Genomic DNA, 72,089 nt, shown 5'->3' with positions numbered 1-72,089 from the left:
ATAAAAGAAAGCGGATGTAGGTTCCGTATGAGACTGTGTGGCATGAATTACTTATAAACTGTGTTTCAAAGTGTAGTAGTGTGACAGATCGTTTCTTGTTTATGTGTAAAAGTAACACATTTCACTGCTCAGTCTCCTCCCAGATAGTCAGAAACACGACAGTAAATTTAGAAGAGGAATTTATGCCTTAAATGAGAACAGATTTAAGAAATTAACATGAAAGGAATCCAACAGAGACCTTTCAATGTTTCCACTTAAAAGGTAATAACATACTTGCATATGTGTATATGCTGTTGCAGCCATCCATCATCAAAGAGAAAAGTCAATTTCCAACACTTATTTACACTTCTCTAATGACTGTACTGAAGATATGTGCAAGTCAGATTCTACTTAAAATTAACAAATTCTGGAACTGAATGGAAGTTGTTAACCACCAATAAATCATTTTATTGTTTCCATGATCCGAGCTGTTGGCCAGAAAACGACATACATTATTTAGGAAAAATTCATTATGGAATGAATATATTGCGAAGCTCTACTTGATGTTAGTATCCTGGATTCCTTGATGGGGCTTCTGCATTTCGCTCTTGAGATCGCACAGTAAATGACGTTAAAAAACTAGAGTGGCTGATTGTTACCGCGTTCTTTTTTGTGATTTCCGATATATTTACAGATCCTTTTTATCTCCAACAGTTTGTGAAGAATCACTTGAATAAAAATTCTGGTAATTGTATATTTTGATAATTTCAAAACCTTCGTAAGTATTTACTTACCTATAATGTATGTGTAGCAGATTTTCGACTGTACTTTTCTTGAGAAATTTCTGTCCTGAGTTCCTGCCATCTCGTTTGCAGTTCATTTCTCCTGGTAGCGTTTTCCATTTCAACGATGTCCTGGTGAGAGGCTCCCCATACTCACCTCTGACAGTGCTAAGGTTCTCTTTCACAACTTTTTGCATAGCACGACCTTGTAGTTCTCAACTAACTCACCAAGTAGTTTTCTGTATTACTGAGACCTGTAGTTTCCTAGAAATGTACGACAATGATTTTCAAAGAGAACCATACAACTGATTCTTACCTATTTAATAGCGCTTCAGACTATGCATCTTTCATAAGTTATCTACTTTGATACTCAACAAGTACTCCCTCATAAAATTCAGCTTCAATGATATATGGGAAGAGAAATGCCCTCTAGTCTTGATTCATCGATTTCACTAAATTCTTAATCAAACGTAGTTTGATATGTAATGGAGGCAATGAGATTTCGTCATCATTTACAGGTAGCTGATGATCAACATTCATCTGTCCTGCACTGAATAACTTTCTCTTTGGCCAGCTGTTGTTAATATAAATATATCTTCTATCTCTGCTATCCCATACGAAGAAAGGAGGGAAATTTAGTATAGTCAATTTGTAATCCAAATAAAAAAGCTGTCGCTTTAAAATATGCATATGTCTACCACGATTAGCCATCATATCCGATTGGTGACAGCAAGACATGAGTGTTCATGTAACTCTCTACCATACCACCTGCATGAGCTATAGGAGTGGATAGAAACGTGTTTTCATTATGTAGAAGGCCACTTTCAAGCTGGTTTTCAAGGAGTCAATGAAAAAGCACCAATCTTCTGGTATATGTTCTCCGGCCAGTGACTCTTTCAATAAACCGACATTATCGTAGAAAAGTAGGAGCATCTCTTTAGAAAGTAAATGCTCAAATTCATTTTGGCTGCGACCGAGAGAACTTGCTTCGGTGCCATTCTGCAGGAGATACCTATCTTTCAATCTTGAAACAAATATCTGCTTCACTTTTAGATAACCCGAGATCACGAACTACATCATTTAGATCTCCTGTGTTACAAAGTGAGTTTCATTTATAGTAACCACTTCCACAAAATCTGAGTCACTCTGTAATTTAAATTCAGTAATCTCATCAATATTTGCAAAGTTTTCAGTCATATCGTTTACTTCTGGTCTAGTTAGTAAAGGAAGGCCTGGTTATTGAGGCACTAGTCAAACGGATGATTCGAAAGACTGATATTTAACAGTATGTTTGGATTTCGAAATAATTTCAGATGTATTTGTCAATCAGACTTAGCAGTCTGTCGCATGATCACTCGGTTCCCGCTATTTCATAGGAACTGCAGAAAGCATGAAGTGGAACACTTTTAACTAGCCAGTTACACATTCAGCACAATAGATTCCTGAAGCTTAGAACTTAATCTGATCTATTTTATTGTCAAAATAACCTTTTTTAATTTTAGGTGCCTAATTAGATGTCAATTCGCCACAAACATAACAAAAAGTATTAGTAATGTTTACAAATCTGCAAGACTTTTTCTCCATCTAAAACGCAGTGCCCGAGAAAACACGCAACTATTCGTTACTACACTTGTCAGATCACAGATGGAAAAAGCACAGGATTTGCTTCTCTCATTAAATAAAGCTTCTACACCTCTGGAAACTAATCAGTGCACTTTCTACCTATAAACTTTGGCCCCTGTCGGAAGGCAATTCTCGTGATCAAAGTTCGTGGCTGAACATTGGTGTCACACACAACAATCGCGTGAAGCCAATACATTAATAGCTTATCCAGCTAAATAATGTTCTTTTAATATCTACGTTTAGCACCCTACGCCAATCAACAAGAAAATAATTTTTTTATATTACAAGAAATTGTGAGAAATGGAAAATTACTGACTTCATTTTTGGATTTGGGAGATGCAAATATGTAAAAATCACCTGCATTGCCAGTCAGTAACTAATATTACATGTTTCATGATCTGTGAAATTTTAGCAAAGATTGATGAGTTATCCCAAGAGATGACCTTGTATGATATTATGGAATGGAAATAAATTAAGTATCCAAACATTTCCATTTTCATGTCACTTATATCTGACATCTGCATTGGAGATAAAGATTTATTTAGGTGTTTTAATAGTTATGTGTCTATCTTCCACATAGCTCAGTTTATTATTACTATTTAATTCCAAGAATTCCATTTCTTCCAAGTGTCTGTCATCATATTTTTGGCCTATAGCAGCAGGTAACCTCTTACAAGGCTGTATAGCGTTCTTTTTTTTCAAAATACCGTGACAAAGAATTGGATAGGTACCATGTATTAATGTCGAAGTATATATTGTTAACCTAACTTTCTATAACTATACTTGATATGTAATTTATTGCACTGTTTGTGTAATCTGAAAACAAAAGAAACTTGTGTGCTAATGTTATTGATGACAGGCCACTGATATAAACAAGGGAAAGTAAGCACCCTATTGGGGCTTCTAATGGGACACCACAGGTAATTAGTTATTAGTTGCATTAAGACTGATAGCTTAATACAGGACTTGTCACTATTGATACCCATCCAGACAGATATGATGTAAACCACTTTGCAGCTTTCCTCTCACACCATAATATCCTGCAGAAAATGGTATTTTGATTGACCCAGTCAAATGCCTTTTACACACCACAAAATTTATCACTAGCCTACACTTTATTGTCTAATGAATTAAGTACATTTTGATTGTTTGTCTAAAGAGTCTTCACAATGTCAGAATCATTTTGAAATCCGAACTGCCACTTTGGCTACATAGTATGTGTACTTAGGTAGTTGAGAAGCCAACAGCATGTTAAACTCTTTAAAATTTTCGAAAATGCTGCGAAAGTAAAATTTATTGGAAAATTGACAGTAGTTCATACACAACTTCTTAACGTTGTCATATTTCAGTCATTCAGGATATGATCCACTAGCAAATGACTGGTTACAAAAGTACTTTAATATGTTAATGCACTCAGAAGGACAGTACTAAATTAACGTAGTTTCTATTTTATCATGACCATTACAATTTTTTGGTTCTAAGAGTTTAGTGGAGGCATTAATTACTACTGGTTAAGTGAGGTCTGTATTTATACTATGTAAGTTATTTATTTTGACTGAATTGAGATATTTCATAGAAGCATCTATCATGTCTGCCAGCTGATCATTTGGTAACAGATATGAAACGCTTATTAAAAAGTTTGACAACACTGCACAGATTTGTTACCATAGCATTATTTATTCTTAATGCTATCTCATCCCCCTTCATCTGTGGATCTACCAGTTTCTTCCTTCATTATGTCCCTTAGTTTTCTTTATTTTGTTGTCTAATGTGTCAATCTATTTCCCGTAAAGCGTTTGTTTTGATTTCTGTATTACTGTCTTCAGTATTTTGTAGTATGTGTGGCAATAAACTATACATCATCGTCAGTGTTTTTGCTGAGAGAAACTGTATTAGTTTTTCTTGCCAGATACCTTCACTCCTTGAGTAATCCATGGTTTTTGGTAAATTTTAGTCTACTATGGGCTATTTTAGAGGAAAACAGGTTTCAGACAACGTAAGGATTCAAATGAGTTTCGCTGAAAGTGTGTTGTTCATTCATGCCACGAGTATTGTACGCCTCACATCATTTCACAGAGTTGAATTGTTTCCTAAAGTAATCAACTCTTGGCTCATTCTGTACCTCTTGATCTTAGATTTATACGATTTTATATCCTGACAGTGTCAACTTTTTAACAAAAAGAGTTGCTTATCTTGGTCTGAAAGGACATTTATCACTAGTTGTGTAACATAATTTTTTCCATTACACCTTTGTGTAAAAGAATCGTCAACTGTTGTTTTCAAGCAATAAACTCTTCTAGTGGCAAAGTTTAAAGTAGGAATTAACTTGAATGATAACGTTACTGATTACAATCGTTTCTTAGTAGAAGAGTATGTAAGAAAACTACATTAAATCACTTGCACACATTCTTTCCTAGTTTCTTACTGTAAAATAGGACAATAGAAATTCAAGGTGGTTTATGAACAGATTAAAATTATCTTTACTTGATTCATATACACTTGATATTATAAAAGATGCCAAGCAAAATTTGTTAAAGCCTGTTTTCTTAAATTTATGACATTTGGGATGACTGTGCCGACTCCTCCTTTTTTCATTAAGTGCTCTGAAAAAGTGAAATGCTAATGCAGGTCCAGTAACATCTAATACATACATATCAGAGGTCACGCGATGCTCAGAGAGGCACTGTATGCCAACTGCGTTTTATAGCTTTACTTCATCAGTGCAAATACACAATTAAGTAAATTTACTTCACAGTCCTAGACTACTTTGAGATATGAAAAAGAGTTGTAATTTCACACTGAATGAGATATAATTGTGTGGCAAGTAACTGTCTGATGATCGTTAGTGAATTTTCAATGAACAACGGTTTTATACTATACGTGAGAGTTCTGTCGTTCACTTTTTTCTCAAACTGAAAGTTTGTTTCAATGTGGACTCCCTGAAAACTGTTACTTCTGTCCTCCCTAACCTGCAAGAAGTGCATCTGTGACACTTGTAACTGTTGGTATTTTACCACTCATGACAATGCCTTCCCCAGCCCCCATTCCCACTCAAATTTCCTATTGACACGAAGGCCATACCTAATGTAATCCCACCTATTAACAGAATCAACAAGAATCATACCAATATGTTAACCTACAACAACTGCAGATGAGTTCCAATGACACTGGTCATCGAAATCAATATTTGTATGTCTAGATGTTAATGAAATATTTGCCAGGAAGCCCTATTAGTGTCTTCCCTGGTGAAGTCTGTAAAAAGTGATCCAAAATCCTCTGTCACCTGACCAAGACCAGATCAGTAACAAAACCGAAATACCGTTCAGTACCATTAAAGTAAACAAACTGCATTCATATTATTCAGTTACAACTAGCTATGTCCATTTTATTCAGAGAGACAGCTCTTACCGGCCAGATACTCGGTCCACTATCTGGTGAAAGGTGTCTGCGTACCGGGTGTATGTACCCTCACTTAAAGCAACAATCGCCTAGAAAACGAGGAAACACCGAAGTAGAATTTCACACGAGATCAGGTTAACATACTTCCTGTTGAGACAGACCTGCCGTACTAGAAAAGTTACTTGGTTGATCATTCGGGATGACCAACTGCTAACTCGAGAAACACACATTAGAACACTAGCTTAGTCCCAAAGGACACACGACACTACCTGCAACCACGAGGGCTGCCATCTAACCCCTCGATATCGCGAGCTCCAAATCGCTCCACGAAATTACTCAATATTTAGGCCTTTCAGCCAATTAGAAGCACGAGCAGAGTGTAGGAATTTTTATGGCCCATATCTACCTCCCAGTTGTAGTGTTTCAGTAAGGTGCTGCTTCCTGAAAGCAGTTTCAGAAGATTCTCTTAAATAAGTGTTGACAAATAAATACCCTCAAGAGGAAGGAATAACTCGACCTTGAGGCGCCCTTATATGCCCAGACCATCACCTACCAAGCGGCTTTAGGAAAGAGTGGTGCACTAACTATTAGCTGGAGAACAAATCTTAGCTGGGGTAAGCAATAGTCAGAAAAACGATCTCGAAATTATATTACACAATTGTCAACCCAAAACCGAAAGAGGGAAAATTAGTGACTGAGGAGTTTTCATGCATGTAGTGCCACGAGATTCACTTTTGGGTCATTCAGATTCTATGTACAGGTTATCCCTCCTCAAAGCCGTCAGACGCGCTTGCTGTGAAATTTCGGATGATACTTGCTGTTCCATTTTTACAGCGTGTACATGGAGTCAGTCCTAACAAATATTGCCCACCACATGTTCATTCGATGCCTAGTGCCAACCGAAAAGGCTATGCGACAAACAAAATGTTCCGTATGTGGAATATCAATGCTCAAGCGACACAGCAGCCCAAATTAGTCTAGCGCAATGGTTGTCAGTGTAGGGGTATTTACACGCTGTGGGATAAAATGGAATTTAGTGACGGGAAAAATCCAATACTTTCAATTGCGTTTTGCTCACGAAATTAAGTTGTACTTATTATTATCACTCTTTCATAAGACTGTAATACTGATTGAGTGACAGAATGTGTCGATGGTTACGGCTTGTGAAATGAATGTATGAACATCTTCTTCCTCACACATTCCTCCCTCTATACACATATGTACCATGCATACATGATAGTAAGTTTGAGACAAATCGACCCAGACATCTCACATAAGGCAGACAAAATGGCACATAGACACTCGTCTTTTGTGTTGAAGTGGAGGTAAAAATTCAAATTTTTGTGTACATATAAAATTAATAAATTTTGCCATGTGCTCTTTTCGTTGCCAGAAGGATACGCAGGTGATATTCCAGTGTCACCCATATATTTGTCAGTACTTTGTGAGGAATGAATGTTATGACGTCAGTAATACTGCAATGTCATTCACTGGTGTTAGATAAACCTAGTCCTTGCCATAACATCAATGAAAGAAATCCAGTGGTGTAAAATCTGGTGACCACCGATGGCAGTTAATGGGACCACCACGCCCCGAAATGATGTTTCCAGACAGGCACAAGGTTATAGCGAAGATCTACACTCACGTTTAGAAAAAACATAGCACCTTGAACGACGCCCATATTCACAGGACATGTAAATTACTATGTTCTGCAGAAATGATTAGCATTTGAACGATGCCGGCCCGAGGGTTCGAGGTCAACATTGATATCGCGGCGTAACACCACTTACCCACTTACTGGTAAAACATGCCTGCGGTTCTCGTTGACACTATGAACCGAAGGTAGTGGATCAGTGTTGAAACGTCCCCTTTGAAAATTAAGAGTGGCAGTGCTGGAAAAACTCTTATGTTATTTGATTTTCAAACAGCTGAGCAAAACTGAACGTACTCAGACATTTCTCTCTTTACTTATTCTGATCATCACTAAAATGACACACAATATCTTTAGCGCAACGGAATATGACTTGCAATAATCCCTACAAAATAATGGCCCTGACTAACAATAACCTATACCTCTGATGAATCACTTACCTCACAAAAATCTTCGTTACTCGAACTATTGCAACACAGCGAGCGTCAGTACTGCCAGCTAAATAAAAGATTACCAATTTATGACATCCATCTTTACAAATTTCCCTTTTCTGGCGACCACACGTCCAGATCGTCTGCTTATAGTAGCCTCTCAAAACTCTGGCATCCCTCTCTGCTGGCGGCTCACCTCCAACTGCCCAACGCTACGCGATGTTCACATCCAACTGCCCAACACTACACAGGCGAATATTCCAACAAGGAGTCGAAACAGCCACAGACTGCACACTGCGCAGTCAGCGATTTTCATGCAGAGCACTCTCTTTCTCTCTGCCTCTCTCTCTTTCTCTCTATGTCTGTCTGTCCGTCTCTCTCTATGAGTGTATGTGTGTATGTGTGTGTGTGTGTGTGTGTGTGTGTGTGTGTGTGAGTGCATAAGTGCGTGCGTGCGTGTGTGTGTGCGTGCAGCGCCGGTCCACACTTTTCTATATACTTCTTGTAATGTGATGAATAGTCTCCAGTCACATTCTGCTGTCATTAGCGATTGACGATATGGTACGAATATTACACTCCTGGAAAAGGACAAAAGAACACATTCACACCGGTGTGTCAGACCCACCATACTTGCTCCGGACACTGCGAGAGGGCTGTACAAGCAATGATCACACGCACGGCACAGCGGACACACCAGGAACCGCGGTGTTGGCCGTCGAATGGCGCTAGCTGCGCAGCATTTGTGCACCGCCGCCGTCAGTGTCAGCCAGTTTGCCGTGGCATACGGAGCTCCATCGCAGTCTTTAACACTGGTAGCATGCCGCGACAGCGTGGACGTGAACCGTATGTGCAGTTGACGGACTTTGAGCGAGGGCATATAGTGGGCATGCGGGAGGCCGGGTAGACGTACCGCCGAATTGCTCAACACGTGGGGCGTGAGGTCTCCACAGTACATCGATGTTGTCGCCAGTGGTCGGCGGAAGGTGCACGTGCCCGTCGACCTGGGACCGGACCTCAGCGACGCACGAATGCACGCCAAGACCGTAGGATCCTACGCAGTGCCGTAGGGGACCGCACCGCCACTTGCCAGCAAATTAGGGACACTGTTGCTCCTGGGGTATCGGCGAGGACCATTCGCAACCGTTTCCATGAAGCTGGGCTACGGTCCCGCACACCGTTAGGCCGTCTTCTGCTCACGCCCCAACATCGTGCAGCCCGCCTCCAGTGGTGTCGCGACAGGCGTGAATGGAGGGACGAATGGAGACGTGTCGCCTTCAGCGATGAGAGTCGCTTCTGCCTTGGTGCCAATGATGGTCGTATGCGTGTTTAGCGCCGTGCAGGTGAGCGCCACAATCAGGACTGCATACGACCGAGGCACACAGGGCCAGCACCCGGGATCGTGATGTGGGGAGCGATCTCCTACACTGGCCGTACACCTCTGGTGATCGTCGAGGGGACACTGAATAGTGCACGGTACATCCAAACCGTCATCGAACCCATCGTTCTACCATTCCTAGACCGGCAAGGGAACTTGCTGTTCCAACAGGACAATGCAAGTGCGCATGTGTCCCGTGCCACCCAACGTGCTCTAGAAGGTGTAAGTCAACTACCCTGGCCAGCAAGATCTCCGGATCTGTCATCCATTGAGCATGTTTGGGACTGGATGAAGCGTCGTCTCACGCGGTCTGCACGTCCAGCACGAACGCTGGTCCAACTGAGGCGCCGGTCGGAAATGGCATGGCAAGGCGTGCCACAGGACTATATCCAGCATCTCTACGATCGTCTCCATGGGAGAATAGCAGCCTGCATTGCTGCGAAAGGTGGATATACACTGTACTAGTGCCGACATTGTGCATGCTCTGTTGCCTGTGTCTATGTGCCTGTGGTTCTGTCAGTGTGATCACGTGATGTATCTGACCACAGGAATGTGTCAATAAAGTTTCCTCTTCCTGGGACAATGAATTCACGGTGTTCTTATTTCAATTTCCAGGAGTGTAGAATAGTATTGTTTTTGCCGTTATTAGAAACATTGGTTATATGAGATGGTGTAAGTCATCATACCTGTATGTCTACTTGTCTGTCTTAGTAGCAAGTAAATATCACACTAAAATGTAATGGTTCGGGTTTCCATCCTGAATCTGTCTTCATTTCTTATCCTGTCACTCATCGCTTCTTTAACATCTGACAGTGTATTGGATGTGTCAGAAATGCCACGTTAGACCGTTGTTCGATGTCTATCTTACAACACAATTCACTGTCTTAGTGCTTTGATAATTTACTTCAATTACTTGATGATTCCGAGTGCACAATCATCACCTTCGTTACCAAAGCGCTGTGGATTTCAAACGGACCTTCCTGTACATTACGTATCTGTCCTGTTTATTCATTGGTTTTTACTTATATTTCTATGCTATGATTTAATTAATTTTTTTATGATATGTTTAATATCTTGTGTAAAATGATTCGGGATAATTACCAACTTATTGTCGTCTCCAGATAGTCACCTTCGTCGTTAGAATTATTGTAAAAGTAGACACTGTCAATTAATTAGTAAGGCATACTCGGACTGGCATCTGATAATCCGTGGACTGGATTGAGAAATTTCCTGAGAAGAATAATACAACATGCAGTTCTGGAACGGTATCATTCATCAAAAGCAAATATAGCATTACCTCCAAATAAATGGTGTGACATATTGTTTTTAATTATGTCTGTGACTCTCGAAGTCTGTCCACCAATGGTATGAGAACTGACTGAAGCATTTTAAGGCATTCAGATAGATGTTTGACAGATAAGTGCTTAGTGTGACAACTTGAATCCCTGTACAGGGATTCGAACCCGGGTCTTCTGCTTATTACGTAGATGCTCTGACCACATTTTATTTTTTATTTTTTAGTGATACCAATGGGTAACGGAATAGAAGGGATGGTCTCGGGGGAGGGGGGGGGGGGGGCAAATTGGGCGGGGGTCATTTTACGAGGCCTGGCCACGATGTCTCCGCCGCCAAAGAGGAACCATGGAAGGAGTAAATGGGCACAGGAGAATATTCAGTTATTTATTTACAAAAAATGTCCGCCTTCTACATAACTTGTCTCTGAAAAATAAACACAAAGCTACATTCTGTAACACGCACATGCGGCGTCGATACTCCACGGAAGCCGCCGCCCCATCTTTCTGGCATGTCTTCTCCCAATATCGTGTATGTTCTGTTATCTGTTCATCTGCTTGTGTGAATTTATCAAATTTATCTCCTGCAATGAATAATACAGCTACAGGACGGATCGTGGAAAGTGCTCCCCTAGAAGATCGAAAAGTGTTGACTGTATTTAGGGTTCTTCACAATAGCACAATGACGATCGTTTATATAGCTCCTAAAATCCATTAATCTCTTGACACCACCTCCAAATAAATGCTGGATCGCGTGATCTCTGATATACGTGACAGCGCTGGTTTTGTCCTAGGGTCATAAACACGGTCTGGGTAGACGAGAGCTCGTTAATCGACATAAGAGCCAAAATTCTACGTACAAATTAACAGATCTCTTCCACCGGCCCACAATGTAGCAGGTGTTCGTCTGTATCCTGGACGTTGCAGCTCATACATAAAGTCGAACCTGCAAAGTTCTATCCTACAGAGGCTCTCTCGAGTAGTTTGTTTTCTGTTCACAGTCAAGTAACAGGTCGAGCGGATGTCTGAATCTAGCGTTACCGCGTTTACAGTGCGCCATACTACGTTCCAGTGCACAGTAGGAGATGTCACTTTGACAACATTAAGTGACCGACGGCGCTGTGGTGTTTAACAGATGTCACCGGCCGTTGTTTGGCGAGAAGCTGGAAGAACGTCCCGTAACTAGCTATGCTCCAGACGTACCAAAGTAGGAAAATGGCACCGGTACGTCAGTAAGTCCAAGTCACTGAGAGACGCTTAAAAAGCCGGAGCTCATTCCCGTGAAGGGAGAATCGTTGGCGATGCCAAAGGGACACTACCTCCTGAATATAGGAACATAGGAACTAGCGGGCTGAGGTACGAGGAGCACAGTCTTGGCAGCAGCGTCAGCAGCCTCGTTTCCTGGCAGACCGACTAGACCAGGAACCCACAGAAACTGCACAGTGGCGCCACCACGAGTGAGCAAGTGACAGTTTTCCTGGACCCGTTGCGCTAAGGGATGAGCGGTGTACAGCACACATAGACTTTGAAGGGCGCTGAGTGGGTCTGAACAGAGGACACAACTGAAATGTCTGTGTCGCCGGATGTACTCCGTGGCCTCATACAGGGCGAAGAGCTCGGCTGTAAATACTTAGCAGTGTAAATGATGACTAACTGACAACCTCAGCTGCCGACAGGTGTTATTATATCTCGATGTGGACAGCTGAAAATTTGTGCCCCGACCCGGACCCCTGCTTACATTAGCAGTGTGCCGGAAGCCGATATCAAAAGACACGGGCGCCAATGCCAAAGGCACAACCGACCCTGTGGTCAGTCAGAGAGCCATCAGTGTACGTAAAGGTACTATCGCGAAGTTCCGTGCGAAAGTCGTGAAAATAAAGGCGATAGAGCGAGGCTGGAGTAGTGTCCCTAGGAGGCGAATGAAGGTCAAGGTTAACATGGGACGTTTACAGTTGAAACAACAAACAGTTTACTTACTTTTTCCTTGTGTCTCTCTTTTATTTGGCAGCTCCTTATAATATTCGAGTATCATCCTTGCTATGATTATTCAAGTCCGTTTTAACATTCAGATATGAAGTAAAGTAAATACCTAGTAATGACGCCACTAGAGTGACGAAAGGTCAAGGCTGGGCAAGAGAATACAAATTAATTTACGTTTTTGCAAAACCAAACAGATCCCTATTCCGACTCACGCTACTGTCATATTACTGAAATGTCGAAGCGGAAGAATGCCACTCGAAATGTCATACCAGAGTACTTACTACACATTACGAGACTTTTCGGTCGCTTCCACTCTTCCTCCTGAAAAATGTTGAAGGGTTCCAAGAATCGAGGAAAGGGCGCGTAATAGTTGAGAAATTCTGGAGCGGTATGCCCATCGACGATGTCCATTAGGTGTTCCGAGCGCATCGGGTGGCCGCCTCTCGCGGACGTCATAAAAATGCAAATTCGGGGCACGAGGTGCCGACCCAGCTCCCCTCTCTCTCCCCTTCACCCCTCCTCCCCCCACCACTTCCACCCCTGGAGCAGAGCACGTACAACACGAGGCCCGCCACCCCTCGCTCAGTGGTGCGCGGCTGTCCCGACGAAAATGCGGCCGTTACCTGCCTCTGTATTCCGGCAAAAGGGAGGGCAATTCTCAGGTGGAGACTTTACTGCTGCGTGTAATACTCTTTTCATAAAACATTGCCGGAGAAACACCGCTAGCCCGTGCACCCAACTACAGTTAACGTCGCTTCTATGGAACTTTAGGAGATGATGTACGCTCCCCGGGAAAAGCCGGAACGAAAAACGACTAACACTGCTGGAGGTCGCCCATTTTTATAGACGAGGTAGCCCGCGCATTCTAAACGTTATTACCATTCCACTTTCTAAATATAAAACCGTATTTCGTTTTGATACTCCTGTTACTATAACAAGGCCAAAATAATACAGTAGAACGATGACTCTGGCTAAAGACTGTGGTCGATTTGATCAATTCCGCGACGTATTTAGACATTTGAAGATATGTATCTGGTGAACGCTACAGTTGAAAGAACGTTCATTTCATAATTTCACATAGGCCTGCTTGTGTTTGTACGTGATAACATAGTCAATAGTCTAAGTTCGCAGGTTTACTATTTGAGAACGAAGTCTTTTTTTGACGGCACTGATTCTCGCATTTGTCGCCTCGTCAATTCAGAATCAAACCTCAAGTTTTCGACGATTACTTCCGTCATCTTCGTCAGGAGCAAATGACTTTCAAAACTGTTCCTATGGTGGCATTGTACAGTCCACAGACACCTTCTGATTGGTCAGTAATTACCTAATGTTGTCGCAGATGGTACCAACGTCAAAGCTGATGGCGCCACTGGTCCTGTAGTGGGCATTGGGACGAATATCTCAGTATGGAGAGCTAGCTTCCATATAACGCTAAGATCATATCCGCTGTCGCACACTCTTATTTGTACAGCTCCTTTATTGACAGAATCCCAGTATGTAGGAGGCTCGGACAAAACTTTAGTAACGTCAGACAGTATTTTGCGTTTGTTTGTGAGACTGTGCGCAGCAACCGCATATTTTCCAGTTCTTGATTTTGGGAATACGGAATTGATGTCCTGCACAGCGAGCGGAAAGGTGTGTATGGACCGACGATGTAACTGCTGCCGCTCTCACAAGGGAAGTTATAAATTCGAGGGATCCTGAGGCCAAGACTGTCCTTAATAGGGCACAGCATCTCCTTTACCTTCCTAGGAGGTCCTAAAATAGCTCTTATACCTCGGCATTTCAGAACTATACCTATTTTGCTGAATGTAGACGCTATGGAAAACAATAAACACACTTGGTGACTCATCAGGTGACTGTTCAAAATTTTCAGGTTTCCTCTTCTTGGAGCACGCTGGCTTTATATCACGTGAAACATAGACATTCTTTCAGAACACGTACTTCGGATGACTGATTTCCGAACCCAAATTGTCCTATCAGAAATAGTTTTTTCTCTCTGTGCCAATGTATTTAAAATTGCTCTCTTCTGGGCTGGATGAAGAAAACTCTGGGTGCTAAGACATACAACAATGTGTGTCGCCATGCGTCCATTCGACTTTCATTGTACCAACACGACAGTGAAGTACATGTTTGCGTGTATACTGTTATATGTTCAAGTAAGTGCTCAAGGTTTTTTACGCAGTGTGACCTGACCATAAACCTGTCAAAACAATGATAAAATAAGGCTATACGAAGGGGAGCCAAATCTAATCCATGTTAATCAGAACATTCCATAAGAAACCTGGGCACTGCTGGAGACACCGGAGAACCTGTGGCAACAATAAAATTTATAACATTTCTTATGAGTGCGGCAAAAACTACATCGGTCAGTCCATCGGCACCGTTCCCGATCGCTGCGCAGGACATCGACGTCGTATTACACCGAAGCACCAAAGAAACTGGTATAGGCATGCATATTCCAATACAGAGATAAGTAAACAGACAGAATACGGCGCTGTGGTCGGAAATGCCTATATAAGACGAATGTCTAGCGCAGTAGTTAGATCGGTTAGTGCTGCTAAAATGGCAAGTTCTTAAGATTTAAGTGAGCTTGAACATTGTTATAGTCGGCGCACGAGCTATGGGACACAGCATCACCGAGGTAGTGATGAAGTGGGGATATTCCCGAACGACCATTTCACGAGTATATAGCGAATATCAGGAACCGGAAAAACATCAAATCTCCGACATCGCCGCGGCCGGAAAAAGACCCTGCAAGAAAGGGACCAACGACAACTGAAGGGGGTTGTTCAACGTGACAGAAGAGCAACTCTTCTGCCACCCTTCAATGCTGGGTCATCAGCAAGTGTCAGCGTCCGAACCATTCAACGAAACATTATCGTTATGGGCTTTCGGAACCGAAGGCCCACTCATGTACACTTGCTGAATGCACGACACAGATCTTTACGGCTCAACGGGCCCATCAACACCACATTGGACTGTTGATGACTGGAAACATGTTGCCTGGTTGGACAAGTCTCTTTTCAAATTGCATCGAGGGTATGGACGGTTGTGAAGACAACCTCATGTATCCATGGATCCTGCATCTCAGCAGGGGACTATTCAAGCAAGTGGAGGTTCTGTAATGGTGTGAGGAGTGTACACTTGGAGTGATGTGGAACCCCTGATAAGTCTAGATACGACTGTGACAGGTGATACGTACGTAAGCATCCTGTCTGATCAACTGCATGCATTTATGTCCATTGTGCATTCCGAGAGACTTGGGCAATTCCAGCAGGATAATACGACACCCTCACGTCCAGAATTGCTACAGAAACACTGTTCTGAGTTCAAACATTTACACTGACCATCAAACACCGCAGACATGAACATTATTGAGCATATCTGGGATGCCTTGTGAAGTGCTGTACCAGTTTCTTTGGATCTTCAGTGTAAAAATCGATAATTAGATAAATCTGCAGTTTCTGGGACAGCTTCACAGACAAATTCAAAATAATATTTAGTGAAACTAAAAATTCTGTCCCAGACTCCTTCATACTGGGATTCTGTAGTTGAAGAGGTTACAGAAATAAGAATGTGAGACAGAAACTTTATCTATGACAGCTGATATAATGCTATGGGTGCATGACACAAAGCTCTCGATGCAGAAAGCAGGCAGAGATATTCGTCGCAATGTTCACGCTACTATGGGGGCAGTGGCGCTACCAGCGGAGACGTTTTAATCATCTGGAACTGCATTACGTGTTTAGCAACCAATGAGGAGCTGTCCATGGACTGTACATCGTAACGCCACCACAGAGCACTTTCGACGGTGAGTTTCTCCTGACGAAGACGGCGGAGGTAACCGTCGAAAGCTTGAGGTTTCAGACTGAATTCATGAGGCAAGAAGTCCGAGAATGCGTGATGCAGGTTTGCTATTTGTTTGTATGATTTATTAATTTATAGTAACACAGAAAATTGATTATGTTTTCATTATTCGAGCAAAACAAATAACACCTTTAGTTTCAAATTCGCCCCCCCCCCCCCCCCCATGAACCACGGACCTTGCTGTTGGTGAGGAGGCTTGCGTGCCTCAGCGATACAGGTAGCCGTACCGTAGGTGCAACCACAACGGAGGGGTATCTGTTGAGAGGCCAGACAAACATGTGGTTCCTGAAGAGGGGCAGCAGGTTTTTCTGTAGTTGCAATGGCAACAGTCTGCATGATTAACTTATCTGGCCTTGTAACACTAACCAAAACGGTCTTGTGCTGGTACTGCAAACGGCTGAGAACAAGGGGAAACTACAGCCGTAATTTTTCCCGATGGAATGCAGCTTTACTATGTGGTTAAATGATGATGGCGTCCTCTTGGGTAAAATATTCCGGAGGTAAAACAGTCCCCCAGTCGGATCTACAGTTGGGGACTACACAGGAGGACGTCGTTATTAGGAGAAAGAAAACTGGCGTTCTACTGATCGGAGCGTGGAATGTCAGATCCCTTAATCGGGCAGGTAGGTTAGAAAATTTAAAAAGGGAAATGGATAGGTTAAAGTTACATGTAGTGGGAATTAGTGAAGTTTGGTGGCAGGAAGAACAAGACTTTTGGTCAGGTGAATACAGTGTTATAAATAAAAATCAGATAGGGATAATGAAGGAGTAGGTTTAATAATGAATAGGAAAACAGGAATGCGGGTAAGCTACTACAAACAGCATAGTGAACGCATTATTGTGGCCAAGATTGATACGAATCCCACGCCTACCACAGCAGTACAAGTTTATATGCCGAATAGCTCCCCAGATGAAGAAAAGATTGATGAAATGTATGATGAGATAAAAGAAATTATTCAGATGGTGAAGGGAGACGAAAATGTGTCATGGGTGACTGGAGCTCGATAGTAGGAAAAGGAAGAGAAGGAAACGTAGTAGGTGATTATGGAATGGAATTAAGGAATGAAAGAGGAACGTGGTAGAATTTTGCACAGAGCATAACTTAATCATAGCTAACACTTGGTTCCAGAATCATAAAAGAAGGTTGTACACATGGAAGAAGCCTGGAGATACTGGAAGGCCAAAGATAGATTATATAATAATAAGACAGAGATTCAGGAATCAGGTTTTAAATTGTAAGACATTTCCAGGGGCAGATGTGGACTCTGATAACAATTGTCTGGTTATGAAATGTACATTAAAATTGAAGAAACTGCAAAAAGGGAGGAATTTGAGGAGATGGGACCTGGATAAACTGAAAGAACCAGAGGTTGTAGAGAGCTTCAGGATAAGTATTAGGCAACCATTGGTAAAAATGGGGGAAAGAAATACAGTAGAAGAAGAATGGGTAGCTTTGAGGGATGAAATAGTGATGGTAACAGAGAATCAAGTAGGTAAAAAGACGAGGGCTAATAAAAATCCTTGGGTAACAGAAGAGATATTGAATTTAATTAATGAAAGAAGAAAATATAAAAATTCAGTAAATGAAGCAGGCAAAAAGGAATACAAACGTCTCAAAAATGAGATCGACAGGAGGTGCAAAATGGCTAAGCAGGGATGGCTAGTGGACAAATGTAAGGATGTAGAGGCGCATATCACTAGGGCTAAGATAGATACTACCTATAGAAAAACTAAAAAGTCCTTTGGAGAAAAGAGAATTACTTGCACGAATATCAAGAGCTCATATGGAAACGCAGTTTTAAGCAAAGAACGGAAAGCAGAAAGGTGGAAAGAGTATATAGGGGGTCTATACAAGGGCGATGTTCTTGAGGACAAAACTATAGAAATGGAAGAGAATGTAGATGAAGATGAAATAGGAGATACGATACTGCGTGAACAGTTCGACAGAGCACTGAAGGACCTAAGCCGAAACAAGGCCCCGGGAATAAACAACATTCCATTAGAAATACTGACAGCGTTGGTAGAGCCAGGCCTCTCAAAACTCTACCATCTAGTGAACAAGGAGTATGAGACAGGCGAAATACTCTCAGACTTCAAGAAGAATAAAATAATTCCAATCCCAAAGAAAGTAGGTGTTGACAGGTGTGAAAATTACCGAACTATAAGTTTAATAAGCCACGGCTGCAAAATACCAACACGAATTCTTTACAGGCTAATGGAAAAACTGGTAGAAGCCGACCTCGGGGAAGATCAGTTCGGATTCCGTAGAAATGTTGGAACACGTGAGGCAATACTGACGCTACGCCTTATCTTAGAAAAAAGATTAAGGAAAGTCAAACCTACATTTGACTTGGAGAAAGCTTTTGACAATGTTGACTGGAATACTGTCTTTCAAATTCTGAAGGTGGCAGGGGTGAAATACTGGGAACGAAAGGCTATTTACAATTTGTGCAGAAACCAGATGGCAGTTATAAGAGTCGAGGGGCATGAAGGGGAAGCAGTGGCTGGGTGGTGATTGGGAAGGGAGTGAGACAGGTTTGTACCCTATCCCAGATGTTATTCAATCTGTATATTGAGCAAGCAGTGAAGGAAACAAAAGAAAAATTTGTAGTAGGATTTAAAATTCATGGAGAAGAAATAAATACTTGGAAATTCGCTATGACATTGTAATTCTGTCAGAGGCAACAAAGGACCTAGAAGAGCAGTTGAACGGAATAGACAGCGTCTTGAAAGGAGGATATAAGACGAACATCAACAAAAGCAAAACGAGGATAATGGAATGTAGTCTAATTAAATAGGGTGATGCTGCGGGAATTACAATAGGAAATGAGACTCTTAAAGCAGTAAAGGAGTTTTGCTATTTGGGGACCAAAATAACTGATGATGGTCGAAGTGGAGAGGATATAAAATGTAGACTGGCAATGGCAAGGAAAGCGTTTGTGAAGAAGAGAAATTTGTTAACATCGCGTATAGATTTAAGTGTCAGGACGTCGTTTCTGAGCCGGCCGCGGTGGTCTCGCGGTTCTAGGCGCGCAGTCCGGAACCGTGCGACTGCTACGGTCGCAGGTTCGACTCCTGCCTCGGGCATGGATGTGTGTGATGTCCTTAGGTTAGTTAGGTTTAAGTAGTTCTAAGTTCTAGGGGACTGATGACCACAGCAGTTGAGTCCCATAGTGCTCAGAACCATTCGAACCATTCATTCGTCGTTTCTGAAAGTACTTGTGTCGAGTGTAGCCTTGTATGGAAGTGAAACGTGGACGATAGATAGTTTAGACAAGAAGCGAATAGAAGCTTTCGAAATGTGGTGTTACAAAAGAATTCTAAAGATTATATGGGTAGATCACATAACTAATGATGAGGTATTGAATAGAATTGGAGAGAAGAGGAGTTTGTGACACAACTTGACTAGAAGAAGGGATCGGTTGGTAGGGCATATTCTGAGACATCAAGGGATCACCAGTTTAGTATTGGAGGGAAGGGTGGAGAGTAAAAATCGTAGAGGGAGACCGAGAGATGAATACACTAAACAGATTGAGAAGGATGTAGGCTGCAGTAAGTACTGGGAGATGAAGAAGCTTGCACAGGATAGAGTAGCATGGAGAGCTGGACTGAAGACCCCAACAACAACAACAACGGTTTCAAATTAACGTGGCTAAAATGACCCCAACCGTAATTTTTGTAAAGAAAAACAAAAGTTAAATAGAAAAAGAACTAGAAAGCATGATTAACAGACACAGATTTCATTGTGCGAACTCTCAGAGCAAATACCGCTTTGTTTGAAGCGGCCCTACTGTGGCGTAATCGTTTATGAGTATAAAGGCTTTGTGAAGAATATTATACATCAAGCCGAAACGTTATGACCTCTGCCTAATGTTATGCGGGTCCATTGTGTGTAGGTATGTGGCAACAGGCGTCCGCGTACAGCAGATAATTACCGTATATTGAGGGTCGTGGTTTTTGAGCTCGAGTGTGGCGCTCACTAGAACCCCAGATGAGTCGATTTGGGTTCAGATCAGGTGAATGTGGTAGCCTCACCATCTGTGGGAGTTCAGACAATCGTAGCACAACTGTGGCACTGAGATATGTACAGCTGTGCTGCTGGAAGATGCCCTCACATCAAGCATGAACGTGTGAGAGTGGACGGCAATAAGGTTCGCTTATTCCATGCGCACACTAACCACAGCCACACGCCGGGTCTATGAGTTTATCTCCAAGGAGCCAGTATGATGAAACACCTCTTGCGTCCTACGAATGCAAAAGAATAGGTTTGTTTATAAATACATAAATCTTCTGGTAACTGGTGACTGGTAGCAGAAGGGTTATGTATTTATAAACAAATCTAACAGTCGTGACTGGTAGCAGAGGATTTATTTATTTATAAACAAATCTATTCTTTCTACAGTCGCAGGGTTACAAAAACCATTTATAATGGATCAAATCGGAACGCAACATAGTTAACTTTTAAAAGCCGGTTTCTCAGCTCTAACAGCACCTTGAAAGGAATTTTGTTTTTGTCAGTTACACTTTTCCTAGGAAAACAGTGTGTGCCAGGTTGACCAGGAGATACTGATCCCTGCTTTCTCGTGGGAAGTTAGGTGGCTATTTATTTTAAAGACATTTTTTCTGTCCTTGTGGGGGAGCAAGTGAAACAGTCTAATGCCACTCCATCTGAAGGAAGGACTTTTCTCTCCTGCAAGGCGGGAATAAAGCCCACCGGAGTTTTTTTTTTTTTTTTAAAAAACCCTTTAAGTGAGATTTTGGGAAGGCGTTTTCTAGAAATTTCGGACTTGAGGAAACAGCCCATTGGGTCACTTAAAAAGATACCTAAGAAGGGGGATCTTGAAGCTCAGCCCCTGGATAACTTATTACACATTTGGTAGGTGGGGCACTGTATCGTTGTTAACGAAAAAAGAAATCTCATTCTTCAGTGTTTAGTAGAGCCTCACGACTGGCAGAGTATTCTTTTCTGTGACTTTTTAGAGAATAGAAAGAAAAGAATGTTTTTGACACATTGGATGAAGACTGGGAAGATGCTCTGTGCCTGGAGGCACTGAGAAGTAGATGTTCGGACCTTGGAGGAGTTATAACACTTCTTTCTGCTACCGCTGCACCATAACCTTAAAGCTGGAAAACAGGTTGTGAAATAAAACTATTTTATTAAAGCAATTATGGTACAAAGCAACAGAGCAGTGTTAGCCTCTGGGAGGAATTTTGATATGATGACCGTGTTGTACCTAAGGGAGGTGGCTTATCGGAAGTGAAAGTCAGAATTACGGAAATATTTGAACAGTAACAAACAAAATTTGGCCTATCTGCACTGTTTAACAGGTAAAGAAAACGGTCGCCAGCCTAACTAGGCAAGAGAATGATTAACATTCTCATTCAAGAAAATAGTTATTAGTAACTTTAATGGATAAACATAACCTATACTTTGTCACACGCGAGAGCAGAGAACTCTTGACACATGCATATGTTTACGGTAAGATTGAAACTAACAGTTAGGGCAGCACAAACTATTTGCAGATACAGAAACACACTATTACTTTCAGGGCTTACACAAATTGAATGGTTTTTTTATATCGTTATTATTACTATTCACTGCAGAATCATTAATTGGATTTACTATTTAAAATGAAAGTTAATTGGAATCCACTAACAGGTTCCTTCTCACTATCATTTGAATAAAGAAATAATGTTTTTCATAATTAGTGGTTTTGCCATTACTTGTTACCTAACATTAACACAATAGACAAACTGTGGATCCTGTTATATTATTAATATGCACTTCTAACACACAAGAGAGACAAACACTTAGCAAACATGAGTATATAACGTTTCACACTGCAGTTTTCCACCTTTACAACACTGAGAGACAAAATTAACATACACTCCTGGAAATGGAAAAAAGAACACATTGACACCGGTGTGTCAGACCCACCATACTTGCTCCGGACACTGCGAGAGGGCTGTACAAGCAATGATCACACGCACGGCACAGCGGACACACCAGGAACCGCGGTGTTGGCCGTCGAATGGCGCTAGCTGCACAGCATTTGTGCACCGCCGCCGTCAGTGTCAGCCAGTTTGCCGTGGCATACGGAGCTCCATCGCAGTCTTTAACACTGGTAGCATGCCGCGACAGCGTGGACGTGAACCGTATGTGCAGTTGACGGACTTTGAGCGAGGGCGTATAGTGGGCATGCAGGAGGAGGGGTCGACTTACCGCCGAATTGCTCAACACGTGGGCCGTGAGGTCTCCACAGCACATCGATGTTGTCGCCAGTGGTCGGCGGAAGGTGCACGTGCCCGTCGACCTGGGACCGGACCGCAGCGACACACGGATGCACGCCAAGACCGTAGGATCCTACGCAGTGCCGTAGGGGACCGCACCGCCACTTCCCAGCAAATTAGGGACACTGTTGCTCCTGGGGTATCGGCGAGGACCATTCGCAACCGTCTCCATGAAGATGGGCTACGGTCCCGCACACCGTTAGGCCGTCTTCCGCTCACGCCCCAACATCGTGTAGCCCGCCTCCAGTGGTGTCGCGACAGGCGTGAATGGAGGGACGAATGGAGACGTGTCGTCTTCAGCGATGAGAGTCGCTTCTGCCTTGGTGCCAATGATGGTCGTATGCGTGTTTGGCGCCGTGCAGGTGAGCGCCACAATCAGGACTGCATACGACCGAGGCACACAGGGCCAACACCCGACATCATGGTGTGGGGAGCGATCTCCTACACTGGCCGTACACCTCTGGTGATCGTCGAGGGGACACTGAATAGTGCACGGTACATCCAAACCGTCATCGAACCCATCGTTCTACCATTCCTAGACCGGCAAGGGAACTTACTGTTCCAGCAGGACAATGCACGTCCGCATGTATCCCGTGCCACCCAACGTGCTCTAGAAGGTGTAAGTCAACTACCCTGGCCAGCAAGATCTCCGGATCTGTCCCCCATTGAGCATGTTTGGGACTGGATGAAGCGTCGTCTCACGCGGTCTGCACGTCCAGCACGAACGCTGGTCCAACTGAGGCGCCAGGTGGAAATGGCATGGCAAGCCGTTCCACAGGACTACATCCAGCATCTCTACGATCGTCTCCATGGGAGAATAGCAGCCTGCATTGCTGCGAAAGGTGGATATACACTGTACTAGTGCCGACATTGTGCATGGTCTGTTGCCTGTGTCTATGTGCCTGTGGTTCTGTCAGGTTGATCATGTGATGTATCTGACCCCAGGAATGTGTCAATAAAGTTTCCCCTTCCTGGGACAATGAATTCACGGTGTTCTTATTTCAATTTCCAGGAGTATACACTGACTCACCTTCTGCGATTTACAACAGGCAGTAATGTGATCATTTACTAAACAAAACTTTATAAGCCTCAGTCTTACGAACTCTTAATTTGAAGTTGGCAACAACACATTAATAAGCAGTTTTACTAGGAAAATTATTTTTAGCAAGCATCATTAACTCACTCTCTTGCCACCTTAACTTTCTTTTTACTATGTTCAAGAGGCATTAATTAGCAAAAACACTGGGCTTTAATGTTCTTTCAGTAAGGACACTCGGAAATCACTTTAGTTCATACGGAGAGGAACCTGAGAGGTGTTATGATAAGGAGAAAAATCAAGGTAGGTACATAAACTCAGTTATAAATTACCTTATATTTGAGCAGACTAACACATCCATTAAGCTGATCCTTCACTGTACATTGCTATAGTGCTCCATTACAGTAATTGCGCAATGTGGTTGCGATTGCATGTCGGTAGATAGAATTACAGGTAGAATTGCTGGACTCTGTCATTTCTTGGTGGCGATGATAGATACAAATTCCAGAATACTTCCAGCTATTTATCCATCCATCCGAGGCATTGGAAAGTGGCAGAAAAAAAACCTCTCTCGGAACCAGCACAATATGCAACTATTACATGGCAGTGCACAGTTTGGTAGCTCGTCCCCGACTGGTAGCTGGTCCCCGACTGACTCTTGTTCCACCTTTTCTACCTAGGCCAACCACAATTTGCGCGTGCTACACAGTTCCGTTCCCGAGGGGAACCACAACAACTTTTACATACAGAATAACTAAGAACCCTAAGTGAGGATCAGCAGTTTACATAACAGCAACCAAATTCATTAAACAACACAGAACATTTGCACATATTGACATTTCTACAAAAAATTATTCACACAGAAATTACAATTTATATATAGTAAGTTTTGTTCCCTCCAAATGGGAACAAAGAATTTAAATGACAGACACACTACTTTGCACAGAACCAAACCATGACATCAATGTTTTAACAAAGAAAGGAGTATACAATTCTATGTTATCGATTCAAACAAACACATTTACAGAAGCTCAATGATGTAACATTAAATGAAACAAAAGCAAAATAAATCAGTAGAGCACCAGAGGTATGGTGTTACAGAGTGGCAGGCGCTACACTTCGGTTTCCAAGGATCAGCCAGTGGCTGATGATTAGTGGGTGGCTGGACGATTTGGTGTTTAGAGCCAAATCATGAACTATGGTGAGATTACTTTGCGGTGTATGACAACTGGGAAGAAAAGCAGCAGGTTTCGTAACTTAACATCTGGCCAGGAATTCGAGTGATTATCATTGACCGAGCAGGCTTTGTATTTCCGGCATGACTGGGTGACGGTTTCTAAAATGGTCTACTGAGACAATGGTCACTCCCGTCCAAATTGTCCCTGATGGACTGTGCCAAACCAGTCAACCTCTGTTGGGATTGAAGTGCGTTTTCATGGCTGGTAGAACCCAATGAATGTAACAAACTGGGGCTAAATTCGGCCAAGACTTTTAATACAGTAATTAGACGGAAACCTCCTTTTAAAATATTATACCTTTAATGCTTTTTGTAAGAACCAACACCCAGGACTCATTTACGAAGGCCATTGTATTCATATCACTTATTCCACTGCGTGAGAATATGATTTACGTATATTAGTTTGCTGGGAGAAAACTCTCTCTCCGTCAGTCCAGACATTGCAGATAATTATAACAGTCAAAAGACTTATTAACTCTGTTGGCTTCATATTTGTTCCCTGCCAGTAAGGATCCTTTTATGACCACCTGTATTTGCTCATGTTACACTGCTGCGACTGGTGCACCATTCTTAGCAGACATGTCAAACTGTCCATGTTGATATAGCTATATGTCACTCATTTTCCTTCATGGTTCGATCATAGGAGCATAAAGACATGATTGCTCCATACTACTCCTATATCACATCTCCATTCCCTCAGTTCTGCCATTACTTAAAGATCTTGCATTGTGGTGATAAAATATATATTGTCTTTCAATCCAGGCTGCTGAACATGTGGTTTTTATACAGCTGGTTTGAAAGGTTTGATTAGTATATGCCAGCTATGTTTGTGTTTTTTACAGACGACACATCATGTGTGGCAGAGATGAAAGCAAAGACCCAAAACAGCTCATAGATTAGTACAAGTCAGCTTTTTAACTCTCGCAGTGTCTCAAGGATTTTCAGACTCCATCTGTACAAAATACTGTTTTGGTGCAAATCACGGAGTGTAAACGAAAAGCTCTTCAAAAAACTTTGTAGTGTAGGTAAGAAGTGAATATAATCTTGTTAGTACAGAAAAAACCTACGCATTATGTGGGTAGATCCCATTCCACCTCTATCACTCCCTCCTCACTACATGTTTGTGACTTAAGAAGGGCTGTGTAAGATGTTCAAATGGATCTGAGCACTAAGGGACTTAACATCTACAGGTATGGTCATTAGTCCCCTAGAACTTAGAACTTCTTAAACCTAACTAACCTAAGGACATCACATACATCCATGCCCGAGGCAGGATTCGAACCTGCGACCGTAGCAGTCGCGCGGTTCCGGACTGAGCGCCTAGAACCGCTAGACCATCGGCGCCGGCGTGTAAGATGTGCTCGTAAGGTTAGTGAGCAGTCTCAACCTGCTGACCAAACGTTTTGCTTCTTGGAACAAGTCTAGAGTTGCTGGTATAGCATATGCCTCATAGTGCTGACTAATCACATTTTCTTATTGGAATAAGCCACAGCTTGCAAGAATAATTCAATTATTTATGGTCCCATTAGTTACAATTGCGTGTACCAAGGATGATGTATGGGCAGTTAGTTACAAATGTAACAATGGTGATATGAAGGGCTATTTTTCATAAGTTCTGTGTAACAATGGTGATGTATAGGGAACTTCGTTACAATTTTGACGTGGAGTTCCAGTAGCTGACACCCACTATTAGTAGATTATTTTTCTTAACTTTTGAATAAAATGATGTATTCAGGGTAGTTGTAGTCACCATAATTCAGGGATAGGACTGGCACCATATCAACTGACGTCACTGCAATACCAGTACCGTTGGGGCCAATGGCAGTCGCCCTTCCCAGCGAACAATTTCTGCTCCACAACACTGTAAAGGATAATGGCCGTCATATAGTCAACTTACTATCATTGTCCAACAATAGTACCTAGGGTACGACAATCAGTGCATAAGCTGAACATCATTGCCCCACAATAGAAATGAGGTAACGGAGTCTTTCGCGACGGCGTACATGAATAAAACGTTCTCGGTTTTCCAGCCGCGTCAATTCAAATAAAATGCTCCAGCTTTCGATGACCATCTCCGCCATCGTCGTCAGGAGTTCACTGACTGCCGGGCCTCTTACGGTCTCTCGCTTATATAGGCATGATGACATCATCAGCAGCCAGTCACATCGATCCAATGTGGAGCGCGCGCGTTAAGTCAACCCGGGCAGGTCGGGGCAGCACCGGTGACGTCAGGTGGCCCCAGGGGGAGGCGCCACATTTGAAACTGCCGCTCCCGCGTCGCGCATCTGTCTCTGCTTTCTTTCGATGTAAGCATTGTCAGATGACCATCATTATCCCAATTGCATCTGGGACACGATAGCTGTCATACGTCAACAGGTCATTATTGCCTCCTGCATAAGATGAACATCACTGCCCCACAATAGAATTCAGGTAATGATAGTAAGCGTTGTTAGATGACCATCATTATCCCAATATCATATGGGACGATAGCTGTCATATATCAGCAGGTCATTATTGCCCCCCACCACTACCTAGTACTAAGTGGGCTAATGGTAGTGACCATAACTGAGAACACAAGTGCCTTATCTGTGGTTGCACAGATTCCACACATACGAGAAAGGCTCCAGTTGTTGCATTCATTGCATGTTGTTCAATATAGGTGAGTGTTGTACAGATGTATGGAAGCACACTATATCTGGAGTGGTACAAATTCCACTCATTGCCCACGCTATGCCGTGATCATCGTACTTTGCCCAGTATTGTTGGTTTTCACTGAAGTAAGACGAGTTTTTGATAGATAATGTAACGATCACAGTCCCTATAGTTTTCTCCATGTATTTAAGTCATATGGGGAAATTTGATGCCATTTCATGTAACAATGGTGATGTGTGGGATAATTCGTTGCAATTTTACTATAACATGGCTATTTGTGTGTCAATTTGTCACAGTTTTCTGTAATATATGGATGTATAGCGAACTTTCTTACAATATTACTTTAACAGAAGCATTTCGTTACAATTTTGTGTAACATAATTGGTGAATCGAGTGATCTGTTACAATTTTACTGTAATATAGCGATGTATCTGGCAATTTATTAAAATTTTTGCTGTTACATACTGAAGTATAAGTCAAATAAAGGTTTTGCTGTTGTGAGGCCTTAACCTCCTCTTATTTTAGTTCAAGATTTATATAAAGTAGATTCATATTACATGAGTTTCCTTTAATTTACATCTATGGTCACAAACTTTTTGTTAATAGATCTGATTATGGTCATTATAGACCGAGACCGATAATCTGTTGACAAAAAGTTTGTGACCATAGACGTAAATTAGAGGAAACTAATTGTATATACGGATCACTGTTTTATTCGCGACCATGTCGCAGCTTGTGAAACACGTTACATGATTTAATTTTTAAATGCAGACAGCAGGGCTTGAACTCCCAGGTCATGAAATCAGAGAAGCACGTTAAGTTACAAGTTTGGTAGTTGACTGAATTCTTATTCCCATAAAAATGGAAGAGAGGAATCCAACACTGGTGTGTGGAACTGCAGCGATGACTTTGGCCGTACATTCCTACGGTGATTGTAAGTCCCTCTGTCTCCTCTGTGCTGGACACGCTGATAGGAGGGGTTAAAATTTATTGTAAAATATTTTGCTTTGGAACTGCGTCTTGCATCTGCAAGGAGAGCATTCTAGGGGCTGGAAAAAGCACACTGCTCCACAATAAGGTGGCGAGCTTTACGATACTGAAACCAAGTTATTCTGATGTCAGATTATAATCTTGGCAGGTTTCGTTCTGCTTGGAAACTTAGGGTTTATTCTTTGGAGGGAAAAGAACAGGTGTACAAACTGGCTTCCAAAGTGTAACTGCCCATTTTGTTGCAGTTAGAAGTTTTCAATAAGCTGTAGGTTGCCATTTTGGACTAAATGACTTCTAGTAGCACTTATGGAGTGCTGAGGAGAACAACAGTAGGATTCTGTTTGCATCTGCTTCTGGCAAACTTGGTGAGGGCGAGACCTGCAGCTGCATCATGTTATCTGCTGTCATAACCAATGATGAAGTCATTTTAAGGATCCTGCACAATGTGATGAACTAAGTTCACATCAGAAGGAAGAGAGACAGGATTCAGTTCACAGTGAGATGGAAAGAGTGGAAAAAGGGGCATGGGCAATTAGTGATGATCTTTTAGCCGTCCTTTCCTGTCCTATTAGAACCAAGTGGTCACTCATTTCATGTCCAATTTGTAGTAAAATGTGTCGCAGTGTCAGAAGTAAAGTATCTGTGCTAGTTTCCTTCCTTAATTCATCCACGGTCTTCCTCCATTAATTATTGTGAATAAATGTCAAATTATAATTCTTTCTTTTGATTATTAAATTTGTATTTCTTCTTGTACCAAAATATTCGATGTTTTCTTTCAAGTATATGTGACACTTGAAACGGCCCTAATAGTGTATCACTTTATAAGTAAAGCAACGTTTCTGTATCACTGTTTTTTATTTAATAAGTTGTGAGATAACATAGTATTTGTTGAGATGATTAACTACTAATTAATTGTTAATTAGTAACATGATAGTGCTCTCTTTATGCATAGCAGCTTCATGATCACTAAGTTCACGGAAGCACCAACAGCATGGGATCCAGAGCATCAAGGACTGGAACAAATGTATGTCAAGCCCACGCGATTTAGCATCTAGCATACTGGCAATCCTGCAAGGTTTTTGTGATTTATCCCTTGTCAGGCGATACCTTGCAAAATCGTGATATGCTGGGTGAAGTATCAAGTAGTTTTCACTGTGTGGTAACATAAGCTACGAATTTCATAATTTTGTACTGCAAGAATAAATCACAGCATGGAAATCTTTAAAATGTTAGGCTGACTTTGAGATTGGTTCTAGGTGAATTAAGACAAGTTTCGACCAAATGGTAGCAGTGGAACGTGACTTCAGTTTAGTTTAACCTCTTCATCACTGTCTGTCAAAGTTTGTATATTTGTATGACACTTGTAAATGCCCAGATTGTCAAATACGACTGGGGCTGTAAAGTACGGCTTTTAGCAGGCTTAGTTCATATGGATCATGTCAGGTGGTATGTTCTGTTTGTGTCAGGTTTCTACAACGTCAGACAAGTACAAGCATGACAGAGACGCTGACAAAAGATCCTGCAGCTATTGTTGCCTGTATCTGCCACAGTTAACTTTAGACTATGACATGCAGACGTTACGGACTGGTTTTGAAAGCTGGGATGCTTTTCAAAGTGTCACAAAATTACTATAATTCGGCTAATTCTGAACACAACGCTAATTTGCGCAAAATTTATATCGTTCGGATATTTTTGAACATGGCACAGAATTCATATTGTTCAGGTACATTTGAACACAACCTCAATTTACGGATAATTCCAGTATTTCGTGTGTTTATGAACATGGCGACAATTTATGCAAAATTCAGATCATTCGGATACTTCTGAACATGGTACGAAATTCATATCATTTGGATACTTTTGAAATTCGCGCTAATTTGTTTTTCTTTTTGTTTTGTTTTTCAAAGGATAAAACTGAGGTGATTTTATCATTCTTGTATATTTGCGTACGCATAAAATCAATATTGTTTCAAACATTGCAATATTTATGGTAATTAATTATTGATGTCAATATCAACCTTGTAATTATGTGAGAAGAAAACGTCCACACAGTTTTCCATTTTGGGGATTCGGCTCCCAAGTGCATTATCTAGTGGTATATGTCAGGCATCCTGAGAGGGCAGTGAGCCATGCTTTGAGGATCGGTAACTCGTGTCTCGCTCCTGAGTTCCACAGATTTCACTGTCTAGGGCGACCACTGCTTCCGCACCAAGATCTCGTAATGTGAGAGGTGCGAGAACACGACGTTCTCGCTTGAAGAGGGCAGATCATGTTTAGCAGCCGAGGCAGGAGATATCCCATTTGGGAAAATGGACAAGCAGCCTGAGTCAGTGTTGGAGTACAGCTGATGATGCTGCTACCCGCAGTACATCAGACCAGTAGCACCTCATCAACCTAGGACTGCACAGGAGATTGAGTGGGCAGCAGCTTATGGAGGAGGGAACCAGCAGAGCTGGGAGTAGAGCCACAACACCTACGCGAGTCCACTACCGCTCACAAGCCCCATGTCAATTACTATACTCGGTGAGCGCTGTTTGAACAGATTTAAAACTGTGACTGCTCGGCTAAATTGAGTGAACTAGAATTATTTAGTTCCGGTGGGCATGGTGTATGACTAACACCTAGTAACATTCCGAAGCCGCACGGAGTGGTGGCATGGTTTGAGGCTTCATGTCACGAATTGCGAGGCCCCTCCCAACGGAGATTCGAGTCCTCCCTTCGGCATGGGTGTGTGTGTTGTTCTTATCATAAGTTATTTTAAATCATTTTAAGTAGTGTTTAAGTCTAGGGACCGATGACCTGAGCAGTATGGAGCCTTAGGAATTCACACACATTTGAACATTCCGTGTGTGACCCACGCTTAAGCTGCCATTCTAACTGCTATTTGGATTAACAAGTGTTAGCAGTACAGCTCAGTCTTCAATCTCTCACGGTGCACATTAACTCATGAGTCTTACTCTTGCTCTCCGTATTACGTAATGTGCATTTGGAGATTATTTAAATTGTGTTGTTATTGTGTGTCAAATGTTATCTGAACTTCCTCATGTAGTTTTAGTTCTTCATCGAGACTAATTTGTGCGGCATTAATAACTTGTTCTGCTAGTTACGTTTTGCTTATCACTGAGCCAATCATGTCTGCTTTAGGAAATAATAGTATATTTGCAACTTCCTCAACTATTACCAAGCTGTTATTTTTCAAAAATGGTTCAAATGGCTCTGAGCACTATGGGAATTAATATCTGAGGTCATCGGTCCCCTAGAACTTAGAACTACTTAAACCTAACTAACCTAAGGACATCACACACATCCATGCCCGAGGCAGGACTCGATCCTGCGACCGTAGCAGTCGCGCGGTTGCGGACTGCGCGCCTAGAACCGCTAGACCACCGCGGTCGGCTGTTATTTTTCGTTCATTGAACTATGGATGTGGGACACTATTGTGCAAACTGGGCACCTGCCCCCATTTGGATTCTATTACATAGTGTTATATCAAGGAAAGGGTCCCCATTTTATTCATTCACCAGTTTAAAACAATCTGAGTTCAGCTGTGCATTTGCATTTATTACATGTGTTTTAAGATACTTTGTATATGTTCCAGAAGTGCCTCGTTCTTGAGTTCTCTGACCAGTGTGTGGTGAGGTCGATCCAGTCTAGTGGGCAACAACTGTGGTATGAATCCCGGCTCCTAATGTGTCTCTGGGGAGCGGGATGATTACGTTCAGCCGAAGCATCTGGTCCTTGTTATTGTATCAGCAAACTGTTTTCTTGTTTGTCAGTTGAACACAGGACTGAGAGATATAATAAAGTGTGCTGCTGCTCTGGATGATATTCAGCTTACCACCGCCCGGTTTTTCCACTCCCCCAGCATCCACTGACGGCTACCCATGTACACTCCTGGAAATAGAAAAAAGAACACATTGACACCGGTGTGTCAGACCCACCATACTTGCTCCGGACACTGCGAGAGGGCTGTACAAGCAATGATCACACGCACGGCACAGCGGACACACCAGGAACCGCGGTGTTGGCCGTCGAATGGCGCTACCTGCGCAGCATTTGTGCACCGCCGCCGTCAGTGTCAGCCAGTTTGCCGTGGCATACGGAGCTCCATCGCAGTCTTTAACATCGGTAGCATGCCGCGACAGCGTGGACGTGAACCGTATGTGAAGTTGACGGACTTTGAGCGAGGGCGTATAGTGGGCATGCGGGAGGCCGGGTGGACGTACCGCCGAGAGCTCAACACGTGGGGCGTGAGGTCTCCACAGTACATCGATGTTGCCGCCAGTGGTCGGCGGAAGGTGCACGTGCCCGTCGACCTGGGACCGGACCGCAGCGACTCATGGATGCACGCCAAGACCGTAGGATCCTACGCAGTGCCGTAGGGGACCGCACCGCCACTTCCCAGCAAATTAGGGACACTGTTGCTCCTGGGGTATCGGCGAGGACCATTCGCAACCGTCTCCATGAAGCTGGGCTACGGTCCCGCACACCGTTAGGCCGTCTTCCGCTCACGCCCCAACATCGTGCAGCCCGCCTCCAGTAGTGTCGCGACAGGCGTGAATGGAGGGACGAATGGAGACGTGTCGTCTTCAGCGATGAGAGTCGCTTCTGCCTTGGTGCCAATGATGGTCGTATGCGTGTTTGGCGCCGTGCAGGTGAGCGCCACAATCAGGACTGCATACGACCGAGGCACACAGGGCCAACACCCGGCATCATGGTGTGGGGAGCGATCTCCTACACTGGCCGTACAACTCTGGTGATCATCGAGGGGACACTGAATAGTGCACGGTACATCCAAACCGTCATCGAACCCATCGTTCTACCATTCCTAGACCGGCAAGGGAACTTGCTGTTCCAACAGGACAATGCACGTCCGCATGTATCCCGTGCCACCCAACATGCTCTAGAAGGTGTAAGTCAACTACCCTGGCCAGCAAGATCTCCGGATCTGTCCCCCATTGAGCATGTTTGGGACTGGATGAAGCGTCGTCTCACGCGGTCTGCACGCTCAGCACGAACGCTGGTCCAACTGAGGCGCCAGGTGGAAATGGCACGGCAAGCCGTTCCACAGGACTACATCCAGCATCTCTACGATCGTTTCCATGGGAGAATAGCAGCCTGCATTGCTGCGAAAGGTGGATATACACTGTACTAGTTCCGACATTTTGCATGCTCTGTTGCCTGTGTCTATGTGCCTGTGGTTCTGTCAGTGTGATCATGTGATGTATCTGACCCCAGGAATGTGTCAATAAAGTTTCCCCTTCCTGGGACAATGAATTCACGGTGTTCTTATTTCAATTTCCAGGAGTGTATTATATGGTAACAGGCAGTGGTTGCTTTGAAAGAGGGTCTAATTGAGCATCATTTGTAATAAGAAAAAAAATCTGGGTAATTTGGATTAAGCTTTTCTTTCACAATTATTGTTGCTTGTCATGTTTGCCGCTGTGTTTAGTGGTACCAATGTCGCCTACAGCGGCAATCTGTCTGCGCAACTGGCATCATAACTGTGGGCTAATCCCACAACGGGACTTGAATATGAGTTCAACAAATGTTAGATAAAAATCATTAAAATGCATACATCTCCTCTGTAATAGTAAGCTCCAGGCTTGCTCGAAGGCAATTGTTGGGTTGGGTGGTTTTGGGGAAAGAGACCAGACAGCGAGGTCATCGGTCTCATCGGATTAGGGAAGAACGGGGAAGGAAGTGGGCCGTGCCCTTTGACAGGAACCATCCTAGCATTTGCCTGGAGCGATTTAGGGAAATCACGGAAAACTTAAATCAGTATGGCCGGACGCGGGATCGAACCGTCGTCCTCCCGAATGCGAGTCCAGTGTTTAACCACTGCGCCACCTCGCTCGGTCGACGGCAAGGAATTAGAGACATATACACATAATGTTGGTATCCAAAGTCCATTAGCCACCTCACCACTAGGAGGTACACAATCATGTTAAATTTTCCTTTTACTAATAACACTTGGAAGCGTAACGCAAAAACGACACTTCGGTGCTGTAAAGCAATGTTCTGCTCCCATATAGGCAAGATACGGCCAAGCTGGCCAGACTCTACTCACGTGTCAATACAGAAGCAAACAGTAATACTTCACTGATTAGCCACAAGGCTGTTACACATAAATCACGTTAAGTACTCAAATAAACCACGGGGCTCCTGAAACACTATTGAAATAATAGTGGTTATTAAACCCCTTTTTTTTCACGAAAACCAGAAACTCAGTGTTCAGTTGGCCCAATGGCGTCAATCACACGCCCACAAGGACACACACAATAAGTGAATCACTGAAAAAATTACTTTACCAAAAGCACTAAAGCCAAGTCTTAATCCGGCAACACCCCTAACGCTGCACGATACCAAATAATGACAATAAACTATTCAACTTGACGCTGGAACGAGATATCCGCAGAAGCGCGTGTGACCTACCAACACCTAGGCCTCGTATGATGACAATAAAGCCACCGAAGCAGAAGGAAATCGCGTCCCTGTCTCGAACCAGCAGAACAGCAACGTGTCAACCGCAGCCAATACGAGGCTGTCAACATTACCAAACAAAAAACAGCAAACAAATTTGATAGCAACCAGCCTACACAGTAATACTGAAACAGGCAATTAATAATTTTTTCAAGGAAAGTAAATATTAAAACTTCAGTATAGGAGCTTCCAGACCATAAACATTCCACGTTAAGCTTCCTAGCAATAACAAGGAAGAATGTGCAAGACTATTTAAAAGAATACTCACTTAAGAATCAAACAAGATTGAATAAGTCAAGGTATTCCTTTACTGGGGCCTCTAAGGGACTAATAGACACTGTAATCTGTATACGCACCAAATGGCAGATGGCCAGTTAAAATGTACAACTGTAATCTGAAAGGCTCCTCAACACAACAGTGTGCAAATACAAACACGCACGCACACGTGAAAAACGCGCGAGTACTCTCAGACTGAGCGCATACATCTTCAGTTACAGGCCTAATCCAGAAACTTGCCGCAGGAAGGGGCATGAGGTCTACAATAGACATTATAATCAGTAGTACCAAACAATGATAACAAACAACGATCCCAAGTAACAAATAAACATAGCAAAATACTTGCTTGGCGCTTACAGAAACCTCCAGGTTGATAATCACCACCCCAAAAGGCGTCACAGATGGGCAGAGACGAACGGGATTCCTAACGGGCTCAAACCAACAGTCCTTAAGTGCAGTACTTACTGAAAGGTCTTCATAAATAATTGCAAATAGTTATCAAGGAAGCCAATCGCTTCAGGACTCCAGGTAGGCACAAGATAATTCTGTACTGCTGCTCGTAGCTTTTAAAAAGTTGCTCAATACGTCTTCGGTGTATTTAGTACACCACAATTTACCTATGCCCTTCGTAACCAGGTTGCACACGACGAGAGCCGCTCCTTGCCTGCTGCACTCGCCGGTAGCAACGGTCAACGCTGCAGAAAACCTCGATCTCACATAGCCCAAAGGTTATCGGTGTTAAATCGGACGCCGAGTACTCGGGCACACTCGTTCAGCTCAGTGTCCCACACACCACTCACTATTACACAGCCTCAAAGAGACCACATAACCGTGCAAATATGATCCGACGAGGGCCAGAATTGATGGAACGTGCGCACAAGTGGCGCCGCGCCGCTAGGATCGCGCTCGCCCCCTCATAGAAACCGCCACGGCTCAATTAGGCGAAGTATAAAATCGTGCAAAAGGAATTGGAAGCGTGAGGAAGTGTTAGGAAATCCAAGCTTTCGCCTTTGTGTTTTCCGTTTGTGAAACACCTTTTCTACAAGAGAAAAGGTACACAAGGGGGATACGACGAATAGTGTTGAAATAGGAGCTATGGGCGACTTCGTCGCGTTCCATGTAGGGGACACTGTTCACATGGAAAAAAGTTTACCGTAGACAGACCGAGCTGTGCGTAGTACGATTCAGCAGCAACACTAAGAGGATGTGTTTCAGTGCACTCTCAAGACGGGCAGATACATGTTTATCAACTCATGCATTAACGCCTCTGATTATTATTTGCTATGGTTTGCAAGACTTACCACGCTAAATTATGTGTTACAAACAGTCGTAATAAGAAAGCCATAGCGACGCTGTTATCGTACCGTTTTAACCAGAGATTTCGCAGAAGTGTATTTGCCAGCATATCTTCTATTGCACTGCTCGTAACATGGCAAGCTACAGAGTATTCTTTTGGTATTGTGGTAAAAGGTGAGTTACACTTAATTCAACACGTACTGTCATCAATTGTCTCTTTGGTCGCTATAGTGACAATTATACGAAAATACTGTGACTGTTTAGTTTAAAATATCCGTTTCATTCAAAATTTATCATTGCTGAGTCTAACAGCAGTAACAGTAATTTACAATGTTCTGGTCACTTCACTAGATAATTTTACACATCTTTGAGGGGCCGCTTTGTTGCAGTACTTTCAAGGTTCGTTCCTTCGAAATGTGATGACAGTAAATAGCAAATAGTACCGAAGAATTTCAGGTGGAATTTCTCAATGTGAGTTTTTCACGGTCCACGTTCCAGAGTTGAGTGCAGTCAGTATTGGTACGTTTAGTGGAACAGAGAATTGCGCCGAATATTTTATTGTTAAATACAACGACGAGATCATTTTTCTACTTTCGCCCTTGCTGTTCAGTCTATACATCGAAGAAGAAATGATGAAAATACAAAATAGGCTCAAGTATGGGAATAAAATTCAGGATGAAAAGATATCAATTATAAAATTACCTAATGTCATTGATAGCCTTAGTAAAAGTGAAGAGGAATAGCAGGCCTCGTGAATGGAATGAAAAGTCTAATGAATAAGGAGTACGGACTGAGAGTGAACCGGAGAAATATTTACGTAATGAGAAGTAGCAGAGATGCGAGTAGAAAGGAACTTAGCATCGGAATTGGTGCTCACGTTAAAGATATCTGCTACCTTGAATGCAAAATAAACCATGATGGGTGAAGCAAGGAAGGCACAAAAAACAGAGTAGCACGGATAAAAAGGGCTTTCCTGAACAAGAGAAGTCTACTGGTGTCGAACGAACGCCTTGTTTAGAGGAAGAAGATTCTAAAACTGTACATTTGGAGCACTGCATCTGCAAGGTGTTGTTTGCTTTAATCATAAGTACGTGTCTGAGTTAAGCTAAACGTTATTATTTTCATATAAATAAAAGTCTTATCTTCCCAATACCCTTCTAATCATTAGCAATCCTTAATTTTTATATATGAATTATTGAATTTATTCATAGCACTTTTGTTGCCTATGCCTGTGATCATTTTCAGAGCTCAAATTAATAAACTTAATAAGATTGAACCTTAAATTTGTGGTGTACCTATGTACTACCACAACAAAATAAAAATAGTGAATAGCTGAGGGAGTATGAATGAGAACAGTGACGGATATAACTTTGTAAGTAAGCTGTTTAGGATTTTTTATTGGTAACGCCGCCTCCACGTAGCGCTCTGTATGAAAATCACTGGCTGTGCCGTGTGCAGTCTGTGGCTGGTTTGCATTGTTGTCTGCCATTATAGCTTTGGGCAGTTGGCTGTTAGCGGCGCGTAGCGTTGCACAGTTGGAGGTGAGCCGCCAGCAGTGGTGGATGTGGGGAGAGTGATGGCGGAGTTTTGAAATTTGTAATAATTGGTGTCACGAACTGATATATATATATATATATATATATATATATATATATATATATATATATATATATATATTATGACTATTAAGGTAAATACATTGTTTGTTCTGTATTAAAATCTTTCATTTGCTAACTATGCCTATCAGTAGTTAGTGCCTTTAGTAGTTTGAATCGTTTATTTAGCTGGCAGCAGTGGCGCTTGCAGTATTGCAGTAGCTTGAGTAATGAAGATTTTTGTGAGGTAAGTGATTTGTGAAACGTAAAGGTTAATGTTAGTCAGTGCCATTCTTTCGTATGGAGTTTTGGAAATCAGATTGCGTTGCGCTAAAAATATTGTGTGTCAGTTTAAGCACAGTCGTGTACAATTTTTCGAAGGGGACGTTTCATATGGCGACCCTGCCAGGATACGAACCTGGAAATATTAGATCATGATTTTTAAAGTACGTTTTAGGTAGATGACACTTTTGACATGAGCAGAGAATTTTTTATGTTTTGAAGTTACTGGAGGAAGCTACGACGATTTTGAGAATTTGACTGAGGTGTTATGATGTTATTATTACGACGATGATGTGAATTATGCTGCTGAGGTATGTTTAAGCTGATGCTATATGCGTCATTTGGTTATGCTACATATCTGTTATGATGAAATATTGAAGAAGTATCGACGAATAAGGTAAGGAATAATGAGTAGTGGTTAGGGACTCTGGTTTGTGAAAAAGGATGTTGGAAACCAAGAATCGTACTTTAAGAGTTATGAAATGTGTGTACATGCGTGAATGTATTACAATGCCCACGATAATGTTTTGGACACTTTTATATTAATAGAATTTTGTTTCTACAGATGTGTAACGCAAATTCTTGACCTGTGAAATTTTTTATATGAGACTGCCACTGTAGCGGAAACTGGTGTCGTAAATATTTCGGTAAGACAGTTAAGTGACCACTTGCACGTAATGCGTCGTGGGCACCCAGCTGGGGACAGCCACCTGGAAACAAGCCATTAGTGTGTACCTTTCAGAAGCACAGGTGGAGAAAAAAAAAGACCATTATCCTCGCTATTGACAGTCCTTTGTAGAAAGCATCGCAAATATGACACCCTCAAACTTGAAAACATGTGATTACACTGTGGAGCTCTTAATTTATGATATTTACTAACATGCCTAATGACATGATGAGAAACATTTTACATCTATTGTCTTTCTAGTTGAGAGAATTTTTTTGCCATTGCAGACGCCATTTGCCTAGTGAATGACGTTTCATATGTTGCTTTATATTTGCTCATTTTGTTTAATATCTAGTTTCTTGCTGCACTGCAGCATTGGTTAAAGTAAAATTTAATACATGTACTAATATAAATATTTTCTGTCTACTAACCCAGTAAAGAATCATTTTATGATGTACTTTCGTAGAAAAGGAGGAACACAAATAGACATTTCCCCTCACAGAAAATGTATAGTTAATTTTTAACGATATGGTAACTTATCTGCTAGCGTATGTTCTCGTGATGCATCACTTTAGTGTTAAGATGTGACATAGGTATTAAACATTTTTTCTGCTTCAGCTTTGTTATGTTTAGGTATAAGTTATTACATTTATTGCTGCTTGCTATGCTTACTTGCATTTTTTAGTCATTGCTGTTTGTGTTAATTGTTTTGTGCTGCTGCATTGCCTCGTCCCTTAGTTTATCATCTGAGCTCAGTAGATTTAAGTTAGCTTAAGAGGGGGTAGACTATATAAGAATCTAACTATGATGAATTGGAAGAAAAGCATTGAGAAGCTATAAGAAAATGGTTTGGCCAAAAAAGTAGTGTACAGTGGAGAAAAACTATTTTTGAAAGAGGATGTGAACAGAATACAGAAAGCATGCTTGGATAGGATTTTTTTGGAGGAAACAAATGTTGAGATACGACGAAAGATCTACAGAATGAAGTTTTGGGTTAAACTGCAGTACCAAATGTTTCCCTGAAAACATACCCTGTCCTTTCCTTTTGTGTATCCCACTATATGTTTGTGTACCCTTGTGTATTTGTTTTCTTCCTGTCTCTGTGTACTGTTTCATAGAATTTTTTCTCTTCTAATACTAAGCTACATTCACTATGAAGAGGAATACTGTTATCCTCAAATATAATTTGCATTAGTAACATGTTATTTATTTCATAAAGATGTTTACACATTATTTATTCTGTTTTGTTCTAATGCTCATGTGTGAAGTTGATGTTTCAAAAGTTATTCTGATCCTTTATGTATGTACTTATAATTTTTGTAACACTGATGTATTTGCTATTTCGATTCTTTTGTAAAGCCTGTACTACTACAAATGTTATCTGAATTGTTATGTTCTTTAAAGATGTATTTTGTACCTTTGTTATTCTATTCTTATGTTATAAAATTGTAATTGACACCAGTTCATCAAATTAAGTAACTTGTAAATTACATTTCACTGCACACGTTTCTGTTGGTCATAGTATATGGACAATATGTGAGAAGTAGGGACTGATAATGTTTGCACATGTGTTAATAATTCAGTAAGGGACTGGATAACAGCATTGCTGGTTGTAAGGACATTTCAAAAACAATTTTTGTGAGTGCACAAGTGGTGGTTATGGACTTGCTATATTATCTGCAAGACTCTTCAATGGTGATTGTGCGCCTGCACAGTCGCAACAGATGGCTGCTGGCTAGCTCTACAAGAACTACAGTGGGTCTACACTTTTGATGACCCACCAATACCATTATTTATACAAGGACTGCAGTGGGTCTGCACCTCTGGTGTCCCACCAATACCGTAATCTCTACCAGGACTACAATGGGCCTACTCTGTGACGACCTACCTACCAATATTCTTCAAAACTTCGACTGACTCTGCTGTGGGTTTCCTCTGTTGTGGCCCATTACCTGTCTGCATGTCAAGAGTCAGCACTGTCTTTCCGTTGGAAGGACAACACTACTTCTTCAAGACTGCTTAGAGATCCACTACTTCCAAGTGCAATTTTTTTTTATTGCTCAGACTTTGAGAAAAACACTGCAATTTTACTGTGATGAATGATCAGGACTGTCTTTATGGACTCTGAGAATATTTTAGCTTTTGACCAACATTGTATCAATAAGTGTGTGTATTTGATATCTTTGTTATTGTAATTATGAAAAATTTTATCAAATCATTATTGGCCAGTGCCCAAAATAATTTGTAAAATTGTTTGTGGGGAGCATGGGGGCTATGTAAGTAGGCTGTTTAGGATTTTTTTATTGGTAACGCCGCCGCCACGTAGCGCTCTGTATGAAAATCACTGGCTGTGCCGTGTGCAGTCTGTGGCTGGTTTGCATTGTTGTCTGCCATTGTAGCTTTGGGCAGTTCGCTGTTAGCGGCGCGTAGCGTTGCGCAGTTGGAGGTGAGCCGCCAGCAGTGGTGGATGTGGGGAAAGTGATGGCGGAGTTTTGAAATTTGTAAGAATTGGTGTCACGAACTGATATATATATTATGACTATTAAGGTAAATACATTGTTTGTTCTGTATTAAAATCTTTCATTGGCTAACTATACCTATCAGTAGTTAGTGTCTTTAGTAGTTTGAATCTTATATTTAGCTGGCAGTAGTGGCGCTCGCTGTATTGCAGTAGCTTGAGTAACGAAGATTTTTGTGAGGTAAGTGATTTGTGAAACATAAAGGTTAATGTTAGTCAGTGCCATTCTTTCGTAGGGAGTTTTGGAAATCAGATTGCGTTGCGCTAAAAATATTGTGTGTCAGTTTAAGCACAGTCGTGTACAATTTTTCGAAGGGGACGTTTCAAGTTTACAAAATAAGTCACTTTTTATTAATTCTTTTGTAACTGCAACTGGCTGATAAATCTTACACAAAAAATGACAGACACAAATCGTAAAAGAAATGGAGTTTGATTGGTAAAACATACATTGGGAGCTATTCAAATTCTCCCCATAATTAACCCCTTTCAGAATACAGTCTTACTTACATTAGTCCACTGTGAGTCCCAAACCCATTCAAATGGAATCAACTACGACCAAGTATACCACAACTACAGTTTACCTGAGAACAGGGAGCCGGTCAGCAGCATTTTCCCCTTTCACCCTGATCCTGGCGGCACAAGAAACGGGGCCGCTGTGAGCGAGGAGTGGGGCGTTGTGGCAGTTGTAATGTGCAAACTACGTGGTTTAGCGTTCTGATTATCAGAACACAGGAAACTTCTGTATCTGAGTCCTGAAACCTCAGCTTACTTCAGTGTCAGGTGTACCCGGTTGCTGGCCTGGCCTATCCAATTTTACTCAAAGGCATATCGGGGCCTGCTGGTTATCAGACAGCCGACTCAAGACGAGTAGGTGCACCCTTGTGACACACGATATGTCCGAGGTGATATTCAGTTCCACTATCAGTAGAGTTGGAAACATGAAGATGATGATGACGTTTGGTTTGTGGGGCGCTCAACTCCGCGGTTGTCAGCGCACATACGAATTCCCAATTTTTATACAGTACAATTTTTTTCACAATCCAGTTTAGTCACAGCTAGGAATTATGATGAAGATAATGATGAAATGATGAGGACAACACAAACACCCAGTCCCCAGGCAGAGAAAATGCCCAACCCGGCCGGGAATCGCACCCGGGACCTCGTGATCCAGAGGCAGCATCGCTAGCCACTAGACCACGAGCTGTGGACAGTTGGACACAGGCACTGGCTCTTAGTCCACTCCAAGATACAGATCACAAGTCTCACCCACTAGGGAAAGGCCTGAAGTTCTCCACCAGGGTAGGACCAGAAAATAAAAAAGCCAAGAATCGCCACCACATTCCGCCGAACGTCGGTAGGGAAGCCGAATCAGCAAAACGTGGAGACGCCGAATTGGCAAAAAGGAAATCGCCTCCATTGCACAAACTAATCGAACTATCTTCTACTCATTTATCTTCCCTATTGACTGTTCTGTTGGCCTGGTAGCCAATCAAAACATATCGCCAGGGTTCCCACGCTCAAGGATCAAACCTCCACTTCGCATATCCTCAGAGGAGCCAATCAGCAAAACTCTCTTGTCTGAAACAACAAGGCCGGATGCGGTGGCCGATCGGTTCTAGACACTTCAGTCTGGAACCGCGCGATTGCTACAGTCGCAGGTTCGAATCCTCCGTCCGGCATGTATGTGTGTGATGTCCTTAGGCTAGTTAGGTCTAAGTAGTTCTAAGTTCTAGGGGACTGATGACCTCAGATATTAAGTCCCATAGCGCTCAGAGCCATTTGAACCGTTTTGAAACAACAAGATTTTGAAGCCGGGAGACTTAGTTTTGATGGTAGGCACGGCCATGTTTTGGCAAAAAATTGTCTGCCTCTACTGGACATGAATCCCTCACTTAAGGAGATATCTAATCTTTCCAGGCCGACCATTTCCAATTTCTGAAAGAAGGCTGTTAAGCTTCCGAGATAGTCATGCCCATGACATATATGTATTTGCCGCTCGCTAAAATCCTGCCTCCACTAAACACGTACACCAGCTACTCTGTCTGTATCATCCCGGTTTCTAACATGAGAATGTCCAGAGCTTTATGACATTCCCACCATTTCCACAAAAGCTCCGTTAATAGCAGTCTCTCCTAAATGGGTACTTCCCCACACTCTCCGTCAGCTGGCCACCATTGTGACGGACTGCCGCCTGGACCAGGTTCTGCAAACTCTTCTCTCCGGCCTTAAGCAAACGAAGAAAGGGCTTCGGCCGGAATTCCCTCTGCAGATACGATCCACAGGACGCTGCTCCCCAGAATCACTCACACAACCAGATAGTTGCACTCAGCATTTATGGCCCGAAATTCATCTCTCTCCCTGTTCTCCATCGTCCCCATTACGGCCCGTCAGGTACAACTCCTCTACAGGTCACACATGCAGTTATAGGAACATGCTGTCCACAATTTCCCCATGTAAAAAAGTCTTAAATCACAGATACCAAATTTAATGCTACGGAACATCGAGATAATGACTTAAAATATGAATGTAATCTGGCTGACATTGTTGTTAAAGTGAGGGTTAAGTGAGGCTTAAGTGATGTGTCAAATCTCACATTCTATGATAGTCAGATGTGGAGCAGAAGAGAATCGAAGCGACTGAGATATGGTGCGTCAGAAGTATGTTGAAAAATAGGTGGACCCATAAGATAAGGTATGAAGTTCTCCCCAGAATCAGAAAATGGTTCAAATGGCTATGAGCACTATCGCACTCAACTGCTGTGGTCATTAGTCCCCTAGAACTTAGAACTACTTAAACCTAACTAACCTAAGGACATCACACACATCCATGCCCGAGGCAGGAGTCGAACCTGCGACCGTAGCAGTCGCACGGTTCCGGACTGCGTGCCTAGAACCGCGAGACCACCGCGACCGGCTCCCCAGAATCGGCGAAAAAGGAAAACATGGAAAAAACTGACGAGAAGGGACAGGATGGTAGGATGAGTGTTAGGACATTAGTGAATAACTTTCAATACACTAGAGGGAGTGACAGAGGATAATAACTGTGGGGGAAGACAGAAGCTGGAATAAGTACGAAATAACTGAGGCTGAAGGTTGAGAGAGGTGATGAATTCGTGGCGGACTGCATAGAATCAGACGGTAGATTGATGACTCAAATAAAAAGATAGTTCTTAAATCGGACTTTAATTTCATTAGGTCTGATTGATACAATATTACCTACCAACCACTTGGGCTCACTTAACTTCCCCTAACCCCCATCGCCACTCCATTGTACATTGGGTCGTTATCTACATTGCTTCAGTGCGAGATTATTTACTGAGTTGCTACTTTAAATTATTAAAAAAAAACTAGTAATTTCTAACTACGAGAGAAGTGTTAAAGCGAACAACATACTACACTTCTACTGTACGACATCAAAAAATGTAAAACTTTTTCAAACAACTTACCGGAATTCAGCCAGGTAATATTTACAGTGACCGTCGATATTTCACCAGGAGCACGACCCGCCATTTTCAAGGCACAAACTGCAGCGAACAGGCGATGTACAGGTAAACATACAACCTCGGTTCTTTGAGTAGTTCAGGAAAAATGACACACATACCGAACACTAGTGCCACCAAAGATGACCAAAGTCAGAAGTATCGATAGTGAAAGACTAAGAACTAGCAAGTGAGGTAACATTGACTCTGTCCATCTGTTTTTTGACATGGGAAAGAACAGGATTATAAGCAGAGTTTAAATAAAAACCTCCACCCCTGTTTACAAGGTTGCTCGCTAATTTAATCTCAACAGCATCCTTAATAACATTGTTCCAATAACTGGACGAGCATGCCAATATCTCGGTATTGTTATATAAATTAAAGTGACCAGTATCCAAACAATGTTCGGCAATAGCAGATCTTCTTGGTTGCTATAATCGTGTGTGTCCTTTATGCTCAGTACATCGGTCCTCTACGGTCCTGATGGTCTGACCAATATATGCCAAACCACAGATACAAGCGTTGCGATATACACCCGCCTTATACAAATCAAGGTCATCCTTAACACAACCCTAAATCTCTCTAGTTTTAGATGCAGGTCTTAAAACACGTTTCAGATCATATTTCCGTAAAATCGACCGATCCTGCGACAAACCACTTTTCTTCAGGCGGCTATTGGTCTTTATCTGAAGACTTTTCTTGGTGTCAGCATCGATCCTGCGATACGCTGAATCAGATAATAAACCTTGTATCTTTTGTACATAATCCTGTTTGTTTAAAACCACGGTGGCATTGCCCTTGTCCGCAGGTAAAGTTGCAATGTCAGGATCAACTTTGAGAGAGTCAACTTCGAGAGAGCGCAAAGGAACCTTCTCTGCTGCTGTTACATTACTCATGGGTGGACGAGCCCTACTCAACACACGATACGCTTCCCTCCTAAACTCCTTGGTAGTTTGCCAACTGCCTCTTGAAATGAACTAATAAAATCAACTACCAGCAAACTCTTCGGTTTGGGTGCAAAATTTGAACCCTTCCATAGCACGGATAAGGTTGTGTGGTCAAAAGACTTCTCTGTGAGATTTATTACAGAACGTCGAGATATAAAATCAGACTCCCAGCCATGGAAACGTTCTAATATTGCCAAATACCGAGCAGTAATAGATCTGTATTTCAAATCAAACTGAGTCCATGAAGCACCGTCCAACCAATCCCAAGTGAAATCAGACAATTTCGAAGCAAACCTTAAACAGAAACAGTCTGATAGTTGTCACCATCCGTCTCAAAATGAAGGGTACTTCATACCTTGGTACACAGGGCACATGTCATTTCTTCAGAATGGTTATAGCGAAAGATAGATTGAACGTGCGTTGTGCTGTCGGTCAACTGTGAATCGGGTGACTGATGATAATACTGAATCGACACCCAAGTCTACCGTCTTTTGCCTTACGCAGAAAGCACTTCCTTCAAGATCGGTCGTATTTTACGGAAATACGATGTGAAATGTTTTCCGATCGCCGTCTAAAATTAGATTGCTTTTGGGTTGTGCTAAGGATGATCTTTATTTGCTTAAAGCGGGTGTATATTGGATTCCTGGTACCTGTGTCATGACATACATTGGTCAGACCATCAGGACTGTGGAGGACCGATGCACAGAGCATAAACGGCACGCACGATTACAGCAGCGAAGGAGATCTGCTGTTGCCGAACATTGTTTGGATACTGGTAACCTTGAGTTATATAAAAATAGCGAGAATTTAGCATGCATGTGCAGCTATTGGAAGAGCGTTATTAAGGATGCTGTTGAGATTAAATTAGCGAGCAACCTTCTAAAAAGGGGTGGAGGTTTTCGTTTAAACTCTGCTTCGAATCTGTTCTTTCCCTTCCCAAAAAACAGATGGACAGAGTCAATATTACCTCACTTGCTAGTTCGCAGTCTTTCACTGTCTATACCTCTGACATTGGTTCAGTGTGTGTGTATTATCTTTCATGAATTACTCCAAGAACCGAGGTTTTAAATTTGCTTTTACATCGCCTGTCCGTTGCAGTTTGTGCCTTGAAAATGGTGGGGTGTACTCCCGCCGAAATATCGATAGTCGCTGTAAATATTACCTGGCTGAATTCCCATAAGTTGTTTGAAAATTCTATACACCAGGAGAACTTCAGCTCTTACAAATGTAAATCTGTTGTTATTTGTCCCTCTGCCTTCTCCGCAGGATGTCAGAACGACACACATTGAGGTATTTCTGATAGGTAAAGGTAGTACGTCTAGTTTTACGAAACAACTGGAAGACGTGGTGGTGGTGGAGAAGATGACCTGCGACGCAGCCGGACATTCCAGGTAAGTTGTTTACGAGTTCACTTGACTGTCCGTTGTTTTGCCAGTGCTCTGAGATCTAGGACTTAACGACGTCTCTAAAGCAGGGACTGTTATTAGAAATTCCCATAATGACTGCGAGACGGAGTGTTTTCGGCGTTTCGTGCGCCATTACTGCAGCGCGATAAATCGTTTTACGAGCTGGAATATGGCGCTCCACAATCAGCGGTTCACGAAGGCACGCACACGCACAGCGTCGGATGAGCTGTCAGAAAGACTCGGTTTCACCTAATTCTTGTTTCTCCGTGTACTGCACTCCTAAGTACATTGACAAAGGGTCTGAAAACTCCTGTATTGTCACAGGAGACTATACTGATCGAAACTATTGTACATTCGAAGTCCATACAGTCAGATACCAGGTAACAGAAACTAGCAGAGATGTGGCCTATTTTACATGTATCTATAACGGTCATATTCAGTAGTATATTCAGTAGCATAGCCAATTTTCCTTTTGTCGTCATTTACTCATTTTTCAATAGCTGTGTTCGAATCTGTACTAAGCAGTCTGTCTTTGAAACTGTTATCAATCGTAGCACTCCCAACTGTGTCCTTCATCGATCATTTCGTATATACCACACTTAACATTGAACATTCCTTTCTATTAACGGATGATGCGGAATTCAAAGTTTGTGACAGGCAACTGCAACAACAGACAGGAGTGATCAGATGCATATCCTGGAGCTTTGATGTCTACCAGAGGACCTCTCGGCATTTTCAAATAATATGTTACATTCCTTAGGAATTTTGATGTGAAATGAGAACGACTAATAACGCTTCTCAATTAACATATTTTAACAGCAATCTGCATATGTTTGGATGAAAAACGTGTTAGTACCGATAACTTATACACAGAAGCGCGAAAGAAACTGGTACTCGCATGTGAATTGAAATACGGAGGTTTGTAAGCAGAAAGTATGTCGCGCTGCGATCGGCAACACCTGTATGAGTCTACCAACCAGTGTCTGACGCAATTGTTAGATCGGTTGCTGTTGCTACAATGGGAGGTTATCAACATATAAGTATGTTTGAAGGTGGCATTATAGGCTGCATTCGAGCGATGGGACACACCATATCCGAGGTAGCGATGAAGCGGGGATTTTCACATGTGAACTTTTCAAGAGTGTACCGTGAATATCAGGAATTCGGTAAACCATCAAATCTCCGATATCGCTGCGGCAGGAAAAAGCTCCTCCAAGAAAGGGTCCAACGACGACTGAGGAGAATCGTTCAATGTGACAGAAGTGTAGCCCTTCCCCAAATTGCTGCAGATTTCTATGTCGGGCCATGACCAAGTGTCACCATTAGAACCATTCAACGAAATTACATCGACACGTGCTTTCGGAGCAGAAGGACCACTCGTGTACTCTTGATGACAGCCCGACACGAAACTTAGAGCTCTCCTGGGCAAGTCAACAGCGACACTGGACTGTTGATGACTGGAAACATGTTGTCTGGTGGTACGAGTCTCGTTTCAAGTTCTATTCAGCGGATGGACGTGTACGGGTATGGAGACAACCTCATGACTCTATGGATCCCGCTACTCAGCAGGAGACTGTTCAAGCTGGTGGAGGCTCTGTAATCGTGTTGGGCGTGTGTAGTTGGAGTGATATGGGGCCCCTGATACGTCTAGATGCGACTCTGACGGTTGACACGTACGTAAGCATTCCATCTGATTACCTGCATCAGTTCATGTCCATTGTGCATTCCGACGGACTTGTGCAATTCCAGCAGGACAATGCGACACCTCACACGTCCAGATTTGCTACAGAACTCTTCTGAGTTTAAACACCGCTGGCCAACAAATTCCCCGGACATGAACATTATTGGCATATCTGGGATGCCTTGCAATGTGCTATTCAGATGAGATCTCCACCCCTCGTATTCTTACGGATTTATGGAAAGCCCTGCAGGATTCATGGCGTCAGTTTCCTGCACCACTAATTCCGACATTAGTCGAGTCCATACCACGTCGTGTTGCGGAACTTCTGCGTGCCCGCTGGGGCCCTACACGATGTTAGGCAGGTGTACCAGTTTCTTTGGCTCCTCAGTGTATAACAGCGTCAGAAGAAAATAAAACTTTCACGATAATCATCGTAGACATCTTCTCGCTGAAATATTTTCAGAGACTAGGTCTTGCTGCTACACTATGGCTTTTCTCTATTTTTTAATGAAGCAACTTATAGTCATGACTGAGAAGTCAGTTTCCTCCTATTGTATAAGTGATCTCAGGGCTTGTTCTATACTCTTCAATATGTACGTCATTTCTGCTCTAGGCACTACAGTCTGGAACCGAGCGACCGCTACGGTCGCAGGTTCGAATCCTGCCTCGGGCATAGATGTGTGTGATGTCCTTAGGTTAGTTAGGTTTAATTAGTTCTAAGTTTTAGGAGACTGATGACCTCAGAAGTTATGTCGCATAGTGCTCAGAACCATTTAGTAATCTATTTTGGGAACGGATAGTCATACAGCGAGTTGATGCTGCAGGAAGTATCGCAGCTGCCATGCTCATAACGTATTTAATTATAATCTAGAGCGTTTACTGCTCCACTAAATCTCTAGATGATAGGAGTGAGCGATTAATTATATTAAATGTCATCAACATGCTGAGTCGTCATTACTTGCCGATGAGGCTTTCAGTTATATTATGATTGCTACTTTACTAGTGATAACACTTTAATTGCTGTAATGACGAAAGAAGTAATGATCTTGCAAGTAATCTTGAAACGAAGATAAGGGAATTGTGGTTACAAGGATGCTCCGTCCTCGCTGACGGACCATCGATTCCTCTGTACTTTGCAGCTGTGTCAAAGGAAGCAGCAGGGAGACATCGAGTCCGGAATTTTTAAATTTAGTACGCCTACAAAAAAAGCGGAAACGGACTTGTTTGTGATTACACTCCCATTTACAAAACAGCGAAAAGCCATTATGTTGCTCAAAAGGAGAGAATCTACAGTGCGAGAATCATGTTGTTTAGAAATTAATGCGAAGTCTGTGTAGTTTCCAACAGTCCCATAGACTATCTACCACTATCAGCTATGCGATATAGGTATACAGTTATAGGAGCCTTCAATTGTCTAATCTCATAAATACGTGCAAATTTCTAGTTTTAAATGATTATTTAATCGGAACAGCAATCCGTCCTAATATGTTGACAGTCAGCATATCGTCCAAAGTGCTCAAAGTTAAGCATCTGTTGTTCAATAACAATGCTTATGTCCATGTTCGCTTACGAAAGTTTTAACTACCCCTTTCGATGACAATGAATTTCGTTGAAAGCCCCCTGATATTCCTTGTGGCCAGACAGCCTCACATCCAGCACATACACCTCTCCCTTCGATTCTCGCTCGCTCCATAACCTGACCACCTGGATGACCCCGAACACTAGCACATATGAATACGGCGACACGATCCACCCACAAGGGACTTCCCTTTTCTAACCGCCAGCTACGATTTACATCTACATGTATGACGAGGCTCAGAGGCTGCAATGTCATTACGGGTGGCTTATTTTTACACATTTTCCTTATTGTATAGAGTAGAAATTCTCTATATCCATACGTGCACCTGCCTTGTGTTGATCTGAAGTAACTGTTATCATTACATTATTATCAGTTATAGTTCAGTCTCAATTAGGTAAATTCCTCTCTTCACACTAATTAGTTGAGAAGTGATTTCCCCTCGCAAAATGGGTCTTTTTCTCCGTTGTTGAATGTGCCGTCCGCCTCCATGCTGTTACCTCCCTTTTGCGTTTTCGTGTTTTGCGTCAATGGGAAGAGGAGTGGCTGGCAGTCGGTGAAAATAAGCTGCGTCTGGTCAAGGCCACCACGCGGCCATGGCGTACGTCCTACCAGTCATACAGGCGGGATGAGGTTCTCCCTTAACGCATGGTTTTTTACTCCGGCGGGAGGAGCCCCCAATCTGCAGTGCTTGTAGCGTCCAGATTACTATCCGCCACATTTTACTTGACTGTCTTTTATCCTATGACCAGAGGGCGGTGGTTTCCTTGCCACCCGATTTGCCCTCTATTTTGCAAGACGACGCAACGACTGTGTTTAAGGTCTTACGGTTTTGTGTCCTGTCCAATTTGTGGCCTCGGATTTAAGGGAGAGGATTTTAATGTTCTTCTGGGTGACTGGCTCATCCAGGGTTCAGGTAAGATGTCCGCCAGTCACGATCACCTACTTGTTTCACGTCGACTTCTGTTCCTTTTTCCTTGTGATTTCTTTCCTTTTTTAGTGCGTTTCGTCTCCTCTTTTTTTTTGCCTCTGTATGTGAGGATTTGGAACTGCGTCAGGTCTGTGTCTTTTAGTCGTTCTCCTTGTTCGTTGTCCGTCTTCGTCCATTCACCGCATGTGTAGCTGTTTCTATGCGTTTGGGCGCTGATGACTATCCTTTATTCTTGCTAATACGTGGAAAGTTTGAGAGTTAACTAACGATAAAGTTAGCCAATCAGTGTCAGTTGTTCTTGTGTCCTGGAATTGCTGTACCGTTTGCTCAGGTTCCATCCTTACTACAGTCCAATATCAAATTTTTGTATCACTGTCTTGTTTGGTCTAAGGAAACGTGGAACACGTTTGGGGCACCACATTGGTGCGGTTACTTGAATTCCCATGAGCGGAAACTGATTACTGATCTTCAGTGCTTATTAACTCGGAAACCTCTCAAGGCATCGAATTTTTTTCTTAACAATTGTTGTTCAGCACAGTCTACACTGCAACATCGTTGTAAGCTTTTCAGACTGTAGCCGACCATCCTGTACGGGCAAGGTTTTAGGGGTACAAATGCAGATTTGGTGATCCCAGTTACCTTAAGATGTTTCAGTTTGTTAGTTGCTTTTTCTCTTCTTGTAACCGTCTTCTCGCAAGCATGTCACGTAATTTACTACCCGATGTTTTCTGCACTGTCATCTGCACCACTAAGTGCACTGTGCCTCTCAGCATACACTAAGTGTTTTGTGTCCACACATCCACGCTTCAACAGATGACCTCCTCCCCAGGGGAGTTAAACATTGAGGGATTGCTCTTGCCACATGTACTTGCAGGTAAAAACCTAACTGCAAGCACACTACTCCTAATAGGTGTAATAATTATTATCAAGTAATTTTTGACTTAATGCTTTTTACTACACTGTCATCAATCACCAGCAAAGTTATCGGCTCTTATTCCCCTAACACCCTGTATATATATAAATCACCCGTCCACCTAACGTACCAGCTCAGTAAAGAAAGATCTGGGTGTGCATGAAGTCATCCTATGGAAAATAAACCATCCCATGTAATATAGCAATATGGAGAAGTTGGCCGGCGCTTCCACCTACTCGGATAGTGTTATTAAGGAAAGTTTTCACTTAAATTCTACGTGGAGTTTAGCTGTCTTCTTGATCATACAACAGAGGAAGGGTTGATGCTACCTTACCTGTTGGTTATTAATATTCAGTATCGATAACTTCTGATGTTGATCCTGCTGCGCCGCTGTTACTTACAGTATGCATCTATGTGTTATCTTTCTGGATATGCTCTGCACACTGCGGTTTTCAATGTCCTTCCACGTCAATGACACCATCCCTTTCCCAGGGGCATTGGTTCCCACACATTTAACGATCGATGAACAGCGCGAATACATTCTTCACAACCTTTGACACTGCTTACATCCTTGGTCGTTTCAACCCTTCCCCAAGTACATTGGGGGTCTCAATCCCAATTGAACGTGATGGCATCCCTTTGGAGTGCAGCGCGACGGCAGTTTTTCCCCTTGTGTACAGGCTGGAGCTATGAGGAACCGTTCAAAACCATTCGACGACATTTGAAAGTGATCCGAAGCAGTGAAAGGTACTTATCCTTTTTGAGCTATCCTGTTTGGCTCCCTACTGTGGCGTGATATAGGAGAGTGCAACATTGACATGTGTTTGAATAAAAAGGCAAAGGGTCCTTCTAAGACCCTCCAGTTTGGCATCACCTTCGGTGGCACCCACGCAGCTTTGTTGAGTATGTTACAAATGTACCTGTCAGAAATTTCGACAGCAATTCAGCCTCGTGACTGCTCCTGCGCCTGAGGGTTTACCTACCCAGTTAGGTCTCACAATACGGAGCAACTGCGGGTTTCGAAAAAGTAATCCTTTAATTCTGCTGAGCTTTGAAGTTACGTAAAGTAAGGTAAAGTTGGCGTTCTGGCCCTATATGGAATACCTGGGCCCCATCAAACCCCTGTGCCAATGGCGTCTCTTGATGCACTATTGAAGGGCATGCAGTCAGTACACCACTCTCCTGGTCGTTGTCGTGTTTCATAACCTTGGAATCACTGGTAATCAGTCGAGTAGCTCCTCAGTTGTCCTCAAAAGGTTGAATGCAACCCATAAATTCCATCTGGCAAGGAAAGATCCTGCGCAGTACTGGAAACCGAACCCAGTTCCCCAACATGGCAGTCAACCATGCTGACCACTGAGTCATGGATGTGGAGACATAAATGTTACGCAACACCGTACGGGACAAAATCTCACATGAAACGTTCACCCATGGAGCTGGATTTGCATCTCTGAGAAGCTTCTACAAGTAATGAACGAAACTATGACGAAATGCACTCTTCTTCCTTGCATTAATTCATCTGTCAGTCCATTCCAGTATGGTTGCAGACTGTGAAATAATATTCAAGTAGCAGTGGAACGAGGGTTTTCATGCATAGTCGGTATTCCTGATATTTCTGCATGTGCGATCTGCTTTTCTTGCTGTTCGTAGCGCACAGAAGTTCTTCTTAAGCATACATGTACTCAGAAATATGTAATGGATGTGGCTGCCTCCAATGATTATATGTTAATGAGCTTTCCCACCTATTTATACACAATAAGTAAAATTTCTTTACTCTGTAGACATCTTCCAAAGCTTGTCAGTAGCGCCGCTCCTCTGTAAATCTTCTTGCATTTAGCTACAGTTTTAGCAGTGTTGCTGCATCCCTGTACACAACAGTAGTACGGCAAGGTTGGTACGAGGGCATTTTGTTAGTGCAGGTTGCCTAAATCAGAGGCAGGAATGCACTCAGGGTCAAACCTATTGTTCTCCTTTGATTGACAGGTACTTAACCTACTGTTTTCCTTTGATTAACAAGTAGTTAATCTATTGTTCTGCTAAAAGAATCCTACCTTATGATTGCCTATTGTTCCTCCAGCCACTCCCACTCCCCTCCCCCTCAGAAAACCCATCCCCCAAATCTTCCTGCTACAGGTACACTTTCAGGTCTGAGTTACTGGAAAAGCCACTATCACTCTTATCAGTTTGATAGACAATTCAATTAAATTGATCAATTAACTAACCTCCACCCCTCTGACAAACACCACCAATCCCACCCCAATACTGGAAACTGGTGGGAAAAAGACTCATCCTGTGTTGGACATATGTCTTTATTTAAAAAGTTAGAGGCAGTACCTCAATCCAGTGTGTCCACCATGAGGTCTACAGTCCAACTAACTTAGTGCACAGTACTGCCACCAGAGGGCACTGTCATCCCTCCTGTGATGTATTCCAAGATAGCAGTCTGGAGGAGAGAAAATGGTGGGAAAAGGACTCAGTCTGTTCTGGGCTGCTGGAAAGAGGAAGGAGTGTGCATTATTTATTTTGGGACAATTTATTTAAGAATGAATTTTACATAGTTTACATACTGCACTGATATAAAACACTCGCCCTGACTTGCTTAGGGTCACAGAAATAGTCTGCAGACCAGCAAACTACTCATAAATAATGCACAACACAGCACACAGACATGCAAACTACTCGTAAATTATCAAAATAATGCAATACACAGATGTGCAGACACGAACTCAACTCATAAATTATCAACATAATACTGTACACAGCATACAGACCTGCAAATTTTTCATAAACAATGCAGTACACTTCTGTACAGACACAGAAACAACTCATAAATTGTAAAAATAATGCATGTAAAAGGCTCTGCAAACATGCTTGCTAATCATCCCATTAGGATTTCGAGGAAAGGAAAGCATTCAAGCAGATTTCTATAGCGCGATCTGTGACATAAGTATCTACAGGTATTGCGTTAGCAGCTTTAAAAACATGCATGTGCAGCCCAGAGGATGAGTTGGGGCTTAATTAGATAGAGAAGTGATGTCAGTATAACATTGTGAACCTCTTAGCTGCAGTGCTGGACCTGCACCACACCTATGTGTCATCGCGACGTATAGGTGTCCAGGCGAACACCTACTTCGACAGGAATTTCTCAGGTGTCAAGCATGAAAGGGATACCACAGCCTCATGCTTGCGGGACCTGAATGGACTCCTGTGCATGGCTCAGCACCGGCAGTTGCTGGTGGTGGCGTCGATGCTTACACGCGTTGGAGCCTCTGTGATATGTCATGATTGAGTATAGTTCGAAATCGTTTTTTACGTGCTGTACATGATTTCAACACTTTGACAGTTAGTGGTTTACAGCGTGCTCCACCTCGCTAAGGTTTTGGGTTTGTAGATAAATAATTTCCAGTCTGAATTATGTTGTGTGAGTGATCGGTAGGATGTTGCTGTGTTCTTGATATCAAGAAGTACCGCAAAAATGGTGTATTATTATGGCAAACTACGCAAAAACACTTGTGTTCTTCTATTCTCAAAGTCTGGAGATGGGTGTAGGAAAGCAAGCAAACATGCAGGTCTTGACCAGAAATATTAAGGCGTTTGTGGTGAAGGGTAACGAGCTAGAGCATGTAGAACATTTCTGAGAGTGACTTTGGTCTGCTGAGGTCAGTTTGGTCACACTTTGGGAGTGGATGACTTGTGATTGTCAGCTGTGGGAAAATGTCTAGTGCAGTGAGGAATATAATTCAAGCTCCTGTGCTCAGTAGCACAGCAGTGTAATTGAGTAACAGTCTTTCCGTATTTGACGATCAATAGGGGACTTTTGCTATATGCTTCATTCATTCACAAGACATCCCTTGTGCCAGGATGAGGAGTGTCTACAAACTGATTTGAACAAGATGGAGGCAAGGTACCTACCCAAAGTTCTGAGAAAGCAAGTGTTCCAAGACAAGTTGAAGCAGACCATCCCTCTCTGGTGGGGATGCTGTCACTCATCCAACACTGTGGCATTAGGATATCTCCATAGCGGCATCTATAGGATACCGAAAATTCCCGCCATTTTTCTTTTCTGTAGGAAAGTGCTTCGAATTCTGTTTGTGTAATAGTTCTAATTTCTTCCCTTCTTTGCTTAGACAGTGCTGTCTTTCCAAACAAAAAGAATGTTTTTGTGATTAACGGTGTTTTCATGAGTGTGCACAGACACGATAGAGGCTTTAAGCAGTGAGAACGTTTAACGTTTCTGAGACATATGCTGACAGCTGGACGAAGATTTCATGGTGATGCCTCAGCCTCACTGGGGAGATAAGTACGCATGCATGGCTAGACACTTCTTGCATATCTTGTTAGGATCATGAGGATGGGAAAATGGTCGACCAGATTTCTATAGCGTGATCTGTGACGTCAGTGTACACAGGTATCACGTCAGAAACAGTAAACACATGCGTGCGCGGCCCAGAGGATGGGTTGGCGCTTATTTAGATAGAAATGTGATGTCAGTATAACACTGCGAACCTTTTAGTAGCTATGCAAACATCTCTCTTGGTGCTGGACCTGCACCGCTGCTATGCGTCATCTCATCAGTGGCAGTGCCTAGGTGAACATGTATTAAGACAGGAATTTCTCAGGTTTCCAATGTGGAAGAGGTGCTGCAGCCTCATGCTTATGGGACTGGAACAGATATCTATGCATGGCTCAGCAGTGGTGATCGCTCGCGGCAGCGTCGACACATGCTTGCTTTGGAGCCTCTGATTCGTCACGATTGACTATATTTCTAGAACGTCGTTTAAGTGCACTGTTCGTGGGTGCAGTGCTTGCTTTCGACAGTTGACAGTTAGCAAGCATGTTTGTGGAGCCCTTTACATGCATTATTTTGACAATTTAAGATTTGTTTGCGTGTATGTACATCAGTGCACTGCATTATTTATGAGAAGTTTGCTGGTCTGTATATTGTATTATTTCGCTAATTTTTGAGTTTATTTCATGTCTGTACATCAGTGTACTGCATTACTTTGATAATATACGAGTAGTTTGCGTGTCTTTGTTCTGTGCAGTGCATTATTTACGTGCAGTTTGCTGGTCTGGAGACTATTTATGTGACTGTAAGCTAGTCAGGGTGGGTGTTTTGTATCACTGTAAGAAATAAACTACATGAAATTTGTCCTTAAATAAATTGTTCCAAAAATAATTAAAGTACACTCCTTCTTCTTGCTAGGAGCTCAGAACAGACTGAGCCCTTTTCCCACCATTTTCTCCCCTCCAGACCGCCATCTCCGATACGTCACGGGACGGATGACAGTGCCCTCTGATGTCAGTACTGTGTACTAGAACAGTTGGTCACCAGACCTCGTGGTGGACACACTGCATAGAGGCACTACCTCTAAATGTTTACATAAAGCCATATGTCCAGCAGTTTTGGGGAGGGGTTTGTGGGATAGGAGGGGTTTGCCATAGAGGGAGAGGTTAAGTAAATACTCAATCCCATTGATAAGCGTGAGAGGGGCTATTCCTATAACTCAGACATGAAAGTGTACCTGTAGCAGCGAGGGGGAACAGTTTTCCTGAGGGGGAGGGAAGAGGAGTGGAGTGGGGGAACAAAAAGTAAGTGCCTGTTAATCATAAGGGAGGATCCATTTAGCAGAACAGTCAGTTAACTACCTCTCAATCAAATGTGAACAATAGGTTTTAGTACCTGTCAATCAAAGGAGAACAATAGGTTTGCTCCTGAGTGCATACCTGCCCCTGATGTAGGTAACCCACACTAACAAATTGCGCTCGTATGTACTTTGCCCTACTAATCAAACCGGCTGTGTTGTTCTCAATTATGAGTATTATAACCGCCTCATAAAAACAGTGAAGTATCTAGAAGGCATTGTGGAACGTCAGTGTAGCTTTGTACTCATACACAATACTGCAAGATGTATAAATTATTTTAGCTGCAGTTTTCTGCAACACGTAGAATGGCCAATGGAGTCGATTAATGTTATTGGTCTTAAATGTTCCTGTGTGGTTCGAACTTGAAGGAGAGCGGACAGTGTTGGATGTTAGATACCTTTGAAGGCCACCTTGTTGCCGCATACTTCATCATATGACAATTTAAAAGTTTCGCTATTGTGGCATTTGGGTGTGTCAGTGGCACCCTGCCGGATGGCCTGGGAACGTGAGGACAGATATACTGATGATGTTTCATCGCAACAAGGAGGGGTCGTTTTAATGTGCATCATACACATCGTAAGATTGTCATCTGTACCTGCTATCCAAAGAATAATGGGTGCATTTCAACAATTTACATCATCCTGTACGATTGATTGGAGCCTAGCAGCAGATGTATGAAGGAATTATCATCCCATGCACTGACTGCCATTATCACCACAACACAGAAGGCTGTATTTGGTTAGGTGCTGTGATTGGGAAGCATGTCCTGCTGATGAATGGCGTCACGTTGTGTCCTGCCATGTAGCTCCTGCACAGGCTGTCCACCATCGACGAGTATGGCGATCACCTGCAGAGAGGTCCCTTCCTTCCAGTGTTTCGGAGGGGCCCATCTGCGTTACTCTTTTATTCAGGGTATAGAAACCCATCAGGTAGGTCTCAATTGAAGACATGCAATCTGAAAATGAGTCATTAATCATATTGTTGCACTTTATTGTGTAATCCCGACTTGATCACAAAAAATTTTACATTTCACTATTACCGGTTCCGGCTAATGCCATCTTAATACCATAAAATATTCTGATATAGGTATCAACGTTAAATTATACATGTAGGTACGTCACAGATGTACATCTACATCTACATTCATACTCCGCAGGCCACCCAACGGTGTGTGACGGATCACGGCTGCTAGTGACTGAGGAATCTCTCATGGTGAAGCATCCGATCCGACAGTATCATTACGCCCATTTGCAAAAGGACAATAATCGTCCTAACATGAACGTCTCTCTATGAACTGTATGTGTGACTTTGATGCTCTCCATTGGCCAGCGAGATGCCCAGATCTGCCCCAGTTGATTAGTTCGGATGTCACCTCTTTCCAAGGGTCATTATTGAGGATACCAAGGATTAGGTACAACAGTGGCCTTTGAAGGGATCCAAAGGCTTTATGACACCTGTTCCAACCGAACCAGTGAATGTATCCAGATCATACTGAGAAATGAACTCATACTGCCGACTTGTTTGTGAATTTGACTCGTTTTTACAATCACTGAAATGACCTCACCAACCGTCTCAAGGTATGAAGCTTCCTTTTGACTTACTATTTTTTTTGTCAGGCAGTTGATTTACAAGTAAGTTTTTATTCTCCTTTCTGTTATTCTTCATCGCCTTCGTCTTTGATTTCTTTACCTTTCAGTCACATTCCGTGTTATGCAAGTTGTCCAACCATTTGATTGTTCCTCTGTTGTCCTTAAATTTTACTAGACACGTTAGATCGTTGACGAACCCCGGAATCGTTGTGAGTTCCCCAGAACTTTTATTTCATTTCTGAAAAATTCTTTGATTTTATTTGCTGTTCCTTTGATATATATGTCGGAAAATAGTTAAACTGCCACATACACTTACAAACAGCAAAACTGTCCTCTTGAACTCCCACTGTCACATCGGAGATATGGAAAATGTTTGTCATACGCCAGTAATTTGTTCCCTTTGTGAGCCCTATGCAAAAGTATGCTAATTAATTGATAGAAGACGATGAAACTTTAAATGTGAACATTAAGTGCTATGTGTATAATATGGATAGTAGCTTACTGAATATTGATAACTGATGTGTCCTGCTTCTGTTCTATTGAGCCTCTGGGAACACTGTGGCAATGACTCAACCACTTTACAGAAAATTTTTCGTAGTTCGTCGTCAAAAAAATCTAAATTTTACTACATTTACTAATCTGCATTTTTGTAACAGTTCATTTTAGCAAGACGCCTTTCACAATACTCCGAAAAATCTCGATGCGATTTAAGTCTGTTAAATTAGCACGCCACTGAAGCACATTAATGTTGTTTTCTTGTAAGAATATCTTGACTGCTTTAGATGTGTGACACGGGGCTACAACATGTTGAAATATTGATTGGCGACTCCATGGAGTGCTGTGTGCACAACGACCATATACGTGAAATTGAAGGGAAGCGATAACTGTCAGTTACTGTGATCGCTTCTCAGTTTTGGTTATTGATAACTTGATACCAGTGTCTGAGTTTAATTTGTACAGCACCGAAGATGATCACTAAGTGACCGAAAATCGATTCTGCTATCAATAAAACATCAATATTACCGCCAACGCTGACCTTCCCTTTAATGTTGAAATATGTTCCTCCACCATCTGTGTAGGTCAGTAGAAATTGCACAATTCTGCGCCTAGGGATTTCCATATATTTTTTGAATTCATCATTCCATCAACTTCCGCAGGATCACATGCAGTGAAGAAACCCCAAAAAGAAATGTTTGGGAGGGTATTTTACAGTCTGTTCAACATGGTCAGCTCTTACTGCCTCGTGGCTGCTTCGCCTGACAACCCTTACTAAGTCTGTTTGAACAACACAATTATGTTTTGGAATTTATGGGATTCTGTGTGTTTGTGTGGGGTTTTTGCTGGCCTGTGCCCGTACCATTTCACGTTTCCTCCCCCGGGCGTCGCACGTAAAGTTTAAGGTTAGTGATTTCTGGTAGTTCCTGTGCAGTGGTTCGATGGGCCCCGTGACGAATTGTTTTTTTGCAACCTGCCTGTCCTATCTCCCTGGCTTAAGGTTGGCTCCTCTGTGCCCGTGCGCGAGTGTGTATGGGGACGACGGTGATCGTTTCCTGAGTTGTTTACCGTTTCTTCAAAAAATGGCTCTGAGCACTATGGGACTTAACTGCTATGGTCATCAGTTCCCTACAACTTAGAACTACTTAAACCTAACCAACCTAAGGGCATCACACACATCCATGCCCGAGGAAGGAATCGAACCTGCGACCGTAGCGATCGCGCGGTTCCAGGCTGTAGCGCCTAAAACCGTACCGTTTATTGCCGACTTTCTGCATAGACTGCCGAATCTGTAATTTGGTCTCTGTCATGTTATAGTTGCTTCAAGTTGGTTCGCACACTCTCCTTGGTAATGACATCTGCGCCCCTATGAGATTGAATAATGTTTTGAACTATTGCGCCCGGGGTGGCCGAGCGGCTCTAGGCGCTACAGTCTAGAACCGCGCCACCGCTATGGTCGCAGGTTCGAATCCTACCTCGGTCATGGATGTGTGTGATGTCCTTAGGTTAGTTAGGTTTAAGTAGTTCTAAGTTCTAGGGGACTGATGACCTCAGGTGTTAAGTCCCATAGTGCTCAGAGCCATTTGAACTATTTTTGAACTATTGTAAACTGGCAGTTGTCACCGTGTGTGTTAAAATTTAACTTCTATTTGAGTTTTGGTGTAATTGTATTTTGTTAACTAATAATTCTGTCTTGCCTGCTGCTGCGGTGACAGACATGTTAAAATATAGCCTTGGGTTTCTGAATTGTTAACTGATGCAGCATTTTAGTGTAATGATTTATCTTTTACGTTTTGGGGAAATTTTATCTTGGCAAATCCTTGGGGTTAAATTGTGCAACTTGTGGTTATGATCTATCGAGATGTTCGGGTTGATTGCACTTCCTCGTTAGGCCTATCACTTATTGTTTTACTAAAGGCATTAAGGGATATTTGTTGAAAGCATTTTTTTAAATACTTTAACAATCATAAATTTAATCTTACCTGTGAAGTCATATTTGTGGAGAGTTTTAATTAAATTTCACTGTCTTAACAACTTGCCCTTTGTTACTGTATTAAAAGTGTTGTTTTGATTAATCGGAGCTGCTTGCCTTGAAGAACTAAAGCTGATTTTGGAAGATTGGGAATTATTGTAACTGTTCGCTCCAATAAAGCCACCCGGTTGAAAGCAACATTTTGGTGCTACTATTTGTTTCTCCCTTGTTCCCCTTCCACGGCTCACTTGACACGCACCAACTGTGATTTGTGGTCGTACCCAATAGTACCCAAACCATAAAGGATTGAACTGGCGCTGTATGTCTTCTGAGAATGCAGTTACTGCGATACCTCTCCTCCTGTCTATGGTGCAGCAAAATGCGACCATCATTTTCAAACAAACAGTACCTGGCTTTTTCTGCAAAGACTATCCCAGTGACGTCGTCCCCTACACCATTGTATTCTAGCATATTTCTGCACATTCATAAAACATAAGCGAAGAAGTGGATGATGCACACGTAACCCATGTGGCAATAAACGGAGGCTGACTGTCACTCCTAATAGTGTAAAGGTGTGTTACACTGTCCATTGTAGCGCCAGAGCCGAGGAGGACGCAGATCTGTCCTGCGATGCCATTCGGATTAAGTGTCCACCATGTAGGAGTGGGCGGGTGGGGGAGTATGGGGGGAGGGGGGGGGGGGGGAAATGTCTGGATGGTGCGACCTGACCCACCTCGTAGTGTTCTATGGCCTTCTGGAACCATTCAGCACACACCCTTCGCACTTCCGAAACACTTCGTTCCACTGGAGCAACAATTTCCCGGATGGATGCATCACATTCTGTCACTCCAATTTTCTTCAGTCTCACTGATTTCACGGTACGCTTCGTGCATACATCTGCGAGGCATCCTGCACGTCTGCTCAAGCCACACTGAGCCATTATCTTCAATTTGCAGCGACAATGAGAGCCTCAGGCACATTTTACCGATAGGTGGTGCTGCGCTGCGATATCGATGTTGACCTTGAACCAGTTGACCGAGATGATTTGAATGCTAGTCATTACTGCAGAACATACTAATGAGCATGTCCTGTGAATATGAACGTTCTATCTCTAGTCGTTCAAAGTGTTCTGTTTTATTTTTTTTTCTGAACATGATCGAACATACTTTGTCACTACACATAAAAGCACTTAACTAAACTGATGGGGACCTGCAATTGTTGTTCACACTCAAGGCAACAGTAATTCGCCAAGAGTCTAACAATTGGGCTTATAAAATTAGTTACATATAACCAAATACAATTCCTTTGCATTATAAATGAAACATACAACACGGGTGTAATGTTCTACAATATTCATTTTTTATTTGGCAATCGTGTTTTCAGATGTTACGGCACCATCAGGTAGAAAGATAAGTATGTGGCGCAGTGAAATTTTGTTCGATCAAGGATTTAAAATTAGTGCATCTATAATCTCTGACCAGTAAAATTTCTCTGCACTACATTCTTATCTTTGCACATGATGATGGCGTGACAACCGAAACCCGGTTTGTGAAGTACACTACTGGCCATTAAAATTGCTACACCAGGAAGATGACGTGCTATAGACGTGAAGTTTAACCGACAGGAAGAAGATGCTGTGATATGCAAATGATTAGCTTTTCAGACCATTCAAACAAGGTTGGCGACACCTAATTGGCGACACCTACAACATGCTAACATGAGGAAAGTTTCCAACCGATTTCTCATACACAAACAGCAGTTGACCGGCGTTGTCTGGTGAAACGGTGTTGTGATGCCACGTGTAAGGGGGAGAAATGCGTACCATCGCGTTTCCCACTATGATAAAGGTCGGATTGTAGCCTATTTATCGGATCGCGACATTGCTGCTCGCGTTGGTCGATATCCAATGACTGTTAGCAGAATATGGAATCAGAGGGTTCAGGAAGGTAATACGGAACGCCGTACTGGATCCCACAGGCCTCGTATCACTAGCAGTCGAGATGATAGGCATCTTGTCCGCATGGCTGTAACGGATCGTGCAGCGACGTCTCGATCCCTGAGTCAACAGATGGGGACGTTTGCCGGACGACAACCATCTGCACGAACAGTTCGACGACGTTTGCAGCAGCGTGGACTGTCAACTCGGAGTCCATGGCTGGGTTACGCTTGAAGCTGCATCACAGTCCGGAGCGCTTGCGATGGTGTACTCAACGACGAACCTGAGTGCACGAATGGCAAAACGTCATTTTTTCGGATGAATCCAGGTTCTGTTTATAGTATCATGGCGGTCGCATCCGTGTGTGGCGACATCGCGGTGAATGCACATTGGAAGCGTGTATTCGTATCACCCGGCGTGATGGTATGAGGTGCCATTGGTTACACCTCTCGGTCACCTCTTGTTTGCATTGACGGCACTTTGAACAGTGGACGTTACATTTCAGATGCGTTACGACCCGTGGCTCTACCCTTCATTCGATCCCTGCGAAACCCTACATTTCAGCAGGATAATGCACGACCGCATGTTGCAGGTCCTGTACGGGCCTTTCTGGATACAGAAAATGTAGGACTGCTGCCCTGGCCACCGCATTCTCCGGATCTCTCACCAACTGAAAATGTCTGGTCAATGGTGGCCTAGCCACTGGCTCGTCACAATACGGCAGTCACTACTCTAGATGAACTGTGGTATCGTCTTGAAGCTGCATGGGCAGCTGTACCTGTATACGAAATCCAAACTCTGTTTTGACTCAATGCCCACGGGTATCAAAGGCGTTATAGCGGCCTGAGGTGGTTGTTCTGCGTACTGATTTCTCAGGATCTATGCACCCAAATTACCTGAAAATGTAATCACATGTCAGTCTTAGTATAATATATTTGTCGAATGAACACCCGTTCATCATCTGCATTTTCATCTTGGTGTATGAATTTTAATGGCCAGTAGTGTAAATAAAAAGTTATAGAATGATTCACCAGTACTCTTTGTGTTTCATTCATAGTGTATAAAATATCCTACCAAGAACCAACGAAACACTTAGTCAATGAAAGTATCTCAATTAATTTGCACACTACTGAGAGATGAGCGGAAGATATGCGGTCTGCTATTGTCGTTTATCTGACTTCTTGCCGTATATTAGACTATTGCATCTGTTATGGCTGAATTACTGGTCGACGAAATGACGAGAGCTGGGAGGAAGCCGCCCTCCTTCGTACGCGCTGTCGCTGGCAGTAGCAGCAGCAGCAGGTAGTGGAGGAGGTGGCGCGGCCTGGGAGTCCCCGCCACCCACGCCGCCAGACAGCCGGATGCGGCGGACTCATTCGCATGCTGGCGTGCAGCCCGGCCGCATATTAATTGCGGATTACCTGCCGGATGCGGCCCCCACGTGTGTGTGGGTGGGGCACACGTGGGTGCCGCTACTGCCGGCGGGTCACGAAGCGTGGACGGCAAAAAGCGAGCCGCCACCTGCCCGCGAGGCCGGCCCTAACGACGAAGCGGCTGCCGCCAACTGGAACAAACTGTGCGCGGGTTGGGTACCTGCACGCCTCCTACTTAGGCTTCGAGGCACGTATTACTGCCAGAGACCCATAAAGCCAATACTATCTGAGGCAACTCAGATAATTATACCGAATAAATTAACAAACCATTATACTGATCTCACATGGTACACAAAATAGGTCAGATCACTGTTGCGGAAGGAACGAGAAGAGCATGTCAAATTTAAAGCAATACAAGATCGTAAATGTTTTACTGAACCTAGAAATTTGAACAGACTTCAATGCGAGATGTTGTTAACGGCTTCCACAGCCAAATTCTGTCTCGTAATCTGACAGGAAATCCAAACACAAGGTCGCGCACGAAATGTGTTACCAATTGTTTTTCACAATTTACGACGCACATTAGTATCCCACTGGGATCTCTACAGCAATACCAGCAGAGCTTGGAAAAAACAAATGAGTTACGAAATGACATGTAATTCACGAGACTGCCGCTAGGAGACTAGTAAGCAGCAATGTCTGACAATGGAAGACTGATGACACAGCAACGATCGGCAATGGTGATAATTTTTCATGAAACGAAAAGCCTTGATGTGACTTAGAGGCGTTTTCGACAACAGTTTAACACACGATGGGTCCCTTGCAAGAAGACCATCCACAGGTTGTACGATAAGTTTGTACAGGAAGGAACAGTATTGGAAACGAAGCGAGCTCGGCCTTAGCCTGTTTGTTCGCCGGAGAATATTGAAGCGGTACGAGCTGCTGTACAGAGAAGTCCCGGGCAATTGTGTAGAAAGGCAGCAGCGCAACTGAGAATATCCAGACGCCCCGTTCAACGCATTCTTAAAAGTGATCTCCGTATGTACCCATACAAGATGACCTATGCAAAGAAGCTCACTGAAGAACACTAGCAGCAGAGACTACTGTTTGTTCAGTAGGCGGAGGATAGGGAAGAAACTTTCAGCAACATTTGGTTTTCAGACGAGGCGCATTTTCATTCAGACGGTGTGGTTAACAAACAAAATGTGCACTTTTGGGCCACTGAAAACGCGCAAGTGTTTCATGAACGATAACGTTATGCTCCGAGGATTACAGCGTGGGCAGCAATTTCCAGTCACGGGCTTATTGGACAATTTTTCTTTGAAGAAACTGTGGACAGCGACCGTTATTTGAGCATGCTTCGCAATAGCTTCATTCCACAGCTTATTGCTACTGCCTTGCCCTTCAAAACGCAGTGGTTCATGCAAGATGGAGCAAGGCCACATACTGCAAACACATGTATTCCGCAATTTCACTGAAAGCTTGAAGAATAAGTCTTCTGAGCTCCATTAAATCACATGGACGTTTCGGGATATTTTTTTTCCTTTCGGTACCCCCAAAGAAAAAAGTCACATGGATTGAGGTCTGGACTACTGGGGGACAAATTTTGTCCGTCATTGAAGCGAAACGTTCCGTATGTCGAAATGCTCGTCTAAAATCTTCAACACAGAGTTATTGCAATTTTTTGTCCTTCAGTGTATGTTGAAACTTGTCGTCAATGATCAAGGAACTTGATAGGTTTGTTTTTATTTCTCTTGTTCTGCAGTCTTCTTTCATTGTGTTCTTCCTAGAGAAATAGTTTGAATTCTTTTGAGTCCCCGAATTGTGGAATTTCTGTCTATCAAGTTTTATTTTCAAATTATTTATATAATAAAGAAACAGAAAATAAAGACAAGCCAGTACCATGTGAGGTGACAGGAGCAAGCCTCGGGATCTGACCACAGCACACCTTGACTCCACCCAGCCTGAAGCTGACTGTGTCCGTTCTTCACTGTAATCTAACATAAAAGAGCGGTAAAGCGCATACGTTCAAATTTCGAGGTTGCGTGATAGAACCTTGCTCGGATCATGGATTCTTCGTTCTTCGTTTTAACCTAGAAGTCACCCCTCAACAGTATGAGGCGTTGCCAGAAATAACGCTTGGTTCGGATTCCACTTTAAGCTAGTCACCTTTCCCCAGCTGGATAACTGGGATGGGTTAGAGACACACAGATCGCCGAAGTGAGATCAAATAGAAGGACTTGACACACGTAATTGAAGTACAAGATATTACTATTATTATAAATATACACAAATTTTTACGGAACTCTCACAGTGCGAGTCTTGTTACCTTTAAGTTGTAATTGTGACCTAAAATCACGCGGGAAGAATGAAGCCACACTGGTTCAATTGCTGCTCTCGTTTTTTACTTCACCCGCATCAGTCAATATTTACTTTTTAAACGCCAAGCACTATCGGACAAATCTATTAACTTTAACTAGGCATATCTGGGAATCACGCCTCTGAAAACACTATTCTTATTGAATGCGATCTTAAGTTGGTTAACCACAATTCTTATTTTCACTAAATACACTCCTGGAAATGGAAAAAGAACACATTGACACCGGTGTGTCAGACCCACCATACTTGCTCCGGACACTGCGAGAGGGCTGTACAAGCAATGATCACACGCACGGCACAACGGACACACCAGGAACCGCGGTGTTGGCCGTCGAATGGCGCTAGCTGCGCACCATTTGTGCACCGCCGCCGTCAGTGTCAGCCAGTTTGCCGTGGCATACGGAGCTCCATCGCAGTCTTAACACTGGTAGCATGCCGCGACAGCGTGGACGTGAACCGTATGTGCAGTTGACGGTCTTTGAGCGAGGGCGTATAGTGGGCATGTGGGAGGCCTGGTGGACGTACCGCCGAATTGCTCAACACGTGGGGCGTGAGGTCTCCACAGTACACCGATGTTGTCGCCAGTGGTCGGCGGAAGGTGCACGTGCCCGTCGACCTGGGATCGGACCGCAGAGACTCACGGATGCACGCCAAGACCGTAGGATCCTACGCAGTGCCGTAGGGGACCGCACCGCCACTTCCCAGCCAATTAGGGACACTGTTGCTCCTGGGGTATCGGCGAGGACCATTCGCAACCGTCTCCATGAAGCTGGGCTACGGTCCCGCACACCGTTAGGCCGTCTTCCGCTCACGCCCCAACATCGTGCAGCCCGCCTCCAGTGGTGTCGCGACAGGCGTGAATGGAGGGACGAATGGAGACGTGTCGTCTTCAGCGATGAGAGTCGCTTCTGCCTTGGTGCCAATGATGGTCGTATGCGTGTTTGGCGCCGTGCAGGCGAGCGCCACAATCAGGACTGCATACGACCGAGGCACACAGGGCCAACACCCGGCATCATGGTGTGGGGAGCGATCTCCTACACTGGCCGTACACCTCTGGTGATCGTCGAGGGGACACTGAATAGTGCACGCTACATCCAAACCGTCATCGAACCCATCGTTCTACCATTCCTAGACCGGGAAGGGAACTTGCTGTTCCAACAGGACAATGCACGTCCGCATGTATCCTGTGCCACCCAACATGCTCTAGAAGGTGTAAGTCAACTACCCTGGCCAGCAAGATCTCCGGATCTGTCCCCCATTGAGCATGTTTGGGACTGGATGAAGCGTCGTCTCACGCGGTCTGCACGCTCAGCACGAACGCTGGTCCAACTGAGGCGCCAGGTGGAAATGGCACGGCAAGCCGTTCCACAGGACTGCATCCAGCATCTCTACGATCGTTTCCATGGGAGAATAGCAGCCTGCATTGCTGCGAAAGGTGGATATACACTGTACTAGTGTCGACATTTTGCATGCTCTGTTGCCTGTGTCTATGTGCCTGTGGTTCTGTCAGTGTGATCATGTGATGTATCTGACCCCAGGAATGTGTCAATAAAGTTTCCCCTTCCTGGGACAATGAATTCACGGTGTTCTTATTTCAATTTCCAGGAGTGTACAAATTATTTACTTCTTTGATTCTGGAAACGAAAATACAAACTATAGAAAATATACAAAGGTGTGCAGAGCAACATGACTAGAGTGCAAGCACTTGGACCACAAAGATCCGCCGTAGGCAGGGACTACAGGCACTTCGCCTGTAAACATCCTTTTACAGTTAGAGTAGTCAACTTATCGAATCTCGAGTTGATTCCTGATGAACAGCACTTTTTAACTAAAGGTTTAAACTTTAATCTCCCAGCAGCAGGTAACAACCACATTGTTAAAGGGGCTACTGCTCAAGTTACAAACGTTTATGATCAATATAAAATTCCTAGATCTCTTCAGGCAGACATTGCAATGAAAACTCGTAAGGTACTTGACATATCTTTTAAGGTTCCACTTGCCCCCAAAGCACTTCTGTCATCAGTCATGAATCTGAACACAAAACTACATGCAAGTAGTGTTATCGTAACAAGATCCGACAACGGCAGCTCGATCTTATCCTTTTGAGATGCTGGTTATGTTAGTAAGACTTTATAGTTTTTTTGAAAACAACAACATTAAGGAAGTAAAGAAAAATCATGTGCCAAGGTTTTTTGATGATGCAAAGAAATTCAAATTTTTGCTCCCCTTCAGACATTGCTAAAAAAAGATGTGTCGTGATGAACCCAAAATTACTGAAACTGTTACTGTGATACTAGGAAGTTCCAACCCTCCAAGTTCTCGTTGCTTTGCTATCGATTCATACCGGAGACGAAAAATTTGTCTCTACCATGGGAAACGACCGTACCATCATTTGCGCACCTTTACCGCAGGGAGAGGGAATATTTCTGCAGCATAATACACTTTATTGCAAACGTAGGCGTCTAAAGACCCGTGACTTGTGAAGAAGGCGAAGGGAACAGCATTCAGTTGACGAACTGGCCCTTGAATTCGATCCGTTACCTCCTGGCAATCGAGTGCCGACATTTTCATCGGTCATCGGTCTGTGATTCACGGTTATCCCCAAAGATTTGTGACGAGCAACCATCGTTGCCCATGGAATGACAACTTGACGGAAACCACGCAATGGTTACAGGGTGCATTTTCGTTCATTGATGTGAGCCCGACAGAGGGAAAAATAAGAATTCAATACGGCCTTGAGCATCCATATGACGTAGCAAAACCATAATATTATCCGCGTACGGTCACAGCGAGAAGGCTTCTCCTAATATCTACCATCCCTATAACAGATCAGCAATACTGCGAAGCAGATGTTCTAGGGACAAAACAAAAAGCGACATAGGATTCCCTAGGGGAATCTCCGTCGGACTGCGATCTGTGGAGTAAGTTATATACGTGCCGTCTGTTCTTTTGTAAATGCCCGAAAGAAGAGACAACACTCTGATCCTGCTGCCAGTACAATTCAAGATACAAGGTCATTAAGGGCATTAGCTGCTCGCAGGCTTCGATTTATATCAAAGGTAAAACTCGGGTCTCCTGTTTACCAGGCAGATGCCCTGACAACTACGCCATCCAGACAGTCATCATAAATGCACGTACCACCGTAGCATGCCCCTCATCACAGCCAGAGTCTCAACATATACCATACACTAATAATGTATTGCTGCTTTATTACAAGTATCATCTCGTGGTTCCAGTAAGAGTTAGAGCTTGGTGCGCATCTGCACTGAAGGAATCATTGACGGTCATAGCCATAATTATGAATGTGCTGCTGTTCTTTCGGACGAAATGCAGGATGGTCAAAAGAGAAAAACATTTTTGAAAAAAAAATTACTATCGTCTAATACAAACTTAAATGTTACGAGGTCTTTTCTGTAGGTATTTGCTTTTGTGTACCCATGTAGGGAAATGAAACGAAGAGAAACGTTTTGGAAATTGGTGCTAGAGCAAAATGTTGATGTTTTGTTGCGTAGATTGAGTAACTAATGAGGAGGATTGAGACAAAAGAAAAATTTACTCACAACTTGACTTAATAACGGAGCAGTTGATGGCATACGTCAAGAGGCACCAGGAAATAATCAGTCTGGCAATGGAGGGAAGTGTGTGGAATAAAATTTATTGACAGAGATCAAGGGATGAAGATCAAAAATCAACAACAACAGTAACAAATTAATGAACTTATTATGTGCATAAGTTTAGGGTAACTTGTGGCACTGCAAAAATCAATACACTCACATAACTTTTTTACACTCACATAACTTTGCAGGAAATAACTTCCTTTTTTCCTGCCAGATATTGCTGCAGCATATCCAAAAGATCTAACACAGCAGATGGTTCAAAATGGCTCCGAGCACTATGGGACTTAACATCTGTGGTCATCAGTCCCCTAGAACTTAAATCTACTTAAAACTAACTAATTTAAGGACATCACACACATCCATTCCCGAGGCAGGATTCGAACCTGGGACCGTAGCAGCAGCGCGATTCCGGACTGAAGCGCCTAGAACCGGCCGGCCACAGCGG

This window comes from Schistocerca gregaria, chromosome 7 (assembly GCF_023897955.1).
Source record: "Schistocerca gregaria isolate iqSchGreg1 chromosome 7, iqSchGreg1.2, whole genome shotgun sequence".
NCBI lineage: Eukaryota > Metazoa > Arthropoda > Insecta > Orthoptera > Acrididae > Schistocerca > Schistocerca gregaria.
The sequence above is the reverse complement of the archived record's forward strand: the minus strand, read 5'-3'. Positions refer to the sequence as shown.